Source organism: Lampetra fluviatilis, chromosome 63, assembly GCF_964198595.1.
Source record: "Lampetra fluviatilis chromosome 63, kcLamFluv1.1, whole genome shotgun sequence".
Lineage (NCBI taxonomy): Eukaryota > Metazoa > Chordata > Hyperoartia > Petromyzontiformes > Petromyzontidae > Lampetra > Lampetra fluviatilis.
Genome location: NC_136337.1, coordinates 2,936,245 through 3,000,524, shown reverse-complemented (window position 1 = coordinate 3,000,524; position 64,280 = coordinate 2,936,245). Strand labels below are relative to the sequence as shown.

Here is a 64,280-nt window from a genome sequence, read left to right as displayed (position 1 = left end):
TAAGCTTAATTCAGTTTTCAGTTTCATTTATTAGGTATATCCCTGTGAGCCATTCGGCTCTTGAATCCGGTGCAACCGCAAACAAACAAAAAACATGAACAAGAAAACATCTTAAAGTGACTATGTGACTGCAAACAGAAAATCCAAGAAAATACAGCAAAATATTGCAGAAAAAGCACCGTACACCAACGCTGTGTGCAAAAATCCCAGTGGGATGCAAGTCAAACAACAACAACAACCACAAGACAACTTAGATTAAGGCCATCATTCTAACTCCGTACTACAACAAACAAACGTGGCCAAAGCAAAAAACTTTTCGAAATCACCAAAATAAAGCCATAAAAGTTCATAGGAACTGTGACCGAATTTTCACAATAAACGACGTGAACAACATGTACCACTAAACCCTGCAGCCATAGCTGGCCACATGAGTCACTCCACAACAGCAGTAGCATCAGGAGGAGATGTATTTACAGAGGTTACAACCCAGAAGAGGTGCCTACAAAGACGACCAAAGAACCACGTGGCGTGGATCCGCAAGGGTCTATCTATGGGAGCTGTGTGATAATACAGAGGGGGTATTCATGGCTGGGTTAGGCCTGACCACGCAATACTCCATCGTTGTACGGGACATCCCGTAAACCGCAAAAAATGTGTGAATGATTATTTGCATATCGTTTTTCTTTCTTCGTGACCTTTATTTGCAGGTAGTTTTTTTTTCCTCGTGACCTTTCTCCGTATCTTTATGGACAGCGTCCGCTTGACCCCCACATGCCGATCGTCAGTGTGTCAACAGCTGCTCGTGTGCTGAATGACCGTGACACGCGCATGTCTGACATAATAACTGTTCCACATGATTTTTGGGTTTGATGGCGTCAATATAAATGTGTCGTTAAACCCGCCACTACCCGGCACAGCCAATTAGATAGGTTTATCACTGTAACAAAACATGCCTATTCGTTACTATTCTTGGTTCTTTCGGTAAAGTCACGTAGAAGGGAAATAATAAAATAATAAAAATTAAACATTAAATTATCACGATGTTTCCTGCGTCACGAAAGCTTGAAATCGAAATGTATTCGTTGCTAGTTCAGCACGCCGGTGTGTTGGGAGAGTAAACCCACGACATTTACAATTCGAGTAGCTGTGACGTTTCGCCGGTAATTAAAACCAGCATCATCAGGCGACAGACAGAGTTGTGGAGAAATCCTCCTGTTTCCGTTCTAAATAGAGGAATAAATGTGAAGTCGTCACTTGTGAGCGAATCCGGTGCGGAGACTAGACGGGGGAGGGTTAATGTATACATATAAATTAGAATGGATATACTCTTTGGTTCTTTCGGTAAAGCGGAAAAAATATAATGGAATTGCTGGATTATATTTTTTTCCGCCTGAGGACGACCGCTTGTGTTGCGATCGAAATGTCGTGATTTATTTGATTTTCTACCGACGTGACTTTACCGAAATAACCAAAGAGTAAGGATGCCTGCAGTCACGAAAGCTTCAAATCAAGATAGAATGGATATCCATTACCTATTCTTGGTTCTTTCGGTAAAGTCACGTAGAAGGGAAATAATAAAATAATATAAATCAATAAAATTCTCACGACGTTTCGACTGCAACACAAGCAATCATCATCATCAGGTGTGAAATCCACAGAAATAAAAAAAAATCTAATTTTCTTTCTGTGGATTTCACACCTGATGATGATTGCTTGTGTTGCGTCGTGAGAATTTTATTGATTTATATTATTTTATTATTTCCCTTCTACGTGACTTTACCGAAAGAACCAAGAATATAAATCCCTGCAGTCACGAAAGCTTTAAATAAAAATGTATCCATTACCTGTTGGATTATTAATAGGGTAATCAACATAAATGGTCGCGAAAGCCTGAGTGTTAAACATAGTAACTTTTTAAGAAGAAGTAGAAGAAGAAAATATTGACGCAGACTGTATGGAGTCCGAGACCGGCACCCTCAGCCACCCGTGGATGAGTCAGATACCCCAACGTTCTACAGCCAGACACCAATCCCGTACCGACGCCAATGCTGGAAATCCCACGATCCTGTGGTGCGGGTGAGTCCCTCCATAGGACAACCACTATTGGCTTCCCTGTAAAGTGGTGCTCATTATTATTAAACCGCGGAGAGAGGGATGGTGGGCTGCAAGGACGAAATTATAATAGATATTGGGGGGACACACATCCCCCCCTCCCCCCCAATATTCAAATATGCTTAAAATGTCCCCCCCAATATATTGCTAGACAATAGATTTCTGTTTGTATGATTGTGGTTATGGTTGTACTTTATTAATCCCTAATCTCTGCCATTACATGAAACAAGAAAAGATTAAAAAAAGCAATGTAATACAATACACTATTAGACATTATTGTAAACAAAAAAGTCCATCCCATGTGTTAATGATTTTTTTTTATTTTAGGCAGGAAATTAGTTTTCAAATTTAGATTTTTTTTTTTCAGGGGGGAGGGGACCCCCAGACCCCCTGGAAGATGTGGTCCCCCCCAATGTTGACTCCATGGCTACGGCCTTGCTGTGCTGAGTCAACAATCCAATCAGGGGTTGAACTCGTGACCTTCCGATTGTGGCCCACATCTGAGCCACCCGGTCGGTTCTTGTTTCAAAATAGACTTGAATGAAATCGAATGCTGTCAAATGACCTCCCACTTGCTGGCCGGTGCTGTGGTACACCTCATACCACACAGGGACAGCTGCCACTGGGGGTGCTCCCCTGGCTAAACTGCAGCAGGGCATGCTGATGGTTGTGATGAGACGCAATGAGTGGCACTTTAAGCTACTAAAGAGGCGGTGATGCAAGGGGCCATACGCATTCAAATCCTCATCATTAAATTCTTAAGAGCATTACTATGAGCTGATTGCCCAGGGAGTATTTGGAGAGGGAGTCCTTTGGTACAAAGAATGAACAGTGGAGACATCCTTAGTTCAAAATCAAGTGAGACAAAACGTTTAACAACCGTAACATGTCACAACAAAATTACGAACAATCACTGGTTAACATATCTAACACGTTAAACAGTACGTAGCATATGTATGTCACAGTGCTTATTTGTGTTTCTTATCGTGATGTATATATTTGTTTATACTGGTAGGAACCACCTGGTTCTACCAGCCCACAGGGGATTATTGTGTCCGTCCGTCGTGCATCCAAAAATGGGAGGGGTCGGGCTGGGTGGAGAGGGGAGGGTGGGGAGTGGCTGGGTGGGGAGGGCCTGGGTGGGGAGGGGAGGGTGCGGAGGGGCTGGGTGGGGAGGGTGGGGCTGGGTGGGGAGGGTGGGGCTGGGTGGGGAGGGGCTGGTCACCCCGTGGTGCCCTTATAAAACTCAACGTTTAACCTACTCACTCCGGCTTGTGCCCGCCCTCACAGTCGGCCATATTTGCGGAATACACCACGCCGCCGCCGTTGACCCTGGCCATTGACCGAGCAACCCAACGTTCCTAGCAGCTCCCTCCGCAGGAATGTGTTACATTCAGGAATCAATTGGATTTCTCGAGTCATCTGCTTCCACCAAAGAAAATATATCTTCTTCCCAAACCACGCCTTCCACATCTGCGGCACGAGGAGATGGCATATCAGCACAATAATACTACACAGCAGCACAAGGAGATGGCACAGCAGCACAAGTATACGGCATAGAAGTGGAGGGGTGATTGTCACTCTCCATTCAACAGCCCTGCAGTTCCACTTACCGCCAATAGAGTGCAGAGGCGTTACCTCGCCAGGAGCAAATGCCATGGGCCAGAGAGAAGCCAACGGTGGATCCCAGTAAACGGATCCTGGGACCAGAGGTCGCAAACGGGTTTTGATTCCTTACCCGTACCCGGCCGCACCAGGGTCGCAAATGGGTACCCGTACCCGGCCGGGTACGGGTACCCGTTCCCTACCCGTACCCTACCCGAAATGAGTGACAAACGGTTACTCACCAGTGACTCACGGCCTACCCGTACCCGTACCCGGCCGCACCAGGGTCGCAAACGGCTACCCGTACCCGGCCGGGTACGGCGAGCCGGGTATCGGGTAGGGTACGGGTATCGGGTACCCGATTGCGACCTCTGCCTGGGACACATTCTCCGGGCCCCCTGGTGGGGGGGAGGGGGAACCGGGGGAATGATGTCACCTGAGAGAGTTCCAGAAGGGAGGCGTGGCTAGGGCGGAGCAAGCCACGAACGGGTATATAAGCCGGAGCTCTCAGAGCTCTGGCTCAATTATCTACACGCCGAAGACTGAAGCCCGGGCTGGAGAATAGGGCCCTGGACCTCAAGCTCCACAGTCCTGCTAAGGGCCGGAGCTCAGTGAGGCCAGTGGTCAGGACCCCCGGACCTCCTGGATCGGGGTCAGCTAGCCTCCCCTAGGTCCCAGCCGGAGGACGATAGGGAACGGGTTACCGGTGTTAGGTCCCGTATAGTTCGGAGGCCTTAGCCCCTGGGTATCGGGTGAAGGGACCCTGCAGTAAGGACAATAAACAAACGTGTTGGCTCATAAGAAGTTTATTCGTCCGTATTTACAACACTACAGAAGCACAAAAAGACGACATAGCAGCACGTGACGATGACATTATTTCCCCAAAATACCTATTTCCTAAAAATCAACTAAAACAAGTTGCGGTGTTTTATTGATAACCGGGCAGTGGTGGATACGCATGTGGCCTGTAATCCAGCACTGTGGTGGCAACGCGGGCCGGTGGGTCACCGCAGAAATGTTGCGCGAGTCCCATCGCGTGGGTGTAGAGGAGGTGCCATGGCATCGCTCGCCAGGAGGGTCTAGCAAAGTGTGGCGTAGTACCCATCTGCCCCTTCTGCTCGAGACAGACCGGTGCCTCACGACCTTCTTCATTCCACGGCACACCTTCAAGCTCGCTCGACCTTCGCGGGGAAACACATCGAACCAACTGCGCACGAGCGACCGAGGAAGTTGAGAGGACCGGGGGGTGGGGACTTATTGCTGTGGATCTTACTTCGCCGTGATCAAGGAAGTGTGCGGAGTGGGTGACGGTGGGAGTAGTGGGGGCTGGGTTGACCACTGAACGGCACGGAGAGTTCGTCTGGCCTAGCCTGTGAACAGTGAGAGCCTTTACTTTCCTATAATTCCGAAAATAACGTGGCACACCTGGGACTTCACCACGGCACACCAGTTGCGATGCGCTGGGATAGGGTGTTGCCCCTTCGCACGTGTGGATTATCTCTGGTTGCTCGGGTCATGGTTAGGATTAGACAAGCGGGGAAAAGGCAGCCACGCAGTCAGCCGGTGCCAAGCAATTGTTGGTGCCCGCTCACCGCCCGGTTGCTGCCTTCCAGCTTGTCTGTCGTTCTCCCGAGTCGTTGGCTCTCTTCAGCTGTTCTCTCCCCCTCTGAGTCGTTCAATCTCTCTCCCTGTGGGAGCGAGTGAGACCCAAACATCGCACTTCCTGGCCTTGACATTTCTCGAAGCACAGGTGTGCACTACCGACCGCAGAACATCAAGAGGCTGATGCACACATTCCCCCCCCCCCCCCTTCATGAATGGAAAATTAAACAAAAGGCACAGTGCAATCGTGGCCATACAACACACACTCTGGGTCCTATTCTTGGTTCTTTCGGTAAAGTCACGTAGAAGGGAAATAATAAAATAAAAATATCACGACGTTTCGATTGCTACACAAGCAATCATCATCAGGTGATGATGATTGCTTGTGTTGTGAGAATTTTATAGTTTTTTTTTAATCATTTTATTATTTCCCTTCTACGTGACCTTACCGAAAGAACCAAGAATAGTAACGAATAGGCATGTTTTGAATACGCTCTCGAGATGTTTAAAGCCGGGCCTACACTTATGTTTTCTTGACTTTGACGATGAAAATTTAGCTAGTCCTCTACTTACGATGGAGATGCGTTACGACGACCCCATCGTAAGTCGAAAATATCGTAAGTCGAAAATCGCCTAGCTTACCCAGGAGTCTTAAAGAATGGTGATAATTTAGCATCACAGAGCAATTGACAGTACCGTGCTGTATAAACTATATACCGTATGCATTTATTAATTACAATACTGTATTGCACAGTAAAATTTAAAGCAAAAAAAAACAAGCTAAATTCTTAGCCTACCTATGTGAACTGCAATTTCATGGAAAGTTTTTTCAGGAAACATTCCTATCTGCACCACACAAGGCGGGAGATGCGTTCATCCCGGCAGCGTCCCAACCTACAGCATCGTACCTCGTGCGCTGCTGCGTTTGCCTGCCGCGTGAAATTTAAAATATTTTACAATTTTGTCGTATCGATATCGCCAACGTAAGATCGAAATATCGTAAGTCGGGGACTACCTGCATTTCAGCAATTCGTTTGGGAAGTCAAATAGCGCTCGTAATAAGAAAAGCCTCAACGATGGCTCGGCACTAAAGTGAATAGTAATAAAGTCTCGCAAACACCGATTGATTCCCTTTTGTAAGGCCACGAATGTCAATTTATTTGTGTTTCTCCCTTCTGATGGGACTTTGTAAGATGAACGTTGACCAGTAAGATCTGAATTGGTCTGTGATGAGATAGGGCACTGATAAGGGGTTGACAGGTATGTAGTAGTGTAATGTATAGTAGTGTATAGTGTAGTGTATAGTAGTATAGTGTATAGTAGTCTAGTGTATAGTAGTGTAATCTATAGTAGTGTAATGTATAGTAGTGTATAGTAGTGTAGTGTATAGTAGTGTAGTGTATAGTAGTGTAGTGTATAGTAGTGTAGTGTATAGTAGTGTATAGTGTAGTGTATGGTAGTGTAGTGTATAGTAGTGTAATGTATAGTAGTGTATAGTGTAGTGTATAGTAGTGTAGTGTATAGTAGTGTAATGTATAGTAGTGTAATGTATAGTAGTGTAGTGTATAGTAGTGTAGTGTATAGTAGTGTAGTGTATAGTAGTGTATAGTGTAGTGTATAGTAGTGTAGTGTATAGTAGTGTAATGTATAGTAGTGTAGTGTATAGTAGTGTATAGTGTATAGTAGTGTAGTGTATAGTAGTGTAGTGTATAGTAGTGTAGTGTATAGTAGTGTAGTGTATAGTGTATAGTAGTGTAGTGTATAGTAGTGTAATGTATAGTAGTGTAGTGTATAGTAGTGTAGTGTATAGTAGTGTAGTGTATAGTAGTGTAGTGTATAGTAGTGTAGTGTATAGTAGTGTAGTGTATAGTAGTGTAGTGTATAGTAGTATAGTGTATAGTAGTGTAGTGTATAGTAGTGTAGTGTATAGTGTAGTGTATAGTAGTGTAGTGTATAGTAGTGTAGTGTATAGTAGTGTAGTGTATAGTAGTATAGTGTATAGTAGTGTAGTGTATAGTAGTGTAGTGTATAGTAGTGTAGTGTATAGTAGTATAGTGTATAGTAGTGTAGTGTATAGTAGTGTAGTGTATAGTGTAGTGTATAGTAGTGTAGTGTATAGTAGTGTAGTGTATAGTAGTGTAGTGTATAGTAGTGTAGTGTATAGTAGTATAGTGTATAGTAGTGTAGTGTATAGTAGTGTAGTGTATAGTAGTGTATAGTGTAGTGTATAGTAGTGTATAGTAGTGTAGTGTATAGTAGTGTAGTGTATAGTAGTGTATAGTAGTGTAGTGTATAGTGTAGTGTATAGTAGTGTATAGTAGTGTAAGGTATAGTAGTGTAATGTATAGTAGTATAGTGTATAGTAGTGTAGTGTATAGTAGTGTATAGTCGTGCAGTGTATAGTAGTGTAGTATATAGTGTAGTGTATAGTAGTGTAGTGTATAATAGTGTAATGTATAGTAGTGTAGTGTATAGTAGTGTAGTGTATAGTAGTGTAGTGTATAGTAGTGTAATGTACAGTAGTGTAGTCTATAGTAGTGAAGTGTATAGTAGTGTAGTGTATAGTAGTGTAGTGTATAGTAGTGTAGTATATAGTGTAGTGTATAGTAGTGTGGTGTGTAGTGTATAGTAGTGTAGTGTATAGTAGTGTAGTGTATAATAGTGTAATGTATAGTAGTGTAGCGGATGAGACCTTCGGTAACTGAACATCACTCGTTCATGGACACGGATGTACCGCTTGCCCTTCGAGATGATGAAGGCGTGGGAAATCCGCAATCTGATCACCACCCCGTGGGATTGCAGCAAACCAAACAAAACCTCTCGTCTGATAAAACAATGAATGAATGGGACGTAGCATTTTTTCTGTGCGTTCTGAAGCGCGGGGGAGCGGTGGTGCAGTGGTTAGCGCTACGCTGCGCTACGAACCCGGCGACCCGAGTTCAATTCCCGCATCACGGCCACCAACACCAGCGACGATAATTATCTGAACCGGTCATGGGCCTCCCCTAGGTCGACTCGGCCTCAAATGAGTACCCGGTGCGATGTGGAAACTTCGCCACTGGGGAAACAAAGGTGGCCGGGCGTTGGTGCTGGCCACCCACCCCACGTGTGCCGTGCCGGCCTTTAAAGGTGCTCGCTAACAGCACTTGCCCCAACAGATTGTTAAGGCTACACGGGGGAACTTTTTTTGTTTGTACTGAAGTGTGAAGTGCCGGTGGAATGTCAACCCTCGCTGTCGGCAAAATTCATGTAATGCCCCTGACACTGCTGATGAGAGACGCTGCGATGTCGAAATCGGTCACGCCTTTGCTTACTTTGCAACCAATGTCCTGAAAGACACAAAAAAACACTCATGAGAAGGCCCTATGGTGCATAAAAAAACCCTAAAACAGAATGTGTGTGTGTGTGTTTGTGTGACACGTGCTCGCTAACAGCACTTGCCCCCAACGGTTTGTTAAGGCTATACGGGGAATCTTTGCCTTTGGCTTTGTTACGTGACGTTAACACACTGGGTTAGTGGCAGCGGTTCGCGCTACGCTGCGCTCCGAACCCGGCCGTCCGATTTCGATGTCCCGCATCACGGCCTCCAACACCAGCGACGTTAATTATCTGAACCGGTCTTGGGCCTCCCCTAGATCAACTCGGCCTCGAATGAGTACCCGGTGCGATGTGTAAAACTTCGTTACTGGGGAGACAAAGGTGGCCGGGTGTTGGTGCTGGCCACCTACCCCCTCGTGCGCCGTGCCGGCCTTCATAGGCGCTCGCTAACAGCACTTGCCCCAACAGTCCGTTACAGGCTACACGGGGGTTCTTTGTCTTCATGCGACGTAAATACACAATGCAGCAGGCAGTGTACACAATAACACAATGCTATACAGGTAGTCCTCTAATTACGATGGAGATGCGTTACGACGACCCCATCGTAAGTCGAAAATATCGTAAGTCGAAGATGGCCTCGCCTACCCAGAAGTCTTAAAGAATGGTGATAATTTAGCAAAACAGAGCAATTTATCGTGGTAACCTTAAAATGAAATCGCTAAAGCTACGTTTCATGCATGCATTGAACGTATCATAACGTATCATATTGTACTGTACTCACCAAGATTCTGTCCGTCGTCTGCAAACTTGAACGATGTTAGGTTGCTGATGGCAATTTTGTCGAATCGCCATCGTAAGATCGAAATATCGTAAGTCGGATACCATCATAACTCGGGGACTACCTCTACATTGACAAACGTAGTGCCACGACCGCAGAGCAACTCTGCAAGCGTCGTGACCCCCCCCCCCCCTGGCCCCCACCCAGAGCGCACACACGGAGTGTCCTGCCGGGGGGTCGCCTGGCACAACGGGGTTTCATCCGAAGAGTCCCTAGGAGGGAAGTCCCGCGGTTTCCCGGTGCCAGGAGATTGGCCGACCCTCACAGGACAGGTCACATTGCGGTGCCCCTAAATTGTCTGAACATTGTATGGGCGCACAAAGGTTCACCGGCAGTCATACATGACATCGGGGAGGGGGGCTGGGGTGAAATATTATCAGAGCAGACTATGAGGTTATGGGATCGCAGCGCCACGGTCTCCCCCAGACCAAGTACACACTCGCAGGGTGTGTGCTCGCCAGCCGGACGACCTTCCAGATTAAACGGGTTGAGTCCGAAATTCATGAGTACGGGGGCATGGACAAGAGGTCTCGAAGTCACCGTCGCAACGCTCCGTGTCAGGGAGGGGAAACGAGCGAGAATCATCACAGGTAGGCGCACGATTGGCCACGCGGGATAACGCGACCCCGGGTTTCTGAAGTGAGGGGGGATAAAAAGGGGAACCCGAGGCACTCAAGATAGAACTTGTGGTCAACATCTTGGTCACTCAAGACCCCCCCCCCCCCGCCCTGTCATCCTGCCTCCTCGAGCCGCTCGCAGCATCCGTGTGATGCCAGTGAGTGCCGCTACGAGGCAGCGATAGGCGAGGTTTTTTCCGTCATCCACCCTCCGACTCTCACAGCGCCCATGCGACGCCGTGAGTACAGCCACGAGGTACGTGATAGGGCGTGTGAGTGTTTTTGTAGACTTGGGTAGCAGTAGGCTCGGCTCTGCCCGCGAATAAACTTTAGCACAGAGCATCGGTGTGGTGTCCATGACTCCCGTGTGTAAGCGGCTGCGTGGGGCGGACGTGCGGCAGAGAGTGAGGGGCAGTAATACCGATCGCTTTCACACTCACATTTTCTGCCCCCCCCCTCTCCTCCCCCTTAACTTGTATTTAAGAACATGCATCTTTGAATCCCTGCCTCACTTGATACAGCAAATCTGGCTGTGACGGTCTCACCTGATGACGGAGACTTGTGCTGCCTCCGAAACGTCGTGATTTTTATTATTTTATTTTATTAATTTTAATTTCATTTTTTACCTACGTGACTTTACCGAAAAAACTAAGAGTAGTGAGGGGCAGAGCCGAAGCACGAGCACTCGTTTTGAGATGATCGTCGCTTGGCAGGTGTTGGGCGCGTTCGTGCTGCTGCTGCTGCACGCCGCCTTAGCGCGAGCGGTGGTGTGGACAGAAGAGTGAATGTGGAGCCGCAGCTGTCCGCTTCATTAGGGGCCGTCCATAAATGACGTCACGCGATTTTGGACGATTTATGACCCCCGTCCCCCACCGTCACACGGCGTCACAAAAAGTCTAACCCCCCCTCAAATATGACGTCACAAAGCTCTACCCCCCCTTCCCCCCAAAACCATATTTCCATTTTGAAAATAAAACATGCTTCAAATCGCTTTAAACTATTGTCGTTGTAGTGCGTATGTAATGTGGCGCTGCACTCTGATGTTGTAGGAGAAAACATTTATTAAAAGGGAGGCGTTGGAATGCTGAAATTTAGCAGAAAATCCACTTGAAAATATTCAACGTCTACCTAAAACTGCAGATGTTCAGAATATTATATTTCAATTCTCTTAGAATTATAAATTATAGTACAATTATAACAAACATATATTCATTCCACAGAATGAAAAGCCCTGATAGAATCATTAGAATCAAAATGTTTAATAACAATCTTTCAAAAATTTTACAAAATGTATCCTTCTCCATTCTCCCATGAAGTAGCAAAATGCTCCTTCGTGGAATTAATAAAAGGTAACCTTGGTAAATTTAAATAATCAAATAGTTAATAATGAGTGGAGGGTGTGGAAGCCGGCCCCCTCACACACACAACATGACACCGTTTAAATCTTGACTTAAAGCTTTCGTGACTGCAGGAATTCATACTCTTAGGGTCTTTCGGTAAAGTCACGTAGATAGAAAAATAAGAATCAAAATAATCACCTTAAGACGATTGCTTGTGTTGCGATCGAAACGTCGTGATTTTTTAATATTATTTTTCTACCTACGTGACTTTACTGAAAGACTCAAAGAGTATTTCACCGTTTACACACGAGTATTTTGTAACACGGTGTTGTTAACACTCAAATTAAACAACGCAGCGGGTAGTGCCCATTGTTACACAAGCACACACACACATTAAACAATTATAGAGTTACACGATTACACAACAGTTTCAGAGTTATAACAATTACAGAGTTGCACAATCACACGGCTATTAAAGAGAGTTACACAGCTAAGACGGAAGCTGGTGTTGCCTCCGAAACGTCGTGATTTAATTCAGTTGTTTTTTCATTTATTTTAATTTTACTATGAATCCTTGCAGTCACGAAAAGTTCAAATCTAGAGTTACAGAGTGAACCAACAGTTTCAGTCTTGATTTTTTTTCTCACTAGATTTTTTTTTCTCACCTGAAGACGGACACTTGTGCTGCGAACGAAACGTCGTGTTTTCTTTTAGTTTATTATTCTTTTTATCTACGTGACTTTACCGAAAGAACCAGAGAGAAACAATTACAGTGTCGGGTGGTGGCTGGTTTAACGACACATTTATATTTGCCCGATCTAACCCTCCCCATCGCCAAAAAAAAACAACTCAAGGATAATATTGGTCGGCGAATGCCCTGCCACGTGTTAAACGAACAATTACAGAGTTACACGACTACACAAGAAATACAGATTTATAACAATTACATAGTTCCACCGTCACACGGCAAATGCAGGTATTGTGGTCTATGCAAACATGACTCCTCGTAAAAAAAGGTGTCAGTTTTGTTGCCAGATTAAAGGGTAAAAACCAATTATCATATTTTTTACTGGCAAATGAGGTTCCAATGGTGTAAATACTTACCCCGAGCTCTCATACTCTGATGGTGCATTGTCTTTGAGTTGTGCACCTTTTGGCGTCATCTGGTCCAACACCATGTGAGACTGGGTCTTAAGAAAAGCTGTCTCGGGTGTGGACCAATCAACTTCAAGGACAGTGCATACATTATCAGATTTTGATTTAAAGCTTTCGTGACTGCAGGGATTCATCTTCTTGGTTCTTTCGGTAAAGTCACGTAGAAGGGAAGTAATAAAAACGTCGTGAGAATAATTTTATTATGTTTTATTTTTATTATTTTATTACTTCCCTTCTACGTGACTTTACCGAAAGAACCAAGAAGATACATTATCAGAGTTATGTTTTTTGTTTGCATTATGACTGCAGGTATTGTGGTCTATGCAAACATGACTCCTCGTAAAAAAGGTGTCAGTTTTGTTGCCAGATTAAAGGGTAAAAAACAATTATGATATTTTTTACTGGCAAATGAGGCACCAATGGTGTAAATGCAGAGTTGTTACGTAATTGCGCAACAGCGTACACAGCCTTAGAAGAATGAGAGACACACACAGTGCTGGATAATCCTCGTAGCAAAGTCGCTACACATGTAGCTGCGGGCCCCGTACTTTCAAGGGCTCCGCGCTAAATGCTTTCAAGCTATCAAATTTCGGTTCGGTGATTTTGCACTTGCTCTATTACTATAGTACTATACCGTCTTCGACTTTTACGAACGACCTGGTGTTTAAGGTTAGCGATTTGTCGTATTATCTGGGCTATATAGCAAATGAAAAAAAATACAATTACTTTACTATGCAAGTAAAACAAAATTTGTGTTTTAATATTCGTTTTTTTTATTTAGGGCCCCTATATAACATCATATGCTACAGGTCCCACACTAGGTTCATCCGGCACTGGGCACACACAACAAGAAGTGGTGTGCACAACGCCTGGTGATGATGGGGGGGGGGGGGGTATTTCCATTTGTCCAGTGGTGAGAATCACAGTAGCCCGTCAATTTCATTGTCACGATTCTTGAAATATAATAAAGTCCGTGTGCGTGCGTGTGAACCAGAGTGTGGGGGCAATGATGGATACCCCGTGCTGGGCTCCCACCGGTGAATCTTGGTCTGTAATAAGGTAGGGCACTGATAAGGGGTTGATAGAAATGCCAGTGACGATGGTCTGAACCGGTTCTGGGCCTCCCCTAGGTCGACTCAACCTAAAATGAGTGCCTGGTGCGGTGTGTAAACATCGCCACTGGGGACACAAAGGCGGCTGGGCGTGGTGCTGGCCACCCACCCCCTCGTGCGCCGTGCCGGCCTTTATAGGCGCTCACTAAAGGGACGTCCATAAATGACGTCACGCATCACACTGTGTAACACACACACATCACAGTGTGTTATAACACACTGTGTAACAACACACAACACACACTGTGTGTGTTTTAACAAACACAATACACACAGTGTGTGTGTATACACTGGGGTGTTATAACACACACACACATCACACACTGTGTAACACACACACACATCACACACTGTGTAACACACACACATCACAGTGTGTTATAACACACTGTGTAACACACACACAACACACACTGTGTGTGTTTTAACAAACACAATACACACAGTGTGTGTGTATACACTGGGGTGTTATAACACACACACACATCACACACTGTGTAACACACACAACAAAGTGTGTGTTATAACACACACACAACACAGTGTGTGTTATAACACACACACACATCACACACTGTGTAACACACACAACAAAGTGTGTGTTATAACACACACACAACACAGTGTGTGTTATAACACACACACACATCACACACTGTGTAACACACACAACAAAGTGTGTGTTATAACACACACACAACACAGTGTGTGTTATAACACACACACACATCACACACTGTGTAACACACACAACAAAGTGTGTGTTATAACACACACACAACACAGTGTGTGTTATAACACACACACACATCACACACTGTGTAACACACACACATCACACACTGTGTAACACACACACAACACAGTGTGTGTTATAACACACACACAACACAGTGTGTGTTATAACACACACTGTGTTATACACACTGCGTGTGTAATAACACACTGTGTTATCATACACACTGTGCGTGTGTAATAACACACTGTGTTATCATACACACTGTGCGTGTGTAATAACACACTGTGTTATCATACACACTGTGTGTGTGTAATAACACACTGTGTTATCATACACACTGTGTGTGTGTAATAACACACTGTGTTATCATACACACTGTGCGTGTGTAATAACACACTGTGTTATCATACACACTGTGTGTGTGTAATAACACACTGTGTTATCATACACACTGTGCGTGTGTAATAACACACTGTGTTATCATACACACTGTGCGTGTGTAATAACACACTGTGTTATCATACACACTGTGCGTGTGTAATAACACACTATTTAACACACACACAATACACACAGTGTGTGTGTGTATAACACTGGGGTGTTATACACACACATCACACACACATATCACACAGTGTGTTATAACACACTGTGTTACACACACACATCACACAGTGTGTGTTATAACACACACTGTGTTATAACTCAGTGTGTGTTATAACACACACAATACACACACTGTGTGTGTAATAACACACTGGAGTGTAACACACACACATCACAAAGTGTGTGTTATAACACACACAATACACACAGTGTGTAACACACACACATCACAAAGTGTGTGTTATAACACACACAATACACACAGTGTGTAACACACACACATCACAAAGTGTGTGTTATAACACACACAATACACACAGTGTGTAACACACACACATCACAAAGTGTGTGTTATAACACACACAATACACACAGTGTGTAACACACACACATCACAAAGTGTGTGTTATAACACACACAATACACACAGTGTGTAACACACACACATCACAAAGTGTGTGTTATAACACACACAATACACACAGTGTGTAACACACACACATCACAAAGTGTGTGTTATAACACACACAATACACACAGTGTGTAACACACACATCACAAAGTGTGTGTTATAACACACACAATACACACAGTGTGTAACACACACACATCACAAAGTGTGTGTTATAACACACACAATACACACAGTGTGTAACACACACACACATCACAAAGTGTGTGTTATAACACACACAATACACACAGTGTGTAACACACACACATCACAAAGTGTGTGTTATAACACACACAATACACACAGTGTGTAACACACACACATCACAAAGTGTGTGTTATAACACACACAATACACACAGTGTGTAACACACACACACATCACAAAGTGTGTGTTATAACACACACAATACACACAGTGTGTAACACACACACACATCACAAAGTGTGTGTTATAACACACACAATACACACAGTGTGTAACACACACACATCACAAAGTGTGTGTTATAACACACACACTACACACAGTGTGTAACACACACACACACATCACAAAGTGTGTGTTATAACACACACACTACACACAGTGTGTAACACACACACATCACAAAGTGTGTGTTATAACACACACAATACACACAGTGTGTAACACACACACATCACAAAGTGTGTGTTATAACACACACACTACACACAGTGTGTAACACACACACATCACAAAGTGTGTGTTATAACACACACAATACACACAGTGTGTAACACACACACATCACAAAGTGTGTGTTATAACACACACACTACACACAGTGTGTAACACACACACATCACAAAGTGTGTGTTATAACACACACAATACACACAGTGTGTAACACACACACATCACAAAGTGTGTGTTATAACACACACACTACACACAGTGTGTAACACACACACATCACAAAGTGTGTGTTATAACACACACACTACACACAGTGTGTAACACACACACATCACAAAGTGTGTGTTATAACACACACACTACACACAGTGTGTAACACACACACATCACAAAGTGTGTGTTATAACACACACACTACACACAGTGTGTAACACACACACATCACAAAGTGTGTGTTATAACACACACAATACACACAGTGTGTAACACACACACACATCACAAAGTGTGTGTTATAACACACACAATACACACAGTGTGTAACACACACACACATCACAAAGTGTGTGTTATAACACACACAATACACACAGTGTGTAACACACACACACATCACAAAGTGTGTGTTATAACACACACAATACACACAGTGTGTAACACACACACACATCACAAAGTGTGTGTTATAACACACACAATACACACAGTGTGTAACACACACACACATCACAAAGTGTGTGTTATAACACACACAATACACACAGTGTGTAACACACACACATCACAAAGTGTGTGTTATAACACACACACTACACACAGTGTGTAACACACACACATCACAAAGTGTGTGTTATAACACACACACTACACACAGTGTGTAACACACACACATCACAAAGTGTGTGTTATAACACACACACTACACACAGTGTGTAACACACACACATCACAAAGTGTGTGTTATAACACACACAATACACACAGTGTGTAACACACACACACACATCACAAAGTGTGTGTTATAACACACACAATACACACAGTGTGTAACACACACACATCACAAAGTGTGTGTTATAACACACACACTACACACAGTGTGTAACACACACACATCACAAAGTGTGTGTTATAACACACACACTACACACAGTGTGTAACACACACACATCACAAAGTGTGTGTTATAACACACACACTACACACAGTGTGTAACACACACACATCACAAAGTGTGTGTTATAACACACACAATACACACAGTGTGTAACACACACACACATCACACGGTGTGACGTGCGGGAAATTCCCAACGCGTCACCGCCCTGGCCCCGCCCACGGCACCGCCTCCATTGGCCCCTCCCCCTCCTCCCTCCCCCTGCTCGCATCGCCATCCTTCGCTGCGGTCACACTCACTCACACATCCCCCACCACCATCACCACCACCAACATCACCATCATCACCAACATCACCACCACCACCACCAACATCATCACCACCAACACCACCATCACCACCAGCACCACCATCATCACCAACACCATTATCGTCCTCACCACCATCACCACCACCAACATCACCATCACCAACATCACCATCATCACCAACATCACCACCACCAACATCCCCACCACCAACACCACCATCACCACCAGCACCACCATCATCACCAACACCATCAACACCATCATCATCACCAACACCATTATCGTCCTCACCACCACCAACATCACCACCACCATCATCATCACCACCACCATCATCATCACCACCAACATCATCGTCCACATCATCGCGAAATCGTCACCTCCATTGCGCCATGGCCAACAGAGATGGCGGGTGAGTGCCCACTGTATCATCATCCTCAGTGTTGTTGTTGTTACCCCTACACTGGTAACCTGGTAACCTGCTATACTCACTACGGGTTACACATCATTGTTAACCACTTACTACTGTGGTGGTAACGTGTTGAGTTATACCGCGATCGGGTTAAACCTTCACGGGATTGGGATAACGTGTTAACAGGCCTCAAGGTAACCTACTTATATCTAAACAGCGAGATAGAGGTAGTGTGTTAACTTAGTTACACACAGGCCTCAAGGTAACCTCCAAGCTATATCTAAACAGCGAGATAGAGTTAGTGTGTTAACTTAGTTACACACACCTCAAGGTAACCTGTTATATCTAAACAGCGAGATAGAGTTAGTGTGTTAACCTAGTTACACACAGATCTCAAGGTAACCTCCAAGTTATATCTAAACAGCGAGATAGAGTTAGTGTGTTAACTTAGTTACACACAGATCTCAAGGTAACCTCCAAGTTATATCTAAACAGCGAGATAGAGTTAGTGTGTTAACTTAGTTACACACACACCTCAAGGTAACCTGTTTTATCTAAACATCGAGATAGAGTTAGTGTGTTAACTTAGTTACACAGGCCTCAAAGTAACCTCCAAGTTATATCTAAACAGCGAGATAGAGTTAGTGTGTTAACTTAGTTACACAGGCTTCAAGGTAACCTGTTAAATCTAAACAGCGAGATAGAGTTAGTGTGTTAACTTAGTTACACAGATCTCAAGGTAAACTCCAAGTTAAATCTAAACAGCGAGATAGAGTTAGTGTGTTAACTTAGTTACACAGATCTCAAGGTAACCTCCAAGTTAAATCTAAACAGCGAGATAGAGTTAGTGTGTTAACTTAGTTACACACAGATATCAAGGTAACCTGTTAAATCTAAACAGCGAGATAGAGTTAGTGTGTTAACCTAGTTACACAGGCCTCAAGGTAACCTGGTATATCTAAACAGCGAGATAGAGTTAGTGTGTTAACTTAGTTACACACACCTCAAGGTAATCTGTTATATCTAAACATCGAGATAGAGTTAGTGTGTTAACCTAGTTACACAGGCCTCAAGGTAACCTGGTATATCTAAACAGCGAGATAGAGTTAGTGTGTTAACCTAGTTACACAGATCTCAAGGTAACCTCCAAGTTATATCTAAACAGCGAGATAGAGTTAGTGTGATAACCTAGTTACACAGATCTCAAGGTAACCTCCAAGTTATATCTAAACAGCGAGATAGAGTTAGTGTGATAACCTAGTTACACAGATCTCAAGGTAACCTGGTATATCTAAACAGCGAGATAGAGTTAGTGTGTTAACTTAGTTACACACGCCTCAAGGTAACCTCCAAGTTATATCTAAACAGCGAGATAGAGTTAGTGTGTTAACTTAGTTACACACGCCTCAAGGTAACCTCCAAGTTATATCTAAACATCGAGATAGAGTGTGTGTGTTAACCTAGTTACACACAGGCCTCAAGGTAACCTGTTTTATCTAAACATCGAGATAGAGTTAGTGTGTTAACCTAGTTACACAGGCCTCAAGGTAACCTGTTATATCTAAACAGCGAGATAGAGTTAGTGTGTTAACTTAGTAACACAGGCCTCAAGGTAACCTGTTTTATCTAAACAGCGAGATAGAGTTAGTGTGTTAACCTAGTTACACAGATCTCAAGGTAATCTGTTATATCTAAACAGCGAGATAGAGTTAGTGTGTTAACCTAGTTACACACAGGCCTCAAGGTAACCTGTTTTATCTAAACATCGAGATAGAGTTAGTGTGTTAACCTAGTTACACAGGCCTCAAGGTAACTTGTTATATCTAAACAGCGAGATAGAGTTAGTGTGTTAACTTAGTTACACACACCTCAAGGTAATCTGTTATATCTAAACAGCGAGATAGAGTCAGTGTGTTAACCTAGTTACACAGGCCTCAAGGTAACTTCCACGTTTTATCTAAACATCGAGATAGAGTTCATAGAAAGCGTGTAAAAAGATCGTTTAAAATGTTATTTTAATTTTTTATGATTAGAATGGTATTGTCATCCTTATGGCATAAGTATACCAAGTTTGTAGTTGATACCACATTGGGAAGTGGGTTAAAATTGAGTTACAAGATTTGAAGATACGACAACAACATAATTATTTTATTATGTTTTATTTTTATTATTTTATTATTTCCATTCCACGTGACTTTACCGAAAGAACCAAGAAGATGAATCCCTGCAGTCACGAAAGCTTTAAATCGAAAAAGAGTGAGTTAAATAAAAGCGTGTAAAATAAAAAAAGTTATTTTGTGTTTCTCCCTCGTGATGACATTTTGTAGGATGAACGTTGAGATGTGTAAGGGACACGTGGTGACCAATACGGTCTGAATTGGTCTGTAATAATCTAGGCCACTGATAAAGGGTATGGATTTGTGGTGTTTTTAAATCCTTTATATTAAGTTCGCTTGCTTGCTTACGACCGTGCAAATCTTTCGGTCGTTTTTTAACACACTTCCAGTGATACAATCGAGCTGACATTTTCCACACAGACTCGTTGTGCGTGACAATTAATGTTTCCAAAATTGTACACTTTTTAGGACAAAAATATTATATTTAATTACCAATTGCTTAATGGTGCAATGCAATCATCTGACCCATAGGTGGCAGCCATCTCAAGCCAGAGGACGAGAGGACTCTAGCCGCCACGCATATAAAGGATTTATAGTGAAAAACTTTGTTTTTACGGGTTAATTTTTATTCAGTTGCGAGTGTATTGTGATGTGTATGCCTGTGTTATGTATAATGCGGCAGAGTTGTTGTTGTTGTACGGTGTTGTGCTAACGTTGAGTTGCGTTATATTAATACGTTATATACCGGTGATTGTGTTTTTGTATTGTGTTGAAGATGTTGTTCATCTGTACTGTGTTGGGAGCCTCGTGTTAGCAGCAGCAGCAGCGTGTACAGTGCATGATCGTGTACATTGTGTTGTACAGTATGTACCACGTGGCAGATCTCAAGATTCAGATGTATAATTCAGGGCACTTTAAAGACGTGTGGGTGATCGCTGGTTATAATCATCAAGTGGCTTGGACCCTAGCATGCCATTTAATTAGGACTACAATCCAGATTTTTTTTTTTAAACATAACACTGGTCAACAAAAAAAATGGTTTTTTTCTGGCCTGGACTTTTGCAGCTGTTCTAGACTAATTTCAGGGTCAGTTTAACACATAGGCTTTCGCGACCAATATTGTTCATAATCAACGATTTTTGGGTTTAGATCGCGTTATTTATAAATGTGTCGTAACCCTCCACCACCCGACACGGCCAATCAGTAAAAAAGTGTCACGTTGACAAAAGACAAATAGTTCACTGCTTTAGCCCACCGGTGTGTTGAAGCGTGAAACCACAACATTTACAATTTGAGTACGACGTTTCGCTGGTAATTGCATGGCGAATTGCCCGATGATGCTGGATGCAATTACCAGCGAAACGTCGTACTCTTTGTCAACGTGACACTTTTTTACTGATTGGCCGTGTCGGGTGGTGGAGGGTTACGACACATTTATAAATAACGCGATCTAAACCCAAAAATCGTTGATTAATTTCAGGGTGCTGATTCCAAATCTGATCTCAGATTTGCTCTATCACATCTCATTTTCATGATATCGGAAAACCCCATTTTCATTGATTTTACCCGAAATTAACTCTGTCACTTATGATTGCAAGTTGTTGCGAGTCAGTGACTGCTTTAGTGTTAAAATATGGTGCTGTATTTTTAGGATAGTGTGTTTATAATATCATTTATGTAGATATCCACATTTATTTAATATTTTTCTTCTGCAGTTTTTATTGAAAATGCAATATTTGATATCTCAAAAACCTGATGTGATAGACAAAAACTGATGCCAGATTTGGAATCGGCACCCCAAAATTACCTTATAACCGTTGGAATACCTTGTGCCAGAAAAAGTGTGACCAGTGTAATCTATCCACCTTTCTTGATAAAGGAGACATTCTCCTAGAAATGCCGCGGTGTTGGTTGGGACATGCCCGGCCGAACTGTGTGACCTTTTCTCTCTTCCACGTCGAGATGGTGAATATGGTGCACCTTCAATTTAGTGAACTTTCTCAATCCCACTGACTTATTTCCGTCTCATTTCAAGTCAGTCAACCAATCCACGTGGCACCTGCTGGGTCTGTCCCGTGACCATCTACTAGCGATCCTTTTTACTCTTTCACGCATAAATCAAAGTGTACCTAGCCAGGCGCAAGCGCCGTGGTAACGTCACCGCCACCTAACGGCTAATGCCGGTTGTTGTTGTAGCTGTTGTTGATATGGTGTCTGAGGTTTGCCCACATTCGTGGAGCCTGGCCCCGTGTTTCACGTTACAAAGAGGACGGACGCTCTCCTGTCCTTTCTTAGGATGCAAACTGCGGTGCAGCATGGCGGTGGTGGCAGCAACGGAGGCAGCGATGGCGACTACATGGAGGAGTTCACGGTGCCTGCCAGTAGGGAGGCTCTGGTCAACAACGTAGCGCGCAATCTACAGCAGATCTTCTTCGTGTGCATGACCCTCGTGACCACGCCGGGCGACAATTTCTCCTGGATCAAGCTCACGGGAAAGTCTCTGGAGAACGTGCAGCGCGCCAAGGTGACCACTGGCTTCCGCCAAATCATTTTTCGCCAAATCATTTTACCCCGCGCGTAGGCCTCGGCAAGGTAAGGTAATTGTACCCTTTTTACCGGGTAAAAGGGTAAAGGTAAAGGGTAAAGGTGTCGACGTGCCAAGGGGTAAGGGTAAAAGGTAGGCTCGTTGCATTTTACCTTTTACCTTACCTGCTAAAGGGTAAAAGGTAGGGTAGAGTGATTGTATTGTGGTAAGGTAAAAGGTAGGGTAAAGGTAGGCTTGTTGTTTTTACACTTTTACCTTACCTTGCCGAGGCCTACCCGCACGGCAAGAATGGGTGGGCGCAAGGTGGTTAAGTGAGCACACACTCTGAGTTGGGTTTCGATCGCCAGCGATGATGGCACAAACGTCGGCAGGAGCCAGTGATGTGTGTGGGTGAAGTACGCTCAAACGACCCCCACGATCTGACATGGCTTTGGGTGTCCCTTAGTCCAGCAGTAGAGTGACAAGTGGCTGAAGTAATGTTTTACCGTGAGAACGCCTGGAGTTTCTCCGTCGAGAGTCTGTGTCTTACAACAACATCAAAAACGCTCGGACATTCGGTTCGATTGGAGAGAGGCAGGCCTACGCGTCGGTACAAGGGTTCATTCATACGGCCCGGCCGGCTTGCTAATTTTAATTCACAATTTGGTATTTAAAGCGAGTTGGGTTTCTGTGGTTAACTACAAAGCAACTGGGACTTTTCCCCTGTGCGGGGGCTGCGGCCGGCTGGCTGGTCGGCCGTGCGTCAGTTTTACAAATGTGGAAAATGACCATAAAAGGGGGGTGAGCGGTGCGAGACGGCGTGGTCGTGTTGTGGGAAAGGCGTTGGGTTCATTCACGACGGGTGCCACTGTTTTCTGGCGGCGTGGAGCAGAAACCAAAACCCCCGCCGCCGCCGCCGCCACCACGCGTGTAGCTGCGGCTGCTGCTACTGCGGTGTGTGCATTGCGTGTGGCGGTACACGCTGCAGGCGTATTCTGAATTTTGGGTGATTTTTTTTCTTTTTTTGCCATCCGTGCTAAATGCCGATCTTGAATTATTTACCCAGGAACTACCTTTTCCACCCCCCCCCCCTCAAGTGTGGAGGAGCGGTGGCAGAGTAGTTAGCGCCCAGCTCTTAGTTCTACAACTAAGCCCATCATCTCACAGGCTCATTGTCACCGTTGTTGCACTCTGCCTTGTGTGTTGTGCTCACCACTTGCATGCCCGCAAACTCTGTGTGCAGCGCACTGTGGGTGCCGTGCGTGCCGTGTGCTCTCTGAACCGTGTGTACTGTGCGTGTCATGCTTGCTGCACATGCCGTGTGTGTTGCGTACCATGTGTACCGTGTGGATTGTGCGCGTCGTGCGCGTGGTCTGCTTCGTGTGCGTCGTCTCCCGTGTGTGCCGTGCGCTTGACGTCGGCTCTGCCACCCCCGCAGGAGTTCGTGGTGGGGCTGTGCGGCGAGGGCCTGCAGGTGGAGCAGCGCTTCCCGCCGGGCCTGCAGTGCGTGTACGAGGGCCTCGCCGGCCGGTTCCTGCGCGCCCTCGCGTGGGACAGCCGCGCCGACGTGAGCGTCACCGGCGTGGGCCGCCTGACCATCCGGGGAGGCACCGAGGCCGTGCTGCTGGCGCAGACGCGCGTGCAGCACTTCTGCGACTGCTGCCGGGAGACGGACGCGGAGGGGCGGGGCGCCACCGCCGCCGCCACCGCCGCGCCGGGGGAGGCCGACTCGCTAGCCAAGCGCCGCTTCAACCGCCTGGTGGAGGAGAACGGCGGCAAATACGGCACCGAGTTGCTGCTGTTGCCCGTGAGCATCAAGCGGGACCTCCTTGAGCTGCTCGACGCGGCGGGAGCCCACGCCACTTTCTCGCGAGGGCCGCCCGATCGGACACGTGGGTCCTTCGTGCTGTCGGCCAGAGGGACGGAGGCGCCGGAAGCGCCCGGTGTTGGCGGCGGCGGCGGCGGCGGAAATAGAATCCGGGTAAGGATGCCGACCGAGGGACAGAGGACGTATGGTAAGGGCAGGGAGGACCTCTCGAGGGAGGAGAATGACAGCCCCGTGACCGAGCTGAGTTCCAGCTTCACCAGCGCGCTTGGCAAGGCCGAGGCGGAGACACCCGAGACGGAGGAGGCGGAGGAATGTGCAGGCAAGCCCTTGAAGAGAGTGAAAAACCCGTCGGTTAAACGGAAAACCTCGGACAGCGAGTCGACGGTCTCCGGCCAGATGAAGAAACACTCGCCCGCCAACGTGTCGTCGTCCCGCGGGCTCGGCAAGGAGGAGGGCCGCGCGCAAGCGACCGCCGCTGCGCAAGCGACGCCGGAGCCGGAGAGGGAGCTCAAGTACCTCGTGAATTTCTTCAGCACCATGGGTTACGATCCGGAGTTGGTGCGGAGCGTCGTGTTGGAGATGGGGCAGCAAACCGAGGCCTCGGAAATCCTCGATCGCCTCCAGGAGAAGGCCACCTTGGTCACGGCGGGCGAGCAGGTCGGCGGCGACGAGGAGTCCGGCTCTGAGGATCCGCAGGAGGGCTCGTACGCGACGCATTGGGTCATGGAGGCGGCCATGAGCCTGGGATACACGCGCGACGAGGTGGGCGACGTGTGCCGAGCTGTGGGCACCGACCCGCGCAGCGTCCTCAAGGAGTTGCACCGCATGGGCAAGCGAGCGGCACCTGCGGCGACGGCGGCGGAGCCGGGCGCCGAGAGCGCGCACCGAGAGCAGCAAGGCGAGCGCCAGGGCGGTCCCACGGAGGCGTTGGCACGCGTCTTCTCTCGGGGCGTTTGCTCAAACGCCGACAGAGCCGAAGCGCAGGCGACGTGGAAGAAGCCGGGCCCGGAGGCGAGCCTCTTGCGTTCCCACGGCGGAGAGGGAGTGGCGCGCGGCGGCCCCGTGAATGGCGCCGCGCGGCTCCCCCGGGGCGGCGTGTCGTCGTCGTCGTCTTCATCGCAGCGCGCCCGTTTTCCCAGCGCCGAGGCGGACGACCTGGAGACGGACGGGACGGGCGCGCCTCCACCGGCAACGAGCAGACGCCCCGGCAAAAAGGACTGCATCGTCATCTCGGACGACGCGAACGACGTCCTGCACGTCCGCGGGCCTGCCGACGGCGCGGCACGGAAGGAGGCGACAAAGTGGCACGTGGAGCAGCCGGGCCCCCGCCAGGAGTGCACCGCCGTTGCCAGGTGGGTAGGTGGGGGCCGGCGTGGCCGTGAATCTGAGCAGTGGTTAAGCCTTAGCCCCCCCCCCCAACACGCAATTTGCAGTTTCACGACTCGATGTTTGGACGGCGTTTGCTTGTGGGGCGAGTTGCGACGAGTCGATTGAATGTCAGCTGGTGCCCTCGCGATGCACCCGTCAAGTGACGCGCGCCAGAATTGGATATTAACATTTTCCACTGATTGTTGTATGAAGGATGGGATAATATCAGATTTATGCCGCGGGGGGGGGGGGGTGGGGGGAGGTAACTAAACTAGAACTGAGACGGGCAAAAACTCCGGTGCAAACCAGACGGTAAAAAAAAAGAGGCAGAAAAGCGTTTCATTTCGAAACCAACCGCGGCTCTCGGATCGTGGCGATCGCTTGAATCGCCGGTGGGGGGTTTGTGCTGTCACACCGACCGAGTCCGCTGGCAGTTCCGTTTCTCATCGATGTTCCTAACGACTTCACAGTACCAGCCGAGTGGCGGCCGCCGCCGCTGACACCACCACCACCACCGGCTCCAGCAGCAACCTGCAGCCGACAGAGCTCTACCTGCTTGGGCTGTCTAAGCCATACAAGCTGTACCTGCCGAGCGAGCCCGGCAAGGAATCCGTGCGTCACGTCATCGTGGACGGGAGCAACGTCGCCATGGCGTGAGTGCGATCTCGCGCCTTCGGTTTAGTGGGCGGTGGCGGGGGGGCGTCGTCAAAGGGGGGCAGCCTTTCTGAGCGATTGTCGTCAGGCGAGTTCTGTGACTTTGCTGATGCAGATCTAACACTCGCATCGAGCTCGGGTTTGTTTACACGCTCTTGTCCTTGACCTCTCGCCCCCCACCTCTGATAAGCACGATTGGCTAGGTACGGTACGAAAAAAGTTCAACATTCACGTATATACACATACACGTCACAGACTGTGACATCATCAAGAATCGGTATTGTCATCACCACCATCACACTTAAATGCATATTTATCTTTGTCACGAGCAGCATTTTCTAAATAGTGAGTGGACTCGCAGCACAACGTAGATGGGGAAAATCCGACTGACAGAAATAGAAGTCACTTCCCTAACTTGCACAACAGTTGCGCACAAAATTTTACCACGGTTTTTTGTTGTTGTCGTAATTATCAAACGGAGCCTTGGCTCGTGGGCAGCGAGGAAGTGCCGTCTGTTCCGTCACCACGTGCAGACGTTGTGTGTTCGCGCAGGTGAGTCACTCGCCCGCAGGGTCAATTTGCCGAAAGTCGTCATTGAAAAATTGCGCGCCGCTAATCCACGGCAAGACAAAGCCGCACGGGTACTTACCAATCCTACCGGGAGACGTCACGGACGCGTCAACGGGGCTCATGATCGCAGGAGCTCGCTCACGTCCGTCGTGTGTGACTAAGGGCTCGCTGGAGAGCCTCGGCTGCGTCACGTTTTTCCCGGCGAGGCCTTGAGAAAATTTCCCAGCCGAGGTCACGCAGGCGGGGTCACCACTGGGGCCAAGGTGACGGTTATTGACGCCGCTTGCCGCCGCTGTCTGTGCCGCCAGTTGTTACCTTTTGTTCGATTCTTGTACGAACACCGTTCGTGTTACGCTTGACTGGCTGTCAAAGGGTCCGCCCGCATACCTTGGAAGCGTGGCAAATTGTGGGATGAGAAAAAGACATGGAGGAGGGGGAGGAGGAAACAAAGACACGGAGAGCTTTGACAAATACTTTTAGTTTTTTCGGTAAAGTCACGTAGGTAAAAAATGAAATTAAAATTAATAAAATAATAAAAATCACGACGTTTCGGAGGCAACACAAGTCTCCGTCAGCAGGTGGGACCATCACAGCTAGATTTGCTGTATCTTTGACAAAGACTACGCGCACAAACGCAAAGCACTTCCTGCGCAACTACGATCGGGCGGCAGGGTGGTGGTGTGCCGGTGACGCTCATGCCTCGCAGCAAGAGAACCCTGGGTTCGATTCCCGACTCAGGTGTCCTCTCCGTGTCCAGTTTGTGTGTTCCCTCTCCCTGCTCTGCATGGGTTTCCTCCAAGTTCTCCGCTCTCCTGTCATAACCTCCGACGCTTGAACTAGGCCTTGGTACCCGGTGTGTCTCTCTGCTAGGTTGACTCGGCCTGAAATCAACATTGTCGAAGCAGAGCCGAGCTTTAGTTGACACCCCATAATGCTGGTTGTAATCTCCAGCGAATCGTGTTGGAACTAAATGATAAAATTTTGCTTAACTTTTCAACATTCCTAACAAACTAAATCAAATTTCGATTTGAAGCTTTCGTGACTGCAGGGATTCATCTTCTTGGTTCTTTCGGTAAAGTCACTTCTACGTGACTTTACCGAAAGAACCAAGAAGATGAAACCAAATGCAAGTTTTCACGTTTGCCCGCGTGGCAACTTGATTTGATTGGCTCTGTCGGGTCGTGGAGGGCTATCGGTGAAAATCGCATCCACTGCACAAACCGTGGCAGATGCGGAATCCTGATGCACAAACGTAAAATGTAAAACTCTCCAGTAGTGTTGCGGCTAGTGGTCATCCAGTACAGACTGTACAACGTATATCGACGCAATGTCCGGTCCACAAATACAAAGAAGACATCACAGTGATTACACTGTGCTGCTCCTGACGTGGTTGTCTGGCTTGGCCACTCGTGTGAATTTGTAGTCGTTGTTCTGCATCTTGCATCAGCCATACGAAAGAAGACGATTGGTGAAAATTTACATCATGCCTCCACAATCGGACCCAAAAGAAAACCAATCATGGGCCCACTTCTTAGTTGGTGCAGTCCCGAATGAGCACCTAATACAAATGATGGTCGTATTAATACTATTTAGTCAGGAAATCCACTCCCGAGTCTCGAGACTGGTATTCACGAGGGCACCTGCATGAGGATGTTTGGCCAATCCCTTCAACGGGGTGTTCAGCTTAACATGGGAGGACACTGAAGGGACCCGAAGAAAACCCAAGCACGTGAGCGAACGACGCTGAAATCTCCGCAGATTCACGACTTCACATTGTCGCACCCACCACGTTTTGGGCCACCTCGCGGCCCGGCGGGTTTTCACAAATCTACGCGATCCCATCAACTCTGCTGAGAGGCAATCCATGAATACGAGGCAAGCCATTACTAAGAGCCAAGCCATTACTACAAAGGCCGCTTGCGATGACGATACGCGCTCCTACACGTAACTGTGTCGCCGCCAAAGAGTGTGAAGCTGGGTGGGCCACTGGGCTTGTGGTGGGTTGTAGGGCTCACTCCAGTCAACCCCCCCCAGTGGGTTCCATTCACCAGGCCTTTGTGAATGCAAACAATTGGCGAGGTTTTACGGGGGGAACTTGCAGTGGCGCTGGGGCACGCCCACGCGGTAAATTTAGACTGGAATTTCCCAAAAAACTTTACCCTTGCCCTTTACACCCAATTGCAGAGACGAGTGCTTCCGTGTGCAGAGTCAAACGCAAGCCGCAGTGACTGCGCGATTAGGGGCAGCGGTTTGAAAAGCCGTGCGGTAGGCGAGAAATCCGCGGTTATTGCGCGGAGGTGGCGTTTTTTTTTTACGCGGCAGAAGCACGCGAATGCACGGCTTGCGCTTCCTTAACACCAAACGCACTCGTACGTGATCTTCCCGTGTGCTTTGTCCTTAGTATCTTTAGTTCATAATGAACGTTTTTGGGTTTAGATCGCGTTATTTATAAATGTGTCGTAACCCTCCACCACTCGACACGGCCAATCAGTAAAAAAAAAGTGTCACGTCGACAAAAGACAAATAGTTCACTGCTTTAGCCCACCGGTGTGTTGAAGCGTGAAACCACAACATTTACAATTTGAGTACGACGTTTCGCTGGTAATTGCATCCAGCATCATCGAGCAATTCGCCAGAATCTTTAGTTGTGTTTTTTGGGGCTGGGGGGGGCAAGGGATGGGGAGAATTTCCCCCCTCCCCCCCCGTTCCCGATTAGCAGAGCACCTTGGGTTGGTGGGGGAGCGTTTCAAGGTACGGTTTGTGGAGAGGCTTCACTTCGCGATGGGGTTGGAGCGCGCGAGCGCGCGCGTGCGTTTGTACTCGCCCCGTATCCCGCGGCAACCCTTGGCTACGTACGGTGCTTACGTGTCAGCCAGCCTCACACGTGACTAGGCACGCCTGTCTCGATTCTAAACTGAACACGTTATTTGGTGGTGACGCTGCTGCGTTGGCAGTGGGGCACAAAAGCACAGTTGACAACTATACTCTATGGTTCTTTCGGTAAAGTCACGTAGGTAGAAAAGTAAATGATAAACCACGGCGTTTCGATCGCAACACAAGCAATCGTCATCAGGTAGAAAGATACAGCAGTAGAAGTAGAACTGCTGTATCTTAAGTAAAATAATAAACCACGACGTTTCGATCGCAACACTAACAATCGTCAGGTAGAAAGATGCAGCAGTAGAAGTAGAACTGCTGTATCTTTCTACCTGATGACGATTGCTTGTGTTGCGATCGAAACGTCGTGGTTTATTATTTATTTTTCTACCTACCTGACTTCACCGAAAGAACCAAAGAGTATGGATTTCTGCAGTCACGAAAACTTCAAATCAAGAGTTAACAACTGAACAAAAACTACCGCAATGACTCTACCTCTCTCGCCTCCCGAGTATGCTGTGAAGGAGGGCCGTTGCCTAAGAATGTCGCCAATTATAAGATTCTTCCGTTTAAAGATCGCGAGCCTTGTGTGTTTCCTAAGAAAGGAATGTGGCCATTAGCTGGGTCACAAGATGCGTTGTGGGAAATCTAAATGTGTGATCTTGCAAACATATAATGAACAAAAAATATGCTTTGGTGTTGCTGCAGCTGTATTGGCAGTGGTACACAAAGCACACTCACAAAGAACGCGACACCTTCGTCAACAACGCTGTAGCCTCGAAAGGTAAATATAATTGGCGATGTTTCGGGACAGTGCGGCCCCGTTCTTCACAGCGCACACCGGGCTAGCTACGTCTCGCGATACAACGTGCGAATGCGCACGATCTACGTGTCGTTAGATCTCGCGCAAAATACAACGGAGGCCTTTCGAGAGGAAGTCGCCAGGCGTCCCTGTCAATGGGGTGGCGCATTCCCAGTGCCTGCCAGGCTTTGGACGGCCTCAGCAGGCCTCGACGCGAATGGAGGGCGACCGAGTGTCTCTGTTCTGTCGCTCGCTGTTTGCGGGTTTGGAGGAGCGTCGTGTTTGACGTCTGGGAAAGTCGGTTTAATCACCACGTAGGCTTTCACCACCAGTAGTGAGGACGTCATTTTGCTCTGTTTAAGACCGGAAGCAGGAAGACTTCTTCACAATTCTGGCAAATTTGGCCGATGGAGCTGGTTGTAAGCTACCAGCGAAACGTCGCGTATTCAAATTGGAAATGTTGCGGGTTTACTCTCCAACACACCGGTGTGCCGAAGTAGTAACTAATTGGCGCGTTTACGTGACCAACCTTACAAATTGGTTGTGCCGGGTCGGTGATCGGTTAACGACACATTTATATTTACGTGATCTAACCCCAAAAAAACCCTTTATTTACGAATAGTCTGAGCAAGTCGCTGTGTGGGCGGGTTGGTCATGAACAAAACAACTTCATTGGGGCTGCAGGGTGGCAGCAGTGGCAACACTCGTGTGGTTTGACAGCAAAATTCAGTAAAATTTTCAACTCGGGCGCCTTTACGCGTGTTAAGTTTGCAGCGTTCTTCTGTTCTGCATGGATTTCCTCCGGCTTATCCAGTTTCCTGCTCCGATGGCGACAAAAAAAAAACACAGTGTCAATGCCATTCACTCAAACATCCCAGAGAGGCAACACCCCCCCCCACCGACTACGAAAACTTGGCAGGACCCTCCTAAAAGAGTCTTGAGACTCGGCGAGGCTTTCCTAGGTGAACAAGCGAAGCAATAATAATAGTTCCATTCGTTCCATCGGCGTCATTCCATGAGATCAAGTGTTTTGTGTTCTGCCTGAACTCTTGCAGGTGGAGAGCAGTGCATTCGGCCTGTGCTAAGAGAACGGGCCGTGGAAAGTTATATTGCAGAATTAATCTTGATTTGAAGCTTTCGTGACTGCAGGAATCCATACTGCTGGTTCAGCAGTTCCACTGCTCGATTATATGTTTTCCGCCTGAGGACGACCGCTTGTGTTGCGATCGAAACGTCGTGGTTTATTTTATTTTATACCTACGTGACTTTACCGAAAGAACCAAAAGAGTATTGCAGAATTACTTGGGAGCTCGCCTCGAATGACTATTATTTTTATCTACACACTCAGAGGTTGCGCACTTTCCCATGCACTGCTACAGAGAAACATTCCTCATATAGCAGTCAAACTGATCTTATATAAAACAAATTCTCATAGCTGGATTTTTCCAAATTAAGTGAGGAATAAAATGTAACTTTAAGTGTTTATTGCAGTCGTTGATGCCCAGGTTGACACCATCAACTCACTATGCTTTAAATGGGGTCTCTGTGCGAGTCTGTGGGTCTCTGCGAGTCTGTGGGTCTCTGTGCGAGTCTGTGATCTCTATGCGAGTCTGTGGGTCTCTGTGCGAGTCGTTGGCGACAGGGTTGAGACCATCAACCCTCGATGCTGAGAACCCGGTTTAATCACCAGCGGCTCATTTTGAATTCTCAGGATCTCAGCGGGTCCCTGCGTGTTCTAGTTTCAGGTTGATCTTGTTTGACCAGGCGAGGACTCAAAGGAGATCAGGGATTCATCTGATTTGCAAGAGTGACCTGTGGCGGTCACTAAAGCGACGAAAAGCAAAACAAAACAAAGCACAGCAGTGATGCAAAGGGAAAATCTGGAATCAAAAACGAAAATAGTGCAAAAACTCAACTCGGGTGTTAATTCGTGAACTCTCCCATGTAGGTCTGGCCGGGGCGGATTACGTCTCGACTGATGCCCCGTAGCGCTCTGCACACTCCGACGCCTGGGCCGTGCGGACACCACAACAAACATTGACGCCACTCGCGCTGTTACCAGAGGTGTAAAACTCTCTGGCCAAAGGGACGACGCGACACCGTCGCCACCAATCTGGCCCTGGCGTGCGGAGGCACACAAAAAAACCACTGCGCCTCACTCCCCCCCTCCCCGATCAGTCAAATCGAATGAAGAAAAAATAGAGGAACTAAAAACATCCCCTGGGGGGGCTGTGTAGTCAGGGGGTGGAGGGGGCCGTGCGTGTTTTGCACGTCGCTCGGTGGCGTGGCTGGAAAGTCCCCGTTGGCCGCTGGTGGTGGGGGAGGGATGATGGGGTGTGGTGGAGTGTGTGAGATGGGCGAGATTGGGGGCGGGGGGGTTGTTCATCCAGTGAGAATCCGTCCGAACTCGCCGCGCGTGTGGTTGTCTCGCATCGCGTTGCCACGCAAACGCGCGTACGTTCCGCCCTCGCCGCCGCCACCGCCCTGCCAGGTTTCACGACTCGCGGTCGAAGACCCGAAGCCTCCGTGCTTGAGTGAGGCTGGCGGCTGTTTTGCGTCGTTAAAGCGAGCCATGCCACCTCCCCCCCCACCCCCCGGCCCAGCTACTTCCTGCAGGAGAGACGGGAGCAGTCTGCGTGTGATTCAGTGCCCACTGAAGACTGAACTTTTTCTTTAAGGTAGTTTTTGTTTTGCAGGGGGAATTCCTCCGGTCCGACGCCGAAATAACTTTTGGTGTAGGTGGTGGCGAAGGCGTCGGGCGTGACCTTGTCACCGTCCCTCCCCGATCTGTGGCATTTGTCTGTAACCTGGACTTTGTGTGTATGGGGGGGGGAGCGGTGGAAAATTGTTTCGGCACAAACCCGGCGACCCGAGTTTCGATCCCCGCTCGCGGCCAACAGCAATAGAGAACATCTTAACCTGTCCTGTTGCTTCCCCTAGGTCGACTCGGCCTTAAATGAGTACGTAGCGCGTTGTGTTTTTAACCAGCACTGGGGGAGGCGGGTGGTGGGGTGTGATGCCAGCCACCCACCCTCTGTTGACCTTCATTCGGTGCTTTCTATAACCACACTTGGCCCAAATGTCTGTTAAAAGGCTATATGGGGGGAAATATTTTGCGTAGGCGTGTGTCTCACCTGCCGCCTGTTGCGATGGTCACATTTCAACTCCTTGAGTTGGTGGTTGTAAAGGACAACGTGGCCACACATTCAGTTCCTTGGAGTCGGTGGTCTGCATAAGGCTGAGAGCTTTTGTACACGCCCTGCACGTTGTTAAATCTGTGTGTTTGTGCCCGTGTGTGTGTTGCAGGCACGGCCTAAATCGTTATTTCTCGTGCCGGGGCATGGCACTGTGCGTCGAGTACTTCTGGAAACGCGGACACCGCAACATCACCGTCTTTGTGCCGCAGTACCGCACGTGCCGGGACCCATCCATCAAAGGTACCCACGTTTGGTGCATTGTGAGTAGTGTATACCACGGGCGTGTGGTGCATCATAGGTAGTGTATACCACGGGCGTGTAGTGCATTGTGGGTAGTGTATACGACAGGTGTGTGGTGCATTGTGGGTAATGTGTACGACAGACGCGCATGGCGTACTGTGGGTAGCGTATAAGACGGGCGTGTGTGGTGCATTGTGGGTCGTGTATACGACAGGTGTGTGGTGCATTGTGGGTAATGTGTACGACAGGCGCGCATGGCGTACTGTGGGTAGCGTATAAGACGGGCGTGTGTGGTGCATTGTGGGTCGTGTATACGACAGGTGTGTGGTGCATTGTGGGTAATGTGTACGACAGGCGCGCATGGCGTACTGTGGGTAGCGTATAAGACGGGCGTGTGTGGTGCATTGTGGGTCGTGTACACGACGTAATCGTGCCGTGGGTACATCCGCTGGGCGCGCGTCCTCACATTGCTCGCTCCCCCCCCCCCCCCGTGCCCTCTCCGACACAGAGCAGCACCTGCTGACGAAGCTGGAGGAGCTGGGGCTGCTGTCATTCACGCCGTGCCGCATGTTCGAGGGCCGTCGGATCACCACGCACGACGACCGGTGAGAGAGCACGGGCGGCGCCCCTACGCCGGCTGCCTCCGAGTCCCGGCGCGCCACCGCCGCTCAACACCGCATGAGCGCTACGAAACCCCAGCGGCCCGAGTTCGATTCCCGCTCACGGCCAATTATCTGAAACGGTCCCGGACCTCCCCTAGGTCGACTCGTGCTCAAATGAGTACCTGGTGCGGTGTGTAAAATATCGCCACTGTGGAGACGAAGGCGGTCGGGCGTGGTGCTGGCCACCCAGCCCCTCGTGTGCCGTGTGCCGGCCTTCATAGGTGCTGCTCGCCAATAGCATTTTCCCCAACAGTCTCTTAAGGTTATAAAGAGGAGTATTCATAATCAACGTTGTTGGGTTAGATCGCGTTATTTATAAATGTGTCGTAACCCTCCACCACCCGACACGGCCAATCAGCAAAAAAGTGTCACGTTGACAAAAGACAAATAGTTCACTGCTTTAGCCCACCGGTGTGTTGAAGCGTGAAACCACAACATTTACAATTTTTGAGTACACCGGTGGGCTAAAGCAGTGAACTAATTTGTCTTTTGTCAACGTGACACTTTTTTGCGGATTGGCCGTGTCGGGTGTTGGAGGGTTACGACACATTTATAAATAACGCGATCTAACCCAAAAACGTTGATTATGAATAGTATTGGTCGCGAAAGCCTACGTGTTAAAGGGGAGTATCTTTGTTTTGTTTATATCCCCACGTAGACTCGTACATATGTAGCGACTCACTCCGAGACCGGGTTCTTAAGGTACCTTCTTGTATTCTGCACGTCAGGGAACTCCACACACCCTCCCTACGTGCTTACACGCTAGTCGCACTCTTTTGACGGCAGTACCTAGCTAGTACAGTTGGCAGGCTGTTTAACTAGCGGCGTCTAAGATGGTCGAGACGGTGGTGACCAGAGGTCGCAACCGGGTACCCGATACCCGGGTACCTGTACCCGGTCGGGTACGGGTACCCGTTTGCGACCCTGGTGCGGCCGGGTACAGGTAAGGAATCAAAACCCGTTTGCGACCTCTGGCGGTGACGAAGGTGACGAACAGCGACACAGCGAGGGGATCCACTTTCAGCAACAGCCCCGAGCTCTCGCCCCGGGCCCCCTTTTATCCTCCCGGCGTGGCGTCGCTCCACCCACACCACGCCCTTTTTCTGAAACCTACTTGTAGGTTCCCGGGGCTTCAAGATAGACCCCTTCATGGGCTTTTCCTTATATACTCCCTCTGCTGATGTGTGTACTACCCCCTGCTGCCAGTACCACTTTCCCATCAGCAGCCAGCGTTATTTCACTACACATATATGCACCTCCGATTAGCACGGTTGGCTATGTACGGTGCGAAAGAAGTTCAACATACGTGTGTGTGTGTGTGTCTCTTTGCCTTTGTAGCTTCATGCTGCACCTGGCGGACAACACGGACGGGATCATCGTGACCAACGACAACTTCCGGGAGTTTACAACGGAATTGATCTCCTGGAGGGAGATCGTTAAGACGCGGTGAGTTGTGGCCACGCGCGTTGACGTGCACGCAAACACGCGTCAGGCTCGGGGCGCGGTGGTAACACAACCTCCTGGGTTCCATTCTCACTCGGGCGTCTTCTCTGTGTGCAGGGGGCCGTATTATCCAATAGACACGGTAGGCACTGTGGTTAGGGCCTACAAAAACTAAAGGGCCTACGAAAAAAAAAAGTTGACACATTTTTAGTATGATAAAAAAATGTAGCCAAGATATTCTTCTTGAAAAACATAATAATATATAGCAAGGATTGAAACTGTGTATGCAACGAGGCAGCAGAGGTTTCTTTTCATAAGGTGAGAGAAATTAACGCCGGAGATTAACTTTTCGAGATTTTTTTAATTGCACAATTAGCAAATAATGGTTTCAAATGGTGTTCTTCGCACAATCTCATTTCTCAATATAGAGCAGTGGAAGGCAAGACAAAGCGGCGTAGTTCTCCCTCGGTTGATCAGAGCCAGTTTTTTTAATCAGCTTTAGCTTCAAACAAAGAATGCTGCCCTTCACAATTCGTTTCCAAGATGGCAAGATACATCCTTAGAGCAATGTAAACATTCGGGTAATATCATCAGTGTTCAGAAGATTGAATATTTTATCGATGAAAATGAACGGCATCCTTTCAAAGCTGCGTCGTCCGATATGATCATAGTAAAAAAATAGTCGAACTTTTCGCTCGTAATATTTTTTAGGCTTACCTTGTTTTTAAAACAATCGTTTCTAATATTCTTATCTGCAGCACACAGTGTGTACGCCCATTGAATTAGGGCACAGACTAAATAATTAACTCATCAGTAATGACATCTGTCCAGCGGCTGGACGAAGTAACGCGCGAAACAAGCGAGAGACAACAGCGGTAGTACAGTAAACCCTTCTTGGTTCTTTCGGTCGTGGAGATGGTAGCGGTTTTGTTACAAGGGTGTCAAGTAACGGTGGTGTTATAACGGCCGCGTGCGTCTGCGTTTACCTCCCCGTGACTGCAGGATCTTGCCGTACACTTTCGTGGGAGACGTCTTCATGGTTCCGGACGACCCGCTGGGCCGGCACGGCCCCCGCCTCGACCAGTTCCTCACCAAGCCCAAGTCCACGCGGTAACTAGCGCCGTCTCGTCCCCACGGTCCTCGCCGGGGGGTTGGGGTGGTGAGACGCGTCTCAGCTCTAGTTGTGGTGTGAGCACTCTGACCCGCGTGGGTCACCGTTTTGTTTAATTTGTTATTTCCCGCTACATGTAATCCCCCGCCCGCTCCCCAGTCATGCTCTCGGTGGCCCCGTGTAGGAAGACGCTTCACGTTAGAGAACGGCCCCGCAGAAGCGGATGCCACGGAGGTACCTCGGAGGATCCTTGAAGTGGCCCCCGGTCCACGCACAGTAGAGGGGGCAGCGGGTGCCGTGGCGGTTTTCGCTCCGCGCTACGAACCCGGCGGCCCCGAGTTCGATTCCCACTCGTGGCCAACTCGATGAGTGTGTGGTGCGACGTGTAAACATCTCCACTGGGGAGAAAAAGCCGGCCGGGCATGGTGCTGGCCACCCATCCCTTCGTGTGCCGTGCCAGCTTTCATTCGGTGCTCGCGAACAGCTGCAAAATTCTGTATCGGCTATACGAGGCGGGCGGGTGGGGAATGTTTGTCTACACAGGCTGACGAGCGTGTACCCTACGTTTGCCTCGTCACACAGATTGATGCACCACAACCCGGCCGCGTACCAGGCGAAAACATTTCCGCTCCGCTTACCGTCGGCGGCAGCCGCCACCGTCGCAGGCGTCCCGGGCTTTCACTCCATGAACGACTGCGGACGGCCGCGGCCTACAAACGACCTGCAGGATCTACGCAGGCAGCTCCTGGACATCTTCCCCGGCGAAGAGGAGAAGGTGCAGCGGGTGCTGCAACAATACCCAGCGGTGAATGACCTGAACTTGCTCTCGGACCTCATGCTGGATGTGTAGTGAGAGGGGGATGGAGGGGGCTCGGTAAACCCCCCCGCCCGCCCTTCGTCATCTCAGTGTTCTGCTAAAACTTGTCGGTGTCTACAGCAGCGCGGTACAGCTAGGGAGCTGGGCACGTGCGGGGAGTGGTGGTAGTGGTGGCGGCCGCGCTTACGGTGGTGGCGATGGTGGTGGCAAGTACGAGGAGCAAGCGGAGAGCGAAGGCCGGCAGGAGATTGAGCGAGCGGGGCTCACAAGCGGATGTCACCATGATGATGATGACGGCGGCGGCGATGATGATGCTGTTAATCGTGGTGGTGGTGCTGTCGCTGTGATCTTGGCGATGACAGGATGGTGGCAGCCCTACGGTGTGGCAGACACGCCATCACGGTGATGGTGAGGCTGCGATGGGGTCCTGTTATGAATCTGTGAAGCCCGGCCTTTCACCGCCACTTCACCGTAGATGCACATTCGAATTAAACTGCAGTGATACCAATGTTGTAAATATTTTGGTTATGGGCGTTTAGTTAATTAAATTTAAGGTGTTAATTTAATTTCTCACGAAGTGGCGGACAAAGAGGAGGAGGCCTTCATCCGGAAGTGGATTTCTGAAAATATTTATTTATTGTGTGAGTTTGCAGCCGTTCCACAAAGCCGCCAACATTGGCCTGCCTGCCCGAGCAAGCCTGGCTTCGATAGGCATCGCCGTTTAGAAATTGTACATTTCCCCCCTCCCTCGAGTCATCAGGGTCAAGATGCGTTTGCTGCAAGCTGCTGCACCTTCGGTTATCTTGGACTGAACGAAAAAAGCAAGCCCGTTTAAAGCCACCGCTGCTTTCGCTATGTCATATAGATCTTTAACAACTGGGCGAATTGCTTTGTAGAGGTACTGTTGATGCTACTGTACTGCGTAGGATTCGGTGACTTTGACCCCGAGAACCTACAAGTTTAAACAAAAAATGTAAGCGCTCTCATGACGAGCGTTCTGATCCGGATGGAAATGTTTCGTCCCATCGAATCGGCCGGTCCAGCCAGGAGAGGGCGCTCGGAGGGCGGGTTTGTCGAACACGTTACTTTTTCATTCTGTTGCACTTTGTTGGTGTTTTGTCGTTGATGTAAACACCGTGACAAAAACTTTACACGTGAGAGCTCTTGCTCACGATGTTATATGGATTCATAATTGATTTTTTTTACGTGGTTTTTTGGTGTGGGGGGGGGGTAACATTGTCAACGTGTGACGACCTACCGACCTCCGCCCGACACGGCCAAAATATACGCGAGAGTCAAAATGCGCCGTTACATTATCGCTGCGGCACGCCGCAGGGCAAATCCGCGTGGCGTTTCGCAAATTTGCTCCGGACGTTTCGCCGCCAGTTGCTGCCAAGCCTCATCGGCTGCTTGCCAGACATTTTTGTCGCGCGACTTCGTGTAATGAATAACTTTTTTTTCAATCAATCTCGTAATCTGACCCCCCCCCCCCCAAAAAAAAAAATACCAATTATGAATCACTTGTGATTAACACTACGATTGTCGCTGGATGTGTTGCACGTAAATCCACGCCAAGTGATGGTACCAATGAGACCCCGAGCAAGCGGTGCGGCGGAGTTATCGCCCCGAGAATACTCGCGACCCATCGCCCCGCGCGCTCACAAGCTGTCCGCACCTCGAGAAGGCAAAGCAAGGACCGAGCCTCAGGACTGCTCCCAAGCGGTGCATGTCGGGAAACCGAGGCGTGAGCCAGCGGGAGCCGTGGGCTGGATAGACAACAGCAAGTTCAGCGATGGGCTCAGTCAATGTCTATAGATTCAATCTACGGGGTGGAGGGGGGGGTGGTGTTGAGTGAATGAACCCCTACATTTCGATGTAAAGCTTTCGTGACTGCAGGGATTCATCTTCTTGGTTCTTTCGGTAAAGTCACGTAGAAGGGAAGTAATAAAATAATAAAAATAAAACATAAAATAATTCTCACGACGTTTCGGCTACAACGCAAGCAGCCGTTGTAGCCGAAACATGAGAATTATTGCTTTATTTTTATTATTTTATTACTTCCCTTCTACGTGACTTTACCGAAAGAACCAAGAAGATGAACCCCTATATGTTGCATAGAATGGATTTGCGCGATGCATTCGCCCCAAATACGTTGCTGCCTTGGCCACAAGAGAAGGCGGAAAAAAACATCCTTCGGTATAATTGACGATTGCACAGATGACGAACCGGGCAAGGCGGCGGAGTGACGCACCGTACGTGAACAACGTGTGGTCACGGGAAGAAGCGATGGTGCAGCGGTTAGCACGCTGAGCAACGTACCCGGCGACCCGAGTTCGATTGCCGCTCGTGGTCACCAACACCAGTGACGTATCTGAAGCGGTCCTGGGCCTCCCCTAGGTCGACTGAGCCTCAAGATGGGAACCTGGTGTGATGAGTAAAACAATGCCGCTGGAGAGACGAGTCAATTGCGGCGATACAGAGGGGCTCTGTCGGAGCGAGTGGTTTTTGCCGCTATTTGCGCAGATGACAAAACGACGCTGCGTCTCTTAAGAGTTCATTTATTTTTCTACCGGTGTTTAAAACGATACGTTGCCCTGGGAGGTTTTCACTCTCTTATTTGTTCAAAGTTCGTGTTTTCTATAAATACAAAAAAAAAACATTCACAACTGTTTACGTTTCCGTGTCGTTTAATAAATCCACAATTTCAAATTTCGCCCGGGAAGGCTCCACGCGTACGAGGCAGCAACACACAATCCCCATACAGATGGAAACTGGATGGGTGATTAAGTCCACTTTCTTCTGACCGACAAGCCAGGCTTATACTGGTAGGAACGAAGTGAACCAGCCTACAATAGATTATATCGTCCGTCCGTCCGTCCGAGTAGCAACATCGCCCCCTACTGCAAACACTTGGCAGGACCCTACAAAAACCTTTAGACTCAGTGACGCTTTCCTGGCTAAACAAGTGTAACATTCCCTTATAATTCCCTGAGATAGCTTTTAATTAAAACATTTAAATTAAAAATTAACTCACAGCGCCCTAAAGCCTACAGCTAGGCCTAAAGCCTAGAACTAGGCCTCAAACTCTCCCTTCGTATCGTCCGATTAGGTGTAGCAACATCGCCCCCTACTGCAAACACTTGGCAGGACCCTACAAAAACCTTTACACTCATGTTTATATTCTTTAGTTATTCGTTCCTACCAGCCCACCCCACAGGGACCTGTTATGGCACCACCTCGACACCCACGGGCAGGGGAGGTTCACGTGTTGTGCGGTGATCCACCAACCCCCTCGCTGCTGCTGCCTTCACAGCGCTGGGTCACGGGCAGCCAGGGTGTAGCAGCAAGCCACCACCGCCGCCCGGCTACAATTCCATGGAGTGCGAGAATGAGACCACTCCTCGCTAAACACAACCCATTCGCAGTGCAGTCAGTAGTCTCCCCCGCTCGCCTCCATCTCTCGTTTACAGCCCTGCAAAGCCAGCGGTGGCCATTCCACATTCCTACGGCAAGGAGTGGGGTAGGGCGGGGGGGTCCTAAATTGTCTTTTCCCCCCAGTGGTATCGCTTTTGGCGTCACGTCAAGAGACTCATCCATTCTGAAACATCGCACGGCAGCACAAACAGCCCACTGAAGTGGATGTCACAGCTACTTCTGAGATCCTTTCAAGGCGACCTCTACCGCACGGGAGAGGCCGGCACTTCCCCACACACCCCCCACCCACCCTCTGCACGTGCGAGCGACGTTGGTCACAACAGTCAAGCGGATATTTTTTGTTAATTCAAAGAGTCGCTGCTTATTCGCGTGCTTAGCAAATTCGGAAATGTTTATTGAAAACGGCAAACAAACGCATCGACGAGAAGATCGGAGGCAGCGCCCCAGGGACGTATCTCCCAGGGGCGCCAAACACCACAAACTATGGGCTGGACAGTGCCGACAGAGGCTATGAGTTATAACTGGGGGGGGGGGGGGGGCGGTTTGTGAGCACAGCAAATTATTAGCCAATCAATCCCAACTTGCCAAACACGAGTTCTGTCCCGAACCCGAACTAGCGCTACCTCTAACACGAGCCCTGTGCCCATAACCACGAGCCAACTCGCCACTGGCCCGATCTCTAACATTAAGTCGACCTCCAGCACAAGGCAAAGGACCCCCCCCCCCCCCCCCCACGTATTTGTCTTCGTCTGCAGTTGGCGATCACGGCCAATCAGGAGAACACTGCCCGTGTCTCTCTCTCTCTCTCAGGCAACACAAACGCAGCCCCCCCCCCCTACCCAATCTATCTCACACAGGAGCTAACAGCTGCGCGAACGCTCAGCGGCACCCGCGGCTCCACCCGGCCGCCCGCCGCTGCGGCCGACACATCCATGACGAAGCACGACTTGGGGGAGCGACCAGATCGTGTCGATTAGAACCTGGATGTGGCGCTGGAGGTGGTGGTGGATGTGGTGGTGGTGGTGGTGGTTGTGGTGGTGGTTGGGGAGGTTGTGGTGGTGGTCGTTGTGGCGTTCCGTTTAGTTGATGGTGAGGACGTCCGTCTGTATCTCGTGGCTCAGCTGCGTCTGGAGGTCGCTCAGCTTCTTCTTGAGGATGCCGAGCGCCATGAGGACCACGTTCTCGGGGCGCAGCGCCCCGGACGTCTCCACGTTAAAGTAGAAGCTACGCGCGCACACACAAACACATACACACAAACGCGCACACATACACGTTCACACGCACACACGCGCACACACGCACACACATACACGTTCACACGCACACACGCGCACACATGCACACACATACACACACGCGCACACACACACACGTTCACACGCGCACACACACACACGTTCACACGCGCACACACACACACACGTTCACACGCACACACATACACACACGCATCCACACACACGTTCACACGCGCACACACATACACACATACACACACGCGCACACACACGTTCACACGCGCACACACGTACACACATACACACATACACACGCATACACACACACGTTCACACGCGCACACACATACACACACGCGCACACGGCGATGTTTACACTCCGCACCAGGTACTCATTTGAGGCCGAGTCGACCTAGAGGAGGCCCAGGACCGGTTCAGATAATCATCACTGGTGTTGGCTGTGAGCAGGAATCGAACGTGGATCTCCGGGTTCATAGTGCAACGTGCTAACCACTACACTTTCGCTCGCCACACACACAGCCACAGATTCAAATGCATGTCCACGCACACACAGAAGACACACAAACGCAGACCCACACAATGCGTCCATCTCACCGGTTGGGGACTCCGTTGGGGTCAAAGGGCGCCTGAATCTCATCCTCTTCGAGCTCGGAGTACTCGCTCTTGGGCCTGGGCGGCACCGAGGGGAGGAAGACGGGATGGCGTCACGGAACGGCGGAGAATAATTCATCAAAAAAGTTACAAATAAAAACCAGCGCCTCTTTCCCCGAGCTCCGTACGAGTGCGCGTGTGCCCTCTCTACGCATAGTCTGGACGTAGCCATGTTTAGACGCGATACAAATCCGAACAGTATTCTCAGCCACTGCAGGCAAAATAATAATTATTATTATATTTTACACACCCGTCAAAACTGCATCTCAAAACACTGAACATTGCGATTCACGTGAACATGATATATACAGTAAAACCTTGGATTGCGAGTAACTTGTTCTGCGAGTGTTTTTCAAGACGAGCAAAAATTTAAAATCAATATTAATTTGATAAACGAGCGAGGTCTTGCAATACGAGTAGTACGTGTATACGCTGTCTGCCGAGCGTCACGTGATCACAACTGATTTACGAGTGCTTTGATATACGAGTGCTTTGGATTACAAACACGTTTTTGGAACGAATTATGCTCGCAATCCAAGGTTTTACTGTAAAACGAGAGAAACTACGGAGACACAGCTCACACACACACAACACAGGGTACGGAGGTGAACACAACACGAGCCACAGAGAACAACATAAGAGACACCAAAACCGTTGTACCGGTATCAGAGGTCGCAATCGGGTACCCGATACCCGTACCCTACCCGATACCCGGCTACCCGTTTGCGACCCTGGTGCGGCCGGGTACGGGTAGGCCGTGAGTCACTGGTGAGTCACCGTTTGTCACTCATTTCCCAACGTCTTGTCTCTTCTCACAATTCAAGTTCCTTGAATCAACCCACCCGCGCCTGCAACATGGCTTCATCGCAGAGGTCGCAATCGGGTACTCGTACCTGTACCCAGCCCGATACCCGGCCGGGTACAGGTAGCCGGGTATCGGGTAGGGTACGGGTACCCGATTGCGACCCTGATGCGGCCGGGTACGGGTACGGGTAAGGAATCAAAACCCGTTTGCGACCTCTGACAGGTATCCCGCGATTTACAAAAGGGATGCGTTCTATAACGCGCGTACAACGAAATCTCGTAAAGCGCAACGGCTTTCCCCATTATAATTCTATACTAACAGGGAATGTGTTTCGGACGGTCATTCTAACTCACAGGCCCTACTGGGGACCATACCATTCCTCGGGCTTGGGGAAGATGGTGTGGCGCAGGGCGTTGTCGGGGTCGTACTCGAAGGCGACCCCCGCCGTGGGGTTCCACTTGGCGTGCTCCTTGCCGAAGCCCTTTTTGGCGTGAGCCCGTAGCTTCAGCTCCTGGCCCTTGCGCAGCTTCACGATCAGGATGTCTGCGCGCACGCGACACGCGCCGACGTTCACACACGTGGCGGCGCACGCGATGCACGCGATCGACACCCGGCGGTCGCACCGCGTGCACGCGACGTAGCCAAAGACGACGAAGAATCCGTTCCCCCGTCGTGGCCTCAAAACTTTTTGGGGCAAGCGCTGCGAGCGAACGCCGAACGAAAACCGGCATTGGCGGTGGGTGGGTGGCCAGCATCTCGCCCGGCCAGTGGCGACGTTTATCCATCGCACCCGGGTAACTCAATTGAGGCCGAGTTGACCTAGGAGGGAGGGCCCGGGACCGGTTCAGATATTCGTCACTGGTGTTGGCCGTGAGCGGGAGTTGAACTCGGAGGGTGCCGAGTTCATGGCTCGGCGAGTTAACCACCGCGCCACCGCTCTTCACAACACACCGCATCGTACGCAGCATGCACGACAACAGCCGGACGCGGCGCTGCCTCACCGTCCTGTTCGCCGTAATCGTTGGGGTCGTCCTCCCTGCTGCGTGACGTCACCTGGAGGCGGCATGAACACAGGCACAACACGTGAACACGCGGTGCGCACGCAAACCTACAAAAACATGAGGAGGTTCCTGCCAATCTTGATTTTAAGCTTTCGTGACTGCAGGAATCCGTACTCTTTGGTTCTTTCGGTAAAGTCACGTGGCTAGAAAAATAATAGATCACGACGTTCCGATCGCAACACAAGCGATCGTCATCAGGTGAGACAACTACAGCAAGAAGAAACTGCTGAAGTAGGCGAGGTTCCTGCCAAGTTGGTTTTTTTTTTGCATTAGCAGGCGGTGGTTGCGGTGTACGTTCCAACGGAGTAATTTGCGACGTAATTTTTATCACGTGTGAAACTTGGAGCCGCGACGCCGCCACGCAATGGCCTACTCGTGCTGAATGTTTACGGTCAATACGCTCCCCGCCGCGGTATTAATCAGGGCCGCCCGATGGATTTGAACCGTGAACCAAGCGGCGAGCGAGCGACCGCGAGGCCGTGTCGCCGTCCTGGACGACCGATCCAGGACACCATTGTCAGCGGTGACCTACCGGGCAGCTACTAGGGTTTGAGTTTGAGTTTTGTCATGACCAAGGTTAGGAAAGTACACTTTTATAATCTAACAGTTGTGGGTTAGGACCAAGATATGCAAGAAATCACCAGTGAGAAGAAGAGTGGCGTCGCGTGTTTGGCAAGAGCCGTGGGCCCTGGTACGAGGAATTAAATGCGCCTTGAACTTGTGACTTCTTTCGCACCAGTACGTAGCCAACCGTACTAATCTTAGGTGCGGGATGCCCACACCCTCCCAGCCCATTGTTGTTCCCCTGTGCATGCCCTCCCCCCCCCACCTCAGCAGCTGGGCCCCTCGGCCCGTGGGCCCCCAGTGCAGTTGCACCGCCTGCACATTGCTCGTCAGCTGCGCCACTAGAGAGGGATTGCCACTCCGAGCATCACGTGCGCAGGAAGTGCGGTGCGATGTGCGTGTGTGTGTGTGTGTGCGTGGAGCAATAGTGTCGCGGTTACTGCGCTGTGCTACGAACGCGGCGACCCGAGTTCGATTCCCGCTCACGGCCAACACCGGTGACGATTATCTGAACCGGTTCTGGCCCTCCCCTAGCTCGACTCAGCCTCAAAAACGAGAACCTGGTGCGGTGTGTAAAAACATGGTCACTGGGGCTAGACTGGGATCGTTGTTTTGTGCGTGCGTGTGCGCACATGTGTGTGCGTGAGTGCATGAGTGCGTGAGTGCGCGTGCGAGCGCGGCGCACGTACGGGGACGACGCGGGGGTTGGTTGAGATGAGGTCACGTGAGGTCACGTGCCGCGTCTGGTCCTCCGAGCACTTCACCTCCAGGTTCAGCTCCACCGAGCACTCGGCGCAGAACTCATCGCAAGTGCAGTCCTGCTCGCACGCACACACACGCACATACACGCACACACGAGTGCATGCACACACACGCACATACACGCACACACGAGTGCACGCACGCACGCACACACATGCACACAAGAGGGAGTTATAGAGTGAAGAGGACAAGGATGAGACATGTGCGGAGGTGGTGACGTTGCCCAGCGGGAGAGGGTTCGCAGCTTGTTCGTGGTTCGAATTTGGCAGGCAGCCCTGGTTATTACTGCAGGTGTATTAACCATATAGTGCTGTGCACCGTCTGCTTCATTGTGGATGTTGAAGATCTCCTAACGTCATTTGAAACGAGTAAGCCATCGTGTGCCTGCGACATGGTTCAAGTTTGCCAAATGACACTGCCAATGACTAACTTGGGATTACACACAGCAGCAAGATCGTCTCCGACTGTGAAACTACTGTGTCTGGGAAAAACTCGGCAAAGTCCTCCGTGATGATCGCCCTGCGCTACGAGAACGATAGCGCCATGACGATTTGATGCGTCTGCAACGAGCGCAGCGCGGTTTCATGGAGGTGCGGGCAAAGATATCGATCGATGCACGTCACGATGCACGGACTAAAATGAATTCACGATACATACGTACCGTATTGAAACGTTCCTTAGAACTGATGACTACTTACCGGATATATCGATTCATTGATTACAAGTGTGGTTAGCACGTTGAGCTACAAACCCGGCAACTTGAAAACCCGCCATGAGATGAGCGGGATAGACCGCCCAAAGCATCTCCCACGAATCCACAAACCCATAAATTATTTTTTCTTTTTTTTTAGATTTGAAGCTTTCGTGACTGCAAGGATTCATACTCTTAGTTCTTTCGGTAAAGTCACGTAGGTAAAAAATGAAATTAAAATTAATAAAAATAAAACAATAAAAATCACGACGTTTCGGAGGCAACACAAGCTTCCGTCTTCAGGTGAAACCGTCACAGCAAATATCTGACGGTTTCACCTGAAGACGGAAGCTTGTGTTGCCTCCGAAACGTCGTGATTTTTATTGTTTTATTTTTATTAATTTTTATTTCATTTTTTACCTACGTGACTTTACCGAAAGAACTAAGAGTATATTTTTTCTTTTACCAGGTAAGGCCCACTGAGCTATGTGTAGCTTTGTTTCAGAAGCGACCTGGCCACGAATGATAGCTCAGCAAAAGTGGCTCATCACGTGGACATTTATAGCAACCAAAAAACTGTCAACGCATTTTGATTCTGAAAGTGGAGAGGAAAACCGGAGGACCCAGAGAAAAATCCACACGACCATGGGGAGGACAGGAAAACTCCAAATATACAACAGGCATCAGGGTCAGGATCGAACACGTAACCTCCTGTATAGCAGGCGAGGTAGTGAACATCTCACCACCGTGACGCCCCACTCCCCGCCCTGTCACACAGCCTCTCTGCCACAGGCACCTACCCGAGAGTACTGCATCTTGTCCACGATCTCGTCGCTGGTGAGAGGGATGAGCCCTGCGGGGGGATAGGCGAGGACACGGGGGTTAACGCGACACGGTAAGAGTCTCGCACGACGGAACCGTCATTCCCGCACGCGGCGGTCGTGTTGAATTTACGGCGTCGGGCATCGTGAGGGCAGCGGCGCGTGACTGGAAGAGGCAGGAAGAAATCAGGAGAAAGGGGCAACGGAGAGCGGAGAAAAGAGGGAGCAGTGGTCAAGAACAGAGCGAGGAGTCGGGGCAGCAGAGAAGGGAGGGTGCAGCCAAACAGCGGCAGTGACCATAGCCGGTCCAGGCAGGTGCGGTTCAAGGGCGTGGGGGGGTCACGCACCGACACGGTGAGCGATGAACTCATCGTGCAGGACCGAGGAGTTGGCGTCGATCTGAACCCAGTCGATCGCTGCAACAAGAACACACACACACACAGCGGCACACGTCACGCGGAAGAGCGATCGAGCGATTGTGCGACCGCTTCGTGTGCTCCCGTGTGCTCCCGTGTGCTAAAGCGCAAGGGACGTGGGGGGGTTGCGAGTTGGCTCACTCACCGAGGGTGGGGACCTCGGCGTGGAACGTCCGGCGGAGGGAATTGGCGACGCTGGAGGTACAGAATTGGCGGAACGCTCATTACACACAAAGTGCTCTTGCCACAAATGAACCACGATACCTCGCTGATCTCGCCAAGAAGCATAGACCATCACGCAAACTCCGGTCATCCTCGCAGCGGCTTTTGGCTAGACATCGAACAAAGACGGTCACCGCATCGCAGCGCTTTCAGATGCGCTTCTGCGGCCGTCTGGAACGTTCTCGCTTCTGATATGAGGAAGCCACTGGAGCTACGCACTTTTAAATCATCTGCATTGCAAACTAATTCTTTAGAACTGCTTTTTGTGTTTAGTTTCAGTTTGGTGTTTTAACATCTTAACACCTAAATATCGATTTAAAGCTTTCTCGTGACTGCAGGGATTCATCTTCTTGGTTCTTTCGGTAAAGTCACGTAGAATGGAAATAAAATAATAAAAATTAAACATAATCAAATAATTATCACGACGTTTCGGCCACAACGCACCAGGTCTGTCTCCCCGACAGACCTGGTCTTCACCTGAGGACAGCTGCTTGCGTTGTGGCCGAAATGTCGTGAGAATTTTTTATTATGTTTTATTTGTATTATTTTATTATTTTCATTCTACGTGACTTTACCGAAAGAACCAAGAAGATCTTAACACCTGTTTTGTTGCCAGAAAAAAGGGGAAAAACTATTCTCATTATTATAAACAGTTTGCCTTTAGAGGCTAACCCCCTTTTCCTGTGTTGCGATCGAAACGTCGTGGTTTTTATTTCTATTATCATTATTTGTTCTATCTACGTGACTTTACCGAAAGAACCAAAGAATATTATTATTATTATTAAAGTTGGGTTGGGATGCGTTGGCGTGTGTGTGTGTGGTTCTGGTTGGCTGCACTGGCTCCAGGCATACGCCACTCGTGTTGAGGTTGGCGTTAGTGTAGACGATGGCGCTACGATTAGCGTTAAGTGTCCACGCTATTGTTAGCGCTAGTTAGTCAAGAGGTGAGTCCAGACGCAGGCTACGCTATAGTGTTAGTGCATGATCGCGCCTGTGGTATAATGTTAGTACGCTATGGAGCTAGAGTGCATTATTGTGCACACAAGTGCCAGTGTACAGGATAGCGTACGCCATGGTGTTAGTGCTTGCTAATGTTAGTGCACGCTATTGTATGGGTTAATGTTACGCGCAAGTGTTAGTACACCTATGGTATTAAAACACGCTACTGCTCATGTGAGCGTACACTAGTGTTTAGTAAGCGTTATCTTACATGCGAGTGCAGGCTTGCACGAGTTGGTACTAACACTAGCGCTTGTGTGCACAGGCGCGTACTAACACTCACACTCGTGCTAGCGTGTATACACGCACACGGACGCCTGCGTGAATGTTAGTCCACAAGGGCGCTAGTGTTAATACAGACAAGCGCCAATTATAATACACACACTAGTGGTAGTACACACTAGCGTGTTAGTACACGCCAGTGATAGTCCACGCTAGTGTAAGTCCACGCTAGTGTTAGTGTTAGTACCACACTAGTGCTAGTGCTAATACACGCTAGTGTTAGTACACGCTAGTGTTAGTACCACGCTAGTGATAGTGTTAGTACACGCTAGTGTTAGTACCACGCTAGTGTTAGTACCACGCTAGTGTTAGTACCACACTGGTGCTAGTGTTAGTACCACGCTAGTGTTAGTACCACACAAGTGATAGTGTTAGTACCACGCTAGTGTTAGTACCACACTGGTGCTAGTGTTAGTACCACGCTAGTGTTAGTACCACACTAGTGATAGTGTTAGTACCACGCTAGTGTTAGTACCACACGAGCGCTAGCGACGTAGGCCGTGGGACTTGGGGCCTAGTCTCACGCCGCACCGCGCGCCTCCTCCTCGCCCTCCTCCTTCCCCGCCGCTTACGCGAGGTCCGTGTCCTCCACGATGAACTTGACGTTCTCGTCGGTGAGCTCCGAGATCTTCACCGTGGGCTGGTTGGCGTACGGCATCTCGTCGTCCGCTCGGCCCCAAGCGCGCGAAGGGGTCGGTGATGGGGACGGCCACACTGGGACGGGAACGGCCCCGCGCGTTACCACGGTGACCGGCCATCTTACGTAGGGTTGAGGGGGTGTGTGTCACTGGTGCGGCCATCTTACGTAGGGTTGGGGAGGAGGGTCACTGGTGCGGCCATCTTACGTAGGGTTAAGAGGGGGGGGGGGGGCAGGTTACGTAGGGTTGGGGACCGGGGCGGCCATCTTACGTAGGGTTGGGGACCGGGGCGGGCATCTTACGCAAGGTTGGTGAGGGGGGGTGCAACCAGGACGGCCATCTTACGTATGGATGTGGGAGACCTGATGCCACCGGGGCGGCCATCTTACGCAAGGTTGTGCGGGGGGGGGGGGGCAACCAGGACGGCCATCTTACATATAGTTGGGGGGTGGGGGGGGAACTCATTTCCACCAGGGCGGCCATCTTACGTAGGGTTCGGGTGGGAACGGATGTCAGCGTGGCCATCTTACGTAGGGCGGTGGGGGGGGGGCATATACCATCGGTGCGGCCATCTTACGGAGGCTTTGTTGAGGGGTGCGAACCGGATGCCACTGGGGCGGCCATCTTGCGTAGGGTTGGGAGCCGACCGGATGCTACCGGGACAGCCATGTTGCGTAGGGTTGGGGGGGGGGGTGTACAAATGAACACATTCCTGCGGAGGGAGCTGGTAGGAACGTTGGGTTGCTCGGTCAATGGCCTGCAGGGTCAACGGTGGCGTGGTGTATTCCGCAAATATGGCCGACTGTGAGGGCGGGCACAAGCCGGCGTGAGTAGGCTAAACGTTGAGTTTTATAAGGGCACCACGGGGTGACCAGCCCCACCCCACCCCACCCAGCCCCACCCCTCCCACCCCCCACCCCTCCCACCCCCCACCCAGCCCCTCCCTGCACGACGGACGGACACAATAATCCCCTGTGGGCTGGTGTAACCAGGAGGTTCCTACCAGTATAAATCCAACGAGATATGAGGTTATTTTTCACAGATTGTTCCATGAAGGTGGGGCGGGTCAGCAACACGAACAAACGATATATTTAAATCCCAAAACGATAGGCGTGTAAAATCGAGTAAGAGGCAAGGGAGTCACTAAATATGCCCTGATACATCTCAAGGTTCATCCGACAAAGTACCATCACAATGGAGAAACAAACAAACAGACCAAAAAAAATGGACCAGTAAACTCAATGTCCCTGTACAAGAATACGGCTCAACCTTATGGGTTGACAGCTGAGAAGATGTGTCTAGCCCAAGCCTCCTTAACCCGACGTGATGTATCCAGGTTGAGTTCCCTGAATCTACGAGTTCTTCTCTGTCATTCAGTGAAACTCCCTAGCATGCACGTGTCTTTCTCTCTCTCTCTATACTGCACTTGTATCATCGTGGTCCATCCACTGCTGGATGAAAATCAACATCATATTTGTAATCGACTGCCCGTCCCATCATCGTTATCCGTCAGTCTCTCAGTGTAAGGGGCCGTCCATAAATGACGTCACGCGATTTTGGACGATTTTTGACCCCCCCCCCCCCTTTGTCACACGACGTCACAAAAAGTCAGACCCCCCACCCCCTCAAATATGACGTCACAAAAAGTAAGACCCCCCCCTCAAATATGACGTCACAAAAATTCAGACCCCCCCCTCAAATATGACGTCACAAAGCTCTGCCCCCCCTCCCCCCCAAAAAATAAAACATGCTTCAAATCGCTTTAAACTATTGTCATTGTAGTGCGTATTTAATGTGGCGCTGCACTCTGATGTTGTAGGAAAAACATTTATTAAAAAGTCTATTTAATTAAGTAGAACGTGTTGCCTATATTTATTTAAAGTTGCGCATTTTGATGTGACGTCACATTTCTCCCCCCCCCCCCCTCGTCACACATCGTCACAAATGTCTGACCCCACCCCCCCAGGTGCGTGACGTCATTTATGGACGGCCCCTTAACAACATTGGAGGCTTTCGCGACAAATATTATCCACGAGGTTTTTTTTTTAGATGATCGCGTAAATATAAATGTGTCGTTGAACCCGCTACCACCAGACACAGCCAATCAGTGTTGCTTGTCCGGTAAACAAAACATTGCAATTCGTTACTAGTACATCACACCGGTGAAAATTTGCCTTTCAAGGGCAAATTATCATTTCCATTTTCCCAAAAGCACACCATCCCACTCTTGATCTATTAATAACACATTGTCCTGCGGAGGGAGCTGGTAGGAACGTTGGGTTGCTCGGTCAATGGCCAGGGTCAACGGTGGCGTGGTGTATTCCGCAAATATGGCCGACTGTGAGGGCGGGCACAAGCTGGCGTGAGTAGGTTAAACGTTGAGTTTTATAAGGGCACCACGGGGTGACCAGCACCTCCCCAACCAGCCCCACCCCTCCCACCCCCCACCCAGCCCCACCCTCTCCACCCAGCCCCTCCCCACCCTCCCCACCCAGCCCCTCCCCACCCAGCTCCTCCCCACCCTCCCCACCCAGCCCCTCCCTCCCCTCCCCACCCAGCCCCACCCTCCCCACCCAGCCCCTCCCTGCACGACGGACACAATAATCCCCTGTGGGCTGGTGTAACCAGTACCACAGGGGATTATTATATTTAAGAATTTGCATATCAAGAGGAATTTAGCATATTTATGGGAAATGCAGATATGACTTTAAACCCCCCGCCAAACCTACGCATTTCACAAGTAGTACTAATCGCATATCTGCATTTCCCATAAATAATATAAATTACTCTTGATAGGCAAATTATGTTGTCAAGGCGCTCTTCCCCCCCTCCATCCCAGCTTAAATAGACGCTCCAAGCCTGGGGTGTGTCATTCAGACTCTGTCTTCTCGACAGACCTGTTCTCCACCTGAGGACGGCTGCTTGCGTTGTGGCCGAAACGTCATGAGAATTATTTTATTATGTTTTATTTTTATTATTTTATTATGTTTTATTTTTATTATTTTATTATTTTCATTCTACGTGACTTTACCGAAAGAACCAAGAAGAAGGTCCCATGATATAGCTGCTTACCTCAAGCTATAAATGCTGTGATGGTGCAGTCTTTGCTGTGTTCGCCTTGTGGTGTTTCTCTCTGAGATGTGGACTCGAGTCATGTGACTTGGACTCGAGTCAGACTCGAGTCATGAATTTGATGACTTGCGACTCGACTTGGACTTGCATAACAATGACTTTGTCCCACCTATGAGATGTGGACTCGAGTCATGTGACTTGGACTCGAGTCAGACTCGAGTCATGAATTTGATGACTTGCGACTCGACTTGGACTTGCATAACAATGACTTTGTCCCACCTCTGGTTTCTCTGGTCTGACACTGGTGAGGCTAGGCCGTAGAGAACAAGGCTGTCCTCTGCTGTAGGCCAATCAGTTTCAGAGACAATGCCATTATATTATTATCAGAGCCACGTGTTTGTTTGCATGTTCACCACAAGTACGCGTGGTTACTGCAGAGTTTCTTCCTTGCAAAATGTTTCTATTTGGTGTTTTAACATCTTAATACTTGTTTTATTGGCAGAAAGGGTAAAACCTATTCTTATTTTTCATACCATTGACACTGGCACAAAGGTCCCATGATAAAACCTGCATGTAATGGTGTCTTGTTTGTGGCAGAAGAGGGCCTTGCATATATCGCAGATGCCACCCCAGGTAAAATAAGGCAATGTTGAGCACAAAGTTGGCTTGCGATTGGAACCTTTGGCCCAACTGTGGTGCAACAATTTTCCATGATGCCCCATTTGGGAATGTATTCCTGATTTTTGTATTAATCCGAAAGAGAGAAAAAAAAAGAGTTTACCTAAGAAATTTTGGACGATCCGATTATTTTGTTTGCATCAGCTCGACCCAAAATTGGAAGCGGCGTCACTTTTTCCACCAAAAAAATCGCGTCACGTGGAGCTGTGGGCGTCAGGTCACTTTCGTTCGCGTGCCGACACGAAGATGTTTAAGACATTCCGCGAACGATCCGCAAAATCCAAAAGGAAAACGAAATCGGTGTTAAAAATAAAAAAAAATATGGAAGTTCGTCTCCTACGCGCACTGTGCAACTGTCAGGTCGGAGCGCTGCTGTAACGCAACGAGACGCGCAATGAAATGTCAGGCCTTGTCCTTCACGCCAGGTACACTAATACTGGTAGCAACCTCCTGGTTACACCAGCCCACAGGGGATTATTGTGTCCGTCCGTCGTGCATCCAAAAATGGGAGAGGTGGGGCTGGGTGGAGAGGGGAGGGTGGGGAGGGGCTGGGTGGGGGAGGGGAGGGTGGGGTTGGGTGGGGAGGGGAGGGTGGGGAGGGGCTGGGTGGGGCTGGATGGGGGGTGGGAGGGGTGGGGCTGGGTGGGGAGGGTGGGGATGGGCTGGGTGGGGAGGGGCTGGGTGGGGAGGGGCTGGTCACCCCGTGGTGCCCTTATAAAACTCAACGTTTAACCTACTCACCCCGGCTTGTGCCCGCCCTCACAGTCGGCCATATTTGCGGAATACACCACGCCGCCGTTGACCCTGGCCATTGACCGAGCAACCCAACGTTCCTACCAGCTCCCTCCGCAGGGATGTGTTAAGATCAACTTGTAACAATGCCGCCACCACAGCCGCATGGTATTTGCTTACTTCCGAAGAGAGAGGGCGACTCAGAGGCATGAGGTGGAACCCACAGATGAGTGGGGAAGGCAGCAGCCAGGCGGTGAGCTGGCGCTACCAACAATTGTCCAAGTTCCGCGGCCCTCTATATGCTAAGATGTTTTCAGCCAATCAATGAGCGCATATACGTATGGGAGGAAACCGGAACGTGAGAAAACCTATGTGTGCGAGGGGGCAACACTCGATCCCATACAGATAGAAGAGGTGGGGTCCACATTTTGGATGTACCTTCCGTCCGCCTCGACACCCATGGGGAGCTGTCACATCCGTGTGTGATTCACCAACCCTCTCTGCCTCCACAGTGCTGGACTAGAGGCCACGTGCGTAGCCACCACCGGTCATCTAAAGTGACTTAACACCACTCACACGGCCTCTCCACACCAGAGCACCCATGGGGAGCTATCACATCCGTGTGTGATTCACCAACCCTCTCTGCCTCCAAAGTGCTGGACTAGAGGCCACGTGCATAGCCACCACCGGTCATCTAAAGTGACTTAACACCACTCACACGGCCTCTCCACACCAGAGGTCGCAAACGGGGTTCGATTCCTTACCCATACCCGTACCCGGCCGCACCAGGGTCGCAAACGGGTACCCGTTCCCAGCCGGGTACGGGTACCTGTACGCTACCCGTACCCTACCCGAAATGAGTGACAAACGGTTATTCACCGGTGACTCACGGCCTACCCGTACCCGGCCGCACCAGGGTCGCAAACGGGTACGGGTAGCCGGGTATCGGGTAGGGTACAGGTATCGGGTACCCGGTTGCGACCTCTGCTCCACGCCCCACGATGGTACCCAAAAAAACCCACGCAAGCCGTGTCCTTCATTGACAATGTCTTTATTAGACAACACTGACATGCACTTCGCAGTGACAACATTGATAACAAGTCCGTTGCCGAACATATCTCAACACGCGCGTGGACACATCGTATCAGTTGCAGTGCCTACCGACATCCCTGATGGTTAACCGTAGCCCCTAACATGGTTGCCTACTGGCACATCTTGCCAATGATGTCTCTCCCCGCTGCTTATTCTACTGTAATAACAGCCATAGAGGGTTCACGTGGGGATTGGCTTGCCGGTCCTGCTTGTAGCCAATAAGGGTTGAGATAGGGAGCATGGCCCAGGCGTGATCACGGCATGTCATCAGGAGTGATTGGCCTGGCCATTCGGGGCCCCAGCTAATGGGGAGCCGGATGAGGGGCGTGGTCCCGGGATTGACAGGGAACCATCGAGAATGGTCGAAGCTGTCCATGAACGATTGGCTGGGGGGACCACGTGACGAAGGGATTAAGAGCGAGTGAGAAGGAACGATCGAGAGCAGACTGGAAACTGACAAGAGCAGGGTCACGCGCGGACGGGGGCTCTGGGTGCCACGTGCGCGGTGGGGACTTAGTGCGAAGTCTGTCCTCTCTCCGTTGTCTGCCAGCAACGGAGAGTGAGTGAGTAAAGTGTATTGTGGAGTGGAAATAAAGAGGACTGATTCCGAAGCCGTCTCAAGAAGGATTATTACACTACCATCACATTCGCGAGCCGTAGGCCTGGTAACGATTGTGCCCCCGAAGAATTGTTCACGGCTTTGGGTCACGATTCGGTTCACGATTCGATCCCTCTCTGCGGCAATTTTCGCCATCTCCTTTCAAACGGATTCGATTTCTTGGTTTTACTGCAATTTTTACTTTGGTGTTTTTTTGTTGTTGTTGCTGCTGCTGTTGCTGCTGCTGCGACGTCGATTTGCTTCGTTTGTTACTTGAATGTTGCTTTTGTAATTTTGGAGATTCCGATTGTGGCCGTGAATCTTGACAATTTATTGATGGCGGCAGGAGAATCGGCACATCATTACTTACACTCTCTGTCCATCCTGTCGGGGCGCTGTGCGACGATTGCCGATTGCTGAAGTTAAGAATTCCGGAGGAGTCCTGCGGATGGTGGCGCCGCTGTCAAAAACGGGATCTCTCCCCCCCCCCCATTACTTACCGACAGGTGTGAGTGGTGGTGGGGTAGCAACGTACCTCCGCTTGCAGACCAGTGACCCGCAGAGAGGTGACCCACACGGAGGCGGTCGCCGCCTGCGAGATGGCACAACCTGCACCCACGCAGACAAAAGGACAAAGATCCCCCCCCTCACCATGCAGACCCACGCAGACTGCTGGGTGCAAGTGCTGCCACAAACCACCGGCAAACACCGCCGATGATAGCGCGCGTCACGCCGAAAACCGGGCGACCTCAACTTCAATTCCAGGCCACAGCCGCCAATGTGGGTGGCAGGCGAGCGATGTTCAAAACCGGTCCTGGGCCTCTTTCACACTTCGTCAAATCTGTATGGGTCAGCTGTGAAGTATGGTCAAAAACCACCCTCCCCCCCCATCACAAATATGGCGTGGGGAGTTCTCCACCCAGCAGTAGGCCGGCAAACGGCTGCACAAACAATTTTTTATCTTCTTGGTTCTTTCGGTAAAGTCACTTAGAAGGGAAATAATAAAATAATAAAAATCAAACATAATAAAATACTAATTTTTAAATACTAATTTTATTATGTTGTTTTATTTTTATTTGTTTATTATTACCCTTCTATGTGACTTTACCGAAAGAACCAAGAAGATGAATCCCTGCAGTCACGAAAGCTTTAAATATAAGTATTTAATAATGTTTATTTTTATTATTTTATTATTTCCCTTCTACGTGACTTTACCGAAAGAACCAAGAAGATGAATCCCTGCAGTCACGAAAGCTTTAAATATAAATATTTAATAATGTTTAATTTTCATTATTTTATTATTTCTCTTCTACGTGGCTTTACCGAAAGAACCAAGAAGATGAATCCTTGCAGTCACGAAAGCTTTAAATCGAAAAACTATTTTTAAACTAAACTATTTTTATTTTACTATATAAGGCCCATTGAGCTATAGAGGTATTTTTCAGAAGCCACCTGACCACAAATGATAGCGCAACGAAGTGGCTTGTCATCGTGTGGACATTTATAGCAGCCAAACACTCTCTAAACGTGTGATGTTAATTCTAAATGTGGAGGGGAAAACCCGGAGAGAAACCCACACGACCACGGGGAGAGAGACTCCGCAAACTCCAAATGAACAGCAGGTCAGGATCGAATCTACGACCTCCTGTATACCAGGCGAGGTAGTTTATATCTCGTCACTGCGGTACTCTATGATCATATCACGATTGCTGCTATTACTGTGGAGAGTTACCCCCCTACTGTATCTTGCTATTTATGCACCACCTTCAAAATCTCGCAAGCCGCCGCAAATCCTCCTGCGCGTATTCCCCGCGCCCATAATTATTTTTTCCTCCCTCTGGAGATTCCTCCTCCAGTTCGCCGATGCTTCACGAACCTGGAGCAAGCTCACGCAAAGCGGGTGACATTCGATGAACGCCGCCTCTCAAATGTGGGTGGATTAGAGGTTAGAATCAGAAATGTTTTATTCGCAATGAAAGTTTGCACAGACAAGGAATTTACTATGGCAGGAAGGTGCATACATTCAACATGTAGGAATCTTAAAACTGAAATAAGTGGTATACAGTCTAACTATACTAAAATTACAAAGTCTAACTAATACTAAGGGGCTAAAGTATGTAAAATTGTGAATAAGTGTACGGCCCTTAAAAAAAAAAATGATTCACAGTTCAACAGGGAAATTTTTATTTAAAGCTTTCGTGACTGCAGGGATTCATATTCTTGGTTATTTCGGTAAAATCACGTAGAAGGGAAATAATAAAATAATATAAATATAAAACAATAAAAATTCTCACGACGTTTCGACTGCAACACAAGCAATCATCATCAGGTAATCACACAAAATTCTCATGACATTTCGACTGCAACACAAGCATCATCAGGTGTGATTACCTGATGACGATTGCTTGTGTTGCAGTCGAAACGTCGTGAGAATTTTATTGTTTTATATTTATATTATTTTATTATTTCCCTTCTACGTGACTTTACCGAAAGAACCGAGAATATAGCTCAACGGGGCTCGCTGCACCGCGCCACGAACCTGGTTTTGAAGTTTGTCGTGACTGCAGGGATCCATACTCTTTGGTTCTTTCGGTGAAGTCACGTGGGTATCAAATAAAATAAATAAAATCACGTTTCGACTGCAACACAAGCAATCATCATCAGGTGGGAAAAGCACTTAAAAAAAAATTGCTGTGGTTTTCTCACGTGATGATGATTGCTTGTGTTGCAGTCGAAACGTTGTGATTTAATTTATTGTATACCTACGTGACCTTTATTCTTAGGTTTTTTCGGTAAAGTCACGTAGGTAAAAACATTAAAATTAATAAAAGTAAAATAAAATAAAAATCACGACGTTTCGGAGGCAACACAAGCTTCCGTCTTCAGGTGGAACCGTCACAGCCACGACAGCTGTATCAAGTAACATTTACTTGATACAGCTGTCGTAGCTGTTACTTGATACAGCTGTCGTGGCTGTGACGGTTCCACCTGAAGACGGAAGCTTGTGTTGCCTCCGAAACGTCGTGATTTTTATTTTATTTTACTTTTATTAATTTTAATGTTTTTACCTACGTGACTTTACCGAAAAAACCTAAGATTATGAATCCTTGCAGTCACGAAAGCTTCAAATCTAGAACTACGTGACTTTACCGAAAGAACCAAAGATTATGGCCAAACCTGGTTTTTGCTTAACGACCACGGCGAACATCAGTGGCGAGAGACTTCTGAATCGGTCCCTGGGCTCCTCTGAAATGACACAAGACTGCTCACGACCGCACCTGCCAAGGGCTCGCTCGCCACACATAAGCAAAGTAAAATTGGCCTGGGCCGTGAGAAACCACCGAGTTGAATCGGAAAACCTGGCGAAATAAAATCCTTGCCTCGTCACTCCCGAGGAGAGGGTGGCGTCATCTCTCCGTGGTGATCTCATACCAGCCTGCAGCCGTGCGTAGGCTGCCCGTGTCACCCATTCCACAAGACAAACCCCACCACCATCAAACAAGACCCGTGCTTATGAACATCAGACAGGGCACCCATCGCAGACCAGCTGGCACGACCCCACATTGGTGCCAACCCACACACGCTCAGCAGTATCCACACATTCAAGCCCACGCTGTAATCAATACAAGCCAATTTTAAATCATCACCACCACCACCACCACTCACTTAATCTCTCAGGTCCTCTGCACACACAGGCAGGCGCAAGGTCCACCCTTCCCATCAATCCCTGCTCTCCGCTGGTCACAATCCCTGCACCGCACGCCATGCTGTCGGGGAGGCGAGGGGGGTGACGGTGGAGATGGCTTCCCCGCGCCTGCCACCGTAGCGGCGTTTGAGCGAAGACACCGCCGGACACGGTCCAACGTCGCGCCCAAGCCGGACAACGGTTACGCGCATGACAGCAGCAGCAGCAGCAGCAACCGGCGATGCGATTGCACAAGTCGGGGGGGAGGTCGACTACCCAGCTCCCTCTCCTCCCTCCCAAGCAACCTCGCAAGCGCTCGGCTGAAAGGACCACCCCCCACCCGGACCCGCCGCTCCTCTTAGCTCACGGCCGCACGGCGTGCCGAGCCGGGAACGCTGCCGCACAGACAGTTTCCGTGCCGGGCCCGAAAGACCGGCAAACCTCGCCTCGTCGCGCTCTCACCAACAACCACCGCCCGCTTCATCTTCTTGGTTCTTTCGGTAAAGTCACGTAGAAATAAAATAATAAAAAATAAAACACAATAAAATAATTCTCACGACGTTTCTTTGACAGAACTGTTTCTCCACCTGAAGACGGCTGCTTGCGTTGTAGCCGAAACGTCTTGAGAATTATTTTATTATGTTTTATTTTTATTATTTTATTTCTACGTGACTTTACCGAAAGAACCAAGAAGATGAATCCCTGCAGTCACGAAAGCTTTAAATCGAAATAATTTTGATTTCATTTTTTACCTACGTGACTTTACCGAAATAACTATAAAAATAAAACATAATAAAATAATTCTCACGACGTTTCTTTGACAGACCTGTTCTCCACCTGAAGACGGCTGCTTGCATTGTGGCCGAAACGTCTTGAGAATTATTTTATTATGTTTTATTTTTATCATTTTATTTCTACGTGACTTTACCGAAAGAACCAAGAAGATGAATCCCTGCAGTCACGAAAGCATTAAATCGAAATAATTTTGATTTCATTTTTTACCTACGTGACTTTACCGAAATAACTATAAAAATAAAACAATAAAATAATTCTCACGACGTTTCTTTGACAGACCTGTTCTCCACCTGAAGACGGCTGCTTGCGTTGTGGCCGAAACGTCGCCCCGTGCTTCCTCGGCATCTAAGCCGACTTAAGATTGCTGCCACCAGGGCGGCACGCTTGCAGCGCAGTGGCAACACTCGCGCCCCACGGCGACAGGGGTCAGGGTTCGACTCCAGACTCGGGCGCGCGTTTCTGCGTGGAGCTTGCGCGTGCGCGTGCGTGTGTGCGCTCTCTTTCCCCCATTCTGTATGGGTTTCCTCCAGGGTTGTCCGGTTTTTTCACACAGCTCAAAAAAATAAAATTAACCAGTAAAAACAAAGTTTTTCACTATAAATCCTTTATATGCGTGTTCAATGGGCCACAACCCAGCCTACATTGGTCTTTGAAACGGACGGCTAGAGTCCTCTCGTCCTCTGGCTTGAGATGGCTGCCACCTATGGGTCAGATGATTGTCTGCCACCATTAAGCAATTGGTAATTAAATATAAAAACATTTTTCTAAAAGGTGTAAAATTTTGGATTTTTTTTTTCACGAAAATTAATTGTCACGCACAACGAGTCTGTGTGCAAAATGTCAGCTCGATTGGATCACGGGAAGTGGGTTAAAAAACGACCGAAAGATTTGCACGGTCGTAAGCGCGCAAGCAAGCAAGTGAACTTACTATAAAAGATTTAAAAAACTACGCGCTGTTATTGGCACTGGCCAAAACATAGCAATGCTGAACAATGTACCCAAGAAGTTACGAAGCTGGGATCACACACAGCTACATCATCCCATCCCATATCGTGGAAAAAAAACTTGGCAGGACCCTCCCTAAACAAAAGAGAGTCTTGACACTGGCTGAGGCTTGCCAGGATAAACAAGCGGAATATTTTAAACAATATTAACAATAACGAAGAATGCAACTTACGAATATTCTCCGGGAAGTGCGGTTATATTAACACCTTCCTCGGGCTTACTGCCTGTGTCTGAGTGCGGCGCAGACATTCTGCTGATGTCAACAAATGAGGTCACCAACTACAGCTGCAGGCTGGACACGCTTCAAACGACGGCAACACCACCCCTTGAACGGAGATGCCGAACAAGGTGAGCAAGCTGGATTCTCACTGCAATCACCCCAGCGTCTCAGACCCATCGTAAACCGCCGTGTGACCTCCTGCCCACGCCGTGTGACCTCCTGCCCACGCCGTGTGACCTCCTGCCCACGCCGTGTGACCTCCTGCCCACGCCGTGTGACCTCCTGCCCACACCGTGTGACCCCCCCCCCCCACACCACGCGGTGTGACCCCCCCCCCCACACCACGTGGTGTGACCCCCCCCCTACACCACGTGGTGTGACCTCCTGCCCACACCACGCCGTGACCTCCTGCCCACACCGTGTGACCTCCTGCCCACACCGTGTGACCCCCCCCCCCCCACACCACACCGTGTGACCACCCCCATCTGCCCAGCAGCCTCGACACAAATCCACTGCACCCACACAGACACCGCCGCCAGGCCGTGATAAACCCACGACGACGCTGGGCTGCGTTGCCATGGAGTCCGGAGCAAGGGTCCTCTTGCCACGCCTGTCACTCAGCCACCCATCACAGAGACAAAGCTCCCCCGTACAGCCTCAACAGACCTTTTGGGGCAAGTGCTGTTGGCGAGTAGCACCTATAAGGCCGACACGGCACACGAGGGGGTGGGTGGCCAGTACCACAACCGGCCTCCTTTATCTCCCCGAGTGGGGATGTTTACACACCACATCGGGTATTCATTTGAGGCCAAGTCGAGGGGAGGCCCATGTCCGGTTTTTCCAATAATCGTCACTGGTTTTGACCGTGAGCGGGAATCGAACTCGGGTTATCGGGCTTGATAGCGCAGCGTGGTAACAGCAACACTCCTGCTCACCCACCGAATCACCCCCCACTTCCTTCAACAACTCACCCAAGCGCTACTCACTCTCCGACTCGCCCACCTGACCTGCCGCATCCCACTCAAACCCAGGCACTCACCTACCCACCCCACCGAGCCACAGAACTCAGATACTCACCCACCTCACACCCAGGTACTCTCTGCAACTCAGTAATCAACCACCGCAGCCAAGGCTTCACCCAGGCCACGCGGGAACTCACCCACCACCACGACCATTCACCGTTAAGTGCCATTGCGGTGATGTCACTTCGTAGATTGTGCCAGGGCTCGATGCACTCTGAAGGCACGTGAAGTGTCAATGCCTTGTTGGCCAGAGGTCAGGGATGCACCCCGGCACTCGGCCACAACCGAGGTTCCTAGAAAGGGCATTACCCATGATGTTCCCCCACGGTGCCAATTTTTCCAGGTTTCAGCCACCCCGTCGCTCCTCCGTCTCCTGTCATTCCTCGACTGCGGCTTCCACCTCGTGCCCAGCAAGCATCTTTTCGGAACCCCCTTCCGACGTAGGACGGTCTTGATCTCGTCCACATTTTTCAAGGATCTGCGAGCTAGCTCCTCGCACGATCCAGCCTCGTTGAACCCAAAATGGTTCATAGCAAGCTCCATGTTCAGGAACGTTCTCCCAAGTCT

The 64,280-nt window shown here is 49.3% G+C and overlaps 2 protein-coding genes across 3 annotated transcripts; one reads left to right on the top strand and one right to left on the bottom strand.

Annotated features, from left to right (window-relative positions):
- The first annotated feature begins 17,574 nt into the window (after window positions 1-17,574).
- N4BP1 (NEDD4 binding protein 1) lies at window positions 17,575-40,852 on the top strand. 2 transcript variants are annotated; one of them, XM_078882099.1, is made up of 9 exons: window positions 17,575-17,998; window positions 22,411-22,639; window positions 24,081-25,819; window positions 26,306-26,488; window positions 34,045-34,175; window positions 34,684-34,780; window positions 36,176-36,283; window positions 37,283-37,390; window positions 37,974-40,852. In XM_078882099.1, the coding sequence occupies exons 1-9, from the start codon at window positions 17,979-17,981 to the stop codon at window positions 38,239-38,241; spliced, it is 2,883 nt and encodes a 960-aa protein (XP_078738225.1). In that variant the 5' UTR covers window positions 17,575-17,978; the 3' UTR covers window positions 38,242-40,852. The 2 variants fall into 2 exon arrangements, with proteins under 2 accessions (XP_078738225.1, XP_078738224.1); XM_078882098.1 differs by having other exon boundaries at window positions 17,576-17,998; window positions 24,078-25,819.
- A 25-nt stretch (window positions 40,853-40,877) lies between these two features.
- Window positions 40,878-50,923, bottom strand: POLR2C (RNA polymerase II subunit C). Its single transcript, XM_078882113.1, has 9 exons — window positions 50,749-50,923; window positions 48,819-48,868; window positions 48,605-48,673; window positions 48,237-48,289; window positions 46,673-46,801; window positions 45,360-45,411; window positions 44,733-44,901; window positions 43,497-43,571; window positions 40,878-42,867 (listed from the first exon to the last, which is right to left on the bottom strand). The coding sequence occupies exons 1-9, from the start codon at window positions 50,832-50,834 to the stop codon at window positions 42,723-42,725; spliced, it is 828 nt and encodes a 275-aa protein (XP_078738239.1). The 5' UTR covers window positions 50,835-50,923; the 3' UTR covers window positions 40,878-42,722.
- Between the last annotated feature and the right edge of the window lie 13,357 nt (window positions 50,924-64,280).

Bases quoted from the DNA above. Each gene is read 5' to 3' on its own strand.
- N4BP1 (XM_078882098.1), top strand. From the start codon at position 17,979: ATGGCCAACAGAGATGGCGG. The intron at 26,489-34,044 runs GTGAGTGCGATC...TGTGTGTTGCAG, and splicing joins GGGAGCAACGTCGCCATGGC to GCACGGCCTAAATCGTTATT. The intron at 36,284-37,282 runs GTGAGTTGTGGC...CCGTGACTGCAG, and splicing joins AGGGAGATCGTTAAGACGCG to GATCTTGCCGTACACTTTCG.
- POLR2C (XM_078882113.1), bottom strand. From the start codon at position 50,834: ATGCCGTACGCCAACCAGCCCACGGTGAAGATCTCGGAGCTCACCGAC. The intron at 48,290-48,604 runs GTGCGTGACCCC...ATCCCCCCGCAG, and splicing joins GTTCATCGCTCACCGTGTCG to GGCTCATCCCTCTCACCAGC. The intron at 42,868-43,496 runs GTGAGATGGACG...GTGCGCGCGTAG, and splicing joins CCCAACGGAGTCCCCAACCG to CTTCTACTTTAACGTGGAGA.